The 71,447-nt window shown below is 46.7% G+C and overlaps 1 protein-coding gene across 1 annotated transcript; it reads left to right on the forward strand.

Moving 5' to 3' along the window:
- Nucleotides 1-3,325: 3,325 nt before the first annotated feature.
- C18H16orf95 (chromosome 18 C16orf95 homolog) lies at nt 3,326-17,518 on the forward strand. The gene is made up of 7 exons (XM_043437224.1): nt 3,326-4,280; nt 6,285-6,339; nt 7,065-7,205; nt 11,120-11,266; nt 12,119-12,155; nt 15,131-15,341; nt 17,330-17,518. The coding sequence occupies exons 1-7, from the start codon at nt 4,270-4,272 to the stop codon at nt 17,346-17,348; spliced, it is 621 nt and encodes a 206-aa protein (XP_043293159.1). The 5' UTR covers nt 3,326-4,269; the 3' UTR covers nt 17,349-17,518.
- The last annotated feature ends 53,929 nt before the right edge of the window (nt 17,519-71,447 follow it).

Genomic DNA, 71,447 nt, shown 5'->3' on the forward strand with positions numbered 1-71,447 from the left:
GGAACCCAGACAATGGTAGGCCCCTGGATCCCTCCCTTTGGTCTGGGACCTGTACCCTCTCCCCAAGGGTAGGGCTGCAGTGGGTTCTCTTAGTCTGAAGTCTAAGTAAGTTGCCATTTCTGAGAACAGAAGGGCGGGATAGATAAGGGCAGGGATGTGCTCAGTGGCTGAGCAGACAGCTGAGGAGCTCGTTTATGTATTATTTTCACCTGTTTACAAAAGTAATATTCTTGTGAAAAATTCAAATAGTGTAGAAAGTAAAACTACATCACGTTCCCATCCAGCTGGGCCTGGATTCCTGAGAAGGGTTGGGGCTGAGTTCCGCCCTCCATCTGGGGCGTTGCTTCGTTTCCCATCCCCGAAGGCACCGTGCTCGCCCTTCCCCACTGCCGGGGGCTGCTTTGGTGGGCCTGGGGGCTTTTGCCCTGAGACCAGGTCCTTTTTTAGCCCACCCTCTAGTGGGCCCTTCGGGTCACTGCATGCTGCATGACCCCAGCCAGCAAGGTGAAACCAACGAAGATAGGCCTCAAGGGTAAAGTTTTCAGACCTTTCCCCCTAATTTGACTTGAAAACCCATAAGTGATGAAAGGCTGCCTCTCAGGCTCCTTCCCAGGAGAGGAAACTTGGGGGAAGGAGGGCTGATAGCTCAGCACTATTGTGGGAATGCTTGGGCTGTCCTTTTTTATTTCTTGGCTAGGTTCTTTGAGATGTGATTTATGTAAATTTTTAGTGTAAGTTTACCAACACACAGAGCTGTGAACAGGCACCACAGTCAGGATATAGAATGTTCCATCCTCCTCAAAATCCCTGGTTCTGCCCCTTCTTAAACTCCTCCTCTGTTCTCCATCCCTATCGTTTGGCCTTTCCTAGAATGTCCAATAAATGGCATTACTTAGTATGTAGCTCTTTTAACCTGGCTTCTTTCATTCACTATCATCTCCTTCCAAAGAGCCATTGTAGACATTTTTCCCCTAATACCCCCCATGAAGTTTTAATGCCACAGACATAGTTTATACATATAACACATTTGTGCTTTCAAACTGTGGTGCTGGAGAAGACTCTTGTGAATCCCTTGGACAGTCAATCGTAAAGGAAATCAACTCTGAATATTCATTGGAAGGACTGTGCTGAAGCTGAAGCTCCAGTACTTTGGCCACCTGATGAGAAGAGCCAACTCACTGGGAAAGATCCTGATGCAGGGAAAGATTGAAGGCAAAAGGAGAAGGGGGCGGCAGAGGATGAGATGGTTGGATGGCATCACCGACTCAATGGACGTGAGTTTGAGCAAACTCCGGGAGATAGTGAAGGACAGGGAAGCCTGGTGTGCTGCAGTCCATGGGGTCGCAGAGTCGGACACGACTGAGCAACTGAACAACGACCAAGTGTTTGCGTGGGTCTGTGTGGGTGTGGGAGCCCAGGTGGATGGCCGCCTCACCACGGAATGTCTCTCCTGTTGAGAGAGTTCCACAATTCTATTGGAAGGCAAGCTCCCACGGGTTGCCATGAGTGTAGGGGAAACGGTGTGGAAGCCTCTCCTAGAGGATGCTTTGGTGATCTCAGGGCGAGTGCTAGAACGGGGTCCCTGGCACCTTGGGGGTGGGGGTGAGACAGTGACACAGGCAGTTGGGAATGAGAAGACTCTCCTGGCCTGGCCGCCTGGCCTGGCCATGCCATTTCATAGTGCCCCAATGACAGTGAGAGAAGGATGACAGTGAGAGAAGGATGACAGTGAGAGAAGGATGACAGTGGTCCTGTGTCCCCCCAGCAGACTGCAGGAGCTCACAGTGAAGGAGGGAGGAGAGGCCAAGACGCTGCTGTCACAGCCGCCGGAGAGAGAAGTCTAGGTGTCACGGTTGGTGGGGTGATGATGAAGCCTGTGGGCCTACAGGAAAAGGGTAAGGTTGGGGGCAGCAAAGTTGATGGCATGCTGGTCACCAGTGGGAACCTGTCACATCATGCAGGGCCCCCATCCGGGTAAAACAGTGAGTCCTGTATTCAGGGCTGTGATGGTGGTGGTGCCTGGCGTAATCTTGACCTGAACCACTGTGCAGCTTGGGTTCAACCTCAGAGAGACCCAAAAGTCATGGGACATGAGAACTTAAAAATTACAGTTCTTGCTTAGACTTTATTTGAAAATCATGATTTCACTTAACCCACAGGATTTAGGTTTGTGAAAACTGTCACAGGTCAGTTGGGCAAGATGATCCTGAAATAACAAGCCAACCTCAAAACCAAACCACAACTTTTTGGTTCTTCTCTGGCTTACCAGCAATACATGCTTTTTTAGGAATGTTCTCAAAGATACAGATATCTGTTCTCACACGGATACGTGTGAAGGAGTGAGAAGTGGCTGTCCTCCAGCTGCTGGCCGGGCTGGCACTGTGTGTGTTTTTGTTGGTGTCTTCTGGTGGACATAAGCTCTATTATCGTGGGTGATTACCTGGGGTGGGGAATTGCTTGGTCACAGGATATTCACACGTTTAGATATTGTAAATACTGCCAGTTTGCCTTTATGGTTTTAATCTGTTGTGTAAGGTGTGAGGGTTCCAGCTGCCATACCCTCTACAAACTTGGTACTGTCAGTCCTTTTAATTTTAGCCATTTTTGGTGGAAATGGTGATGAGTTGCACTTGATGTGAAATGGCATGACAGTGTCACGAGTGGTGAGCGCCAGTGCTTCTGCAGGGGTTGGGGGGCATAAACCTATCTTCTGTGTTACCACGACAACTCAGGAGAATAGATGACAAGGAATCCCAAGGGCCCTCCAAGGTTGGCAGAGACAAGACAGCCATAAATAAAATACTAGGCTAATGGTGAGATTCCTTGATAAATTTTGTCATTAGCTATTAAGAGACCAGCGCTGCCATTATTTATACAGATACACAGGTAGTGGTGTCCAAAATAATTCGCAGCTAAAAGACAGAATAAAATAAATAATTAGCAGCTAATATAATGGGGGTGCTGCCCAATCAGCATGGGTGCTAGCCAGGAGAGCCTGCAGGGTGGGAACTGGCTGGAAGCTCAGCCCTGTTCATAGGTCATGAACTTACCAGTTTAATAAAAGAGCCATGAAACCCGAGTAGTGCCTGGAAAATCCTGTTTGTCCATGGTTAGATCGCAGCACACGGAAATGTGGCCCACCAGGGCTACCGTTGCTTATGAAGGTTTGATCAAATACTAGTATTAATTGAGAATATTAAAGTCAGCAAAGAAAGGGAGTTCTTTAGTGGTCTAGAGGTTAGGATTCCGGCCTTTCACTGCTGGGGCTGGGATTCAATCCCTGGTCAGGGAACTGAAATCTCACAAGCTGAGGTGTGGCCAAAAAGAAAAAGAAAGCAAACACTGAAAAGTTTGTTTCCAAGAGATACTATAATCAGTTGTTCTGAATTCCACGGCCTTCGAACCCTCGGTTGCTTCAGAAACACACATTCTCAAAAACCACAATTTGAGTCCGATTCAGCCAGTATCAGGCAAGGCGCCCAGTTAAATCTCAGCGTCAGAAAAGCAATGAAAGACTTAAAATACAAATACGTCCCAGGTCCTGCGTGGTACACATTCCTACCGAGATGCTCCGCGGTTCTCGAATGGGCCCTGGGGCCGCGTCGCGCACCTCTTTCTCTCCTTCCAGGGAACAGATACCCCGTCTACTGTGCCCTGCAGCCCCGCAGGCCCGTCTGCAGGAAACGGTGAGTGGGTTTTCCCGGGATCTGGCGGGGAAAGGTGTGTCTTCCAAGGCCGACGCCCACCTGGGCCAGGTCCAGACCACAGCCGAAAAGTCTTCACCTGAGCCTAGCCCGACCTCCGCTCCGCCTCTGGCCCGCCCCCGGCCCGCCCCCGGCCCGCCCCCGGCCCGCTCCCTGCCCCTCCCCGCTCCGCTGACTCAGAGCCCTGCCTTCAGAGCCCAATCAGATGCCAGGTAAGTAAACATGTATAGAATGAAGCATCTTATTGGCTAACAGAGAGCCAATCGACAGCTAATAGAGACCGGTCGCCGGAAGAGCCTGGCCTCAAAGGAGCGGGAGGGCGGAAGAGGTGGGCCTTTCGAGGTCGAGGGCGGCCCCGGGGACTGACGGGGAGGTGTGAGGGGCTGTGTGAGGGGCGGGCCCGAAGGAGGAGTGACACGCGTGAGCCAGCCCCGACTTTCGTCACGGCTGTCATCTTGAGCTTCGTCACCGCCCTCACCGTAACTTAGGAGAATCGTGGCGGGCATTTCTGGGAGCTCTCGGGTGTCCGTTCGGTCTGTCAGCGGGCACTCATCCCGAGCGCGTCATGACAGGCAGGTGCCTCCCTCAGTCCTGCACGCTGGGCCGCCGCGCCACACAAGGGGCCTGGCACCCGAGTCACCTTGGGGCGCCCCACACCCCGAGTCACCTGAGGGTAACTCAGACCCTGAGTCATCTGAGGGGGCCTCGGGACCTGTGTCACCTGGGGAACACCGACCCTGAGTCAGTTGGGGCACCCGAGACCCTGAGTCACCTGAGGCGGTCTGGACCTCGAGTACACTGGGAGGCCACAGACCCTGAGTCACTTAGAGGGGCCCAGATATAAAGTCACCTGGGGGCCCTGGACCCAGAGTCATCTGAGGGAACCTGGACCCTGAGTCACCTGGGGAGCCCCAGTAGCCTCAGGTCACCCCATCCCATAGTAGCTTGTAAAAGGTAGGCAGGAAAGACACCACACTATATCATATAAGCAGGAAAGGCAATCCATTGACTAATTGCGACTGTCGGGTGTAAGTCGTCAGGAACCAATGTACACAGATGCTTAAGGACTGTGGTCAGGGACTGTTGTCTCCATCTTTCAGCTTTGTTTTCTTCCCCTCCGGGGGCAAAATGACCACCAAGACCTCTGGAAAAGATCTTACAACTTCAACAGAAAAGGAAATTTCCTTTCCTAGTAATTTTAACACAAAGCCCCAGAATGAGGGGAGCCTGACATACTGCACCATGGGGTTGCAGAGTTGGACACAACTGAACAACAACAAGGAGAATGAGTTTCATTGGGTTGACTTGGGTTATGACATTCTGAGTCAGTCTCTGGGACTATGTGGCTTCACCTTCTGGGCTAGAGGTTTGGCCTCCACAAAGGAAATAACAATGCTCTTCTGACTGTTAAGGGGCTTGGGTGCTGTGCAGGGCAACATTCCACATTCTATGTTGTCAAGGACCAGGTGTGGGAGTTGAGCTTTGTGACCTGAAGCTATTACTGTAAATAGATAGCAAAATAGTGATTATTATGATGATATCACTCTTAACCATTTCCATGTTACATATGCTATTAGGAAAGCTGGAAGTTTTGCTTTGTTTTGGATTTATGCTCACTGGACACTCTCTGTATTGTGGCCAACATACTAGCAATTTGTTGTGGGGAGAATGGGGAAGAGTAACAGAATCTGTTACTTGGGATGACAAATGCTTTGTCATCCCAAGAGACAAAGCACCCAGTTGTTTTTTTACTGCAAAGAATTTCATTAGGTGTACGGTTTTGACAGTATTTTCCTTCAGAATTCTAAGTAAGCTCAGGGTGTATGATAAAGCATGTGCTGTGGTTGGCAGGTACACATCTTGGAAAGTTCTCACCAGGTTGGGATGTTCCTGTCTTTCCCAAAGGTCCTAGTATAGGTTTAGCTGGAGTGTGCCTGGTGGTGGTGGTTTAGTCGCTAAGTCATATCCGACTCTTGCGACCCCATGGACTGTAGCCTGCCAGGCGCCTCTGTCCATGGGATTCTCCAGGCAAGAATACTGGAGTGGGTTGCTATTTCCTTCTCCAGGGGATCTTCCTGACCCAGGCTGATTCCAGCTAAACCCTTTGGGGATGCAGGATTCCACAATAGCTCGACATATGGGAACCCTTAGACCTTAGCACATGAGTGTGTATCTACCTGCTTCTGTTGTCACCCTCTGCCCCCTCTTATGCTCAGAATGATGACCCCTTCCACTCTTGGGGGGCAGTTGACTAGGACTTCCTTGGTGGCTCAGACAGTAAAGCGTCTGCCTACAATGTGGGAGACCTGAGTTTGATCCCTGGGTTGGGAAGATTCTCTGGAGAAGGAAATGGCAACCCACTCTATTACTCTTGCCTAGAAAATCCCATAGACAGAGGAGCCTGGTAGGCTACAGTCCTTGGGGTCGCAAAGAGTTGGACACAACTGAGTGACTAAACTTTCACTTTGACTTTCCACTCTTGGGGTTTAATGATATGAGCCAGGCTGGCTCAGGCTCTCACACTAGCATCCCTGCCTCCAATGTACACAAAGTCCAGAATTAAGCCTTCTTCTTTTCTAGGAAAAGAAGCACATTTCCATCTTTTGGGAAAGAAGTGTGTTGCATCGATCATTCGGTAAGGAAAGCAAACCTCAAATACTTTGCCCCAATCCTGACATGACCTTTGGTGGGGAGTAGAGCAGAAAATGTGGGTCCAGAAGCAGCATCTCATGAGAGGGTGTGTCAGCCAGTGGGGTCCATGGTTTAAGGGGCCATGCAAGCCCCCAAATCTCTATATAGGGTCACCCACTGCCTTCCCTGCCCCTCAGTTCCTCATGATACCTTGAGACAGGGATTTAGGAGGCCTGGGAGAACCAATGCTGCCCCTTAATGTATCTGTTGTGGGCAGCTCTATCTGCTCCTGGAGAGGATGACTTTCCCTCTCCCCCTGCCTGTGGGTGTGGTGGGATCATATGGGATGGATGTGGAAAGTTTTGCAAACAAAGTTCTTTATGCAGACTGACGTGGATAACCACAGAAAGAGCAGTCATCCACCCTAGAGTTGGTTGTATTTCTCCATTTTTAGAAAGAGAGACCTAAGACTTTCTTATGGTAATGTGGTTGTAGGTGATTGCACATCCCAGCACACTGGGTCTGCAGGCTCTGTGGTCCCCCTCCAAGTGACTTTGGAGCATCCCAGGACAGTCTGCAGTAGCTGAGGCCCCTGTCCCTGCCCTTGCCCTGGATGCCATATCTTAACCTTGCTCCCTCCGAGTGTGGATTTACCATTCAGAGACTGCCTTGGCTTGCATCACTAATGCAGTATTGCATTAAATTCTGTTTTGTCTGCCTCTTGCTTAGATGTGCCCTGTCCCCAGCACTTTTCATCGAGAGCCCGTCTGCTGTGAGTGCTTGGCCAAATTTGGGGGCTACCTGCCAGTGCCCAGGGCTAAGGCAGCACTGCCTTACTGGGTCCCTCTCTCCTTGAGACCCCAAAATCAGGTAGGTGACTTGAATCAGGGGTTCAGATTTATGGAGATATGCTTGACATGTGATAAAATGGCACACATATAAAATGTCTCATTTGATAAATCTTGACATATGCGCACACCCATGAAACCACCACCATAATTGTGATAATGTACAGTCATCTCTAGATATTCACAGGGGATTGGTTCCAGGATGCATGTAGATACCAAAATCCAGGGCGCTCAAGACCCTCGTATAAAATGATATAGTGCAGTACACATACACAACCCTGAAAGGTTTCCTTGTACCCTTTTCAAAATTTATTTATGTTTTGCTCTGCTGGGCCTTCATTGGTGTGCTCAGGCTTTTCCCTAGTTGGGGTGAGTGGGGGCTACTCTCTAGCTGCAGTGCGCAGACTTCTCATTGCGGTGACTTCTCTTGTGGAGTATGGACTCCAGTAGTTGCGGCTTGTGGCCTCTGGAGTGTGGGCTCAGTGGTTGTGGTGCACAGGCTTAGTTGCTTCCTGTCTTGTAGAATCTTTCTGAACCAGGGATTGAACCCATGAACCATGCATTGGCAGATGGATTCTTACCTACTGAACCACTCGGGAAGTCCTCCTTGTTCCCTTTTGTAATTCCACTCAACCCTCTCTCCCCACAGTCCCCAGGCAACCCTGGGTCTGTTTCTGTCACTATAGATTCATTTGCGTTTCCTTGAATTTTATATAAATGGAATCATATAGCATGTACTTTTTTTGGTCTGGTTTCTTTTGTGGTGGTGGTGGTTTAGTCGCTGAGTCGTGTCTGACTCTTTGCAGCCCCATGGGCTATATATAGCTCACCAGGCTCCTCTGTCCATGGGATTTCCCAGGCAAGAATACTGGAGTGGGTTACCATTTCCTTCTCCAGGGACTTCTTTTACTCAGCTTGATTATTTTTGAGATTCTTCTATATGGTTGTGTTCATTGATAGTTCATTCCTTTTTACTGCTGAGTAGTGTGTTGTTATATGGATAGACCATTCATCCAGTGAAGGACGTGTGGATCATTTCCATTTTTTTTCTATTTTGTCCAACAAATAAAGCTGCTGTGAACATTTGTGTATAAGTCTTTGTATGAACATGCCTTCATTTTTCTTGGGCAAGCACCTAGGAAAGGCATTGCTACATTGTATGGGAGATATATGTTTAACTTTCTAAGAAACTGTCAAGTGTTTTAAAAATGGTTGTTCCATTTTACAATCTTCCCATCAATGTATAAAGTTCCAGTTCCTTCATGTCTTCATGAACACTTGGTTTTGTGAGTGTTTTAAATTTTGGCCATCTCATTGTATGTTTTTTTAATTAAAACATTTAAAAAATTTTGGTTTCAAAGATGGCAGGATCTCAGTTCCCTGATCAGAGACTGAACCTGCACTCCAGGCAGTGAAAGTGCAGAGTCCCAACCCTTGGACCACTAGGGAATTTCCTCTCATTGAGGCTTTAACTTGTGCATTTCTACAACGACTAATGATGTTTATCATCTCTTCGTATATTTTTACCATATGCGTATCTTACTTGATTTGTGTCTGTTCACGTATTTTGCCCATTAAAAAAGTTCTGTTGCTTTTTTTTGTAAATGACTGACTATTGAGAGTTCTTTATATATCTGGATACAAGTTCTTTATTAGATAATTAGTTTGCAAGTGTTTTCTCCACGTTTTTGACTTGTCTTTTAATTCTCTTATCACTGTCTTTCAAAGAGCAGATGTTTAAAATTTTGATGAAGTCCAATTATCAATTTAATAATTTAGTCTTTTCTGGATCTTGCTTAGGCATGCCCATCCCCAGCACAGTGGTGGATCATGGTTGCCTTTTATCGGGCTGAGGAACTTCACTTCTATTTCTAGTGTTTTGAGAGCTTTTCAGTTTTCTGAAAGACTTTGTGTAGAGTTGGTGTTATTTTTCACCTCTAGTGTTTTTAGATGTTGGCCATGGGTCTCTGTCTTATATGACAATGCACATGGCAGAAAGTGAGTCTTTCAGAGTCTTCCAAAAGCTTACCTCCTACCCTTCTCCTCCTTTTCAGGGATAAAACATTCCCAGAAGCCCAAGCTTTTTGTCACCTTACCCTCTAGACCCTTTGTTGGCAAGTGGGACTGGCTGATCCCTGACCTGGCTGCTTTGCATTATAAGCAAAATTGGTTTCTTTTAACAAGAGGAGGAATGATTGCTGTGTGGGTCCCCTGGTAGTTCTCTTGTCATGTCTTTGGGACTCTCAGCAGGCATGGTTGCTCTCTTGAATCTCCACCTAGCTGCCCCTCTGGCCTGAATGTTCTCCTAGCTCTGCTCCCCGAGTCCTAGTGTTTCTTCTTTCCCAGTGGACGGTGCTCTGCAGGGAGCTGCTGTGGGCAGGATGGGGTCTTGTTGCTTCTGGTGCAGTGCCTACCATGGAGAATGGGCTCAGCAGGTATGGGTGGATTGGGTAGCAGTGGCCAGAGTATCCTTATCCTGGCGGGCAAAAGGGTCCTATGTGAGAGGGGTACCATGCCATGGTGACAAGGAGCCAGGGTGCAGGGAGGTGCCTGGGTCTCCAGGCCTCGTCTTGTCTCCTTTGGAGGAGGTCCAGGACTCCCTTCCTCCTTCCTGCGGCAGTGTCTGTGCTTAGCAGCACACCTTACACCCAGGCTCCAGTGCAGTCCTCCCGCGGCCTCAGGAGGTTGCAGGGGTTACTCAAAGTAGTTTTGATTATGTTTTATAATGTGAGCTGTGAGCACATGGTTGGAAATTCCCGCAGTGCAGCAGGGGTGTGGTACACAGAACTCTCTGTCCTGCCCCTCTTCCGGAGGTGTCCTCATTTGGCCTTCTGGAGGTTTTCCATGCTTGTGTTGTTTGGCTAGCAAAGTACAAGTCAACCTAAGGCCTGACTTGATACAGCAGTCACTGTGATCGCTCATGTGGCTGAGGGACACTCTGCTGGCAGCTCGGCCTCAGGTATCCCTATCTTGGGATCAGCGGGCTGTCCCAGGCACTGTCTTGTGGCCATGGCAGAGATGTGAGAGCAGCTGGACACCTATGAGGCCTTCAGCCTGACAGATCTGGCTATTGTCACTTCCTACTTATTCTGTTGGCCAGTCCAGTACATGATCTGACCAGAGTCAAGGGGCAGAGTCTACTCTTCTGGAAGAAACTGCAGAATTGCAGGACAAAGGGTGAGGCTGGGAGTGGTGATAAGGAATTGGGGCGAGGATCTGACCCACCACAACTCATATACAAGCAACACTGCACACATATTCTTTTTTTATTTTTTTGATGTAAATGGTAGCATGCCCTATTAACAGTGCTGCATTTCTCACTTAATATTGCATCTCTATGCTCATTGTATGTCAGGACAGACAAATCTGCATCATTCTTTCCAAAGGCCATCTATTCCGTTTGTCCCTATGTTCATTACTTATTGTCCCTTATTAACCAGATTCAGGTTGTTTGGTCACTACAGTCAGTGCTGCACTGAGTGTTCTTGAGCAAACGCACATGTGTCTTCGCGGGATACAGTCCCAGAAGTGCAGCTGCTGGACCAAAGACTATCCATGTTAGACTCTGACCAGTGTGGTCAAGGTGCTGGCAGAGCCCTCTCTCTCGCTGAGGTCGCTGAGGCTCAGAGGGGCTAAGTGTAGTACCAAGGGTGCTCCTGGAGGCCAGCAGGTTCAGGACGGAGCCAGGTCTCCTGACTGCCCCATGTGTTCCATCACAGCACCACGCCCTGCAGATGTGTAGGTGGTGGGTAATGAGGGTGCTGGCCACCCCTGGGAATATTGTGATGGGGGGACCTGCTCCCTCAGCCGGGCAGTCAGGGTGTACTGTGGGAGGAGTATAGCAGAGGTACTCTCCAGGGCCCTGTCCCTGAGGCTGAGGTTTTCTGGGGTGTGACTCCACCCCCCTTTGGACCTTCTCTTCCCTTCCTCTGTTAGATCCAAAAGATGATCCGGTCTTATATTCCCAAAACCACCAAGGCATGCCTCTGCCCATGCCACCGCTTTGGGGGCCACCTCCCGATGCCTAGGGATCAGGCCGTGATGCCCTACTGGGTGCCCCAGGTCCTGAGGTCTCACAAGAAGGTAAGAGGGAGGCTCGTATGGCAGCAAGGCCTGAGAGTGAGGGGCGGGTCGAGGGGGACTCGGAGCCAAGGGGAAGGGTGCTGGGTTCCTTCCCCACAGTGGCCTCCATTGGTGTCTAGGGGTCTCCTCCAAGCTGTGGCCTAGGGCAGCAGAGAACAGGAGGCAAGTGGTACTTGGGGCAGGCACAGGTCAGGTGTCCTGGTGGTGTTGGGAAGGGTGGGATACACTGCGCTCTGAAGAGGGTCTGCTGCCACCTTTCCCATCATTTCTTCTGCCCCTCCTCCTCCTCCTCTCCTCTTTCCTCTTCCCTCTTCTCCTCCAACTTGCTCACCTCCCTCCCTCTTTCTTCCCACCGTACCCTCCTGCTCCTTGCCTCCCCTCTACCTCAGTTCTCTCGGCCTGTCTGAGCATCCTGCACTTGTAGCCCCAGTCTGGCAGGCATGGAGGGAGGGTTCTGGGGAGGGGCTGTAGCTCAACAGTCTGTGCTCACTCTTTGGTTGTCTGGCTACCTCCACAGCTCTGGGTTCCAGGTCAGTAGCTGTGGTGGGGTATGGTTGGCCAGGTCCAGCCCAGCTCAGTTCCAGGGCCACTCCTCTCCCTTGTTTTTTGAGTGTCCTGGAATTAGAGGCTTCTTCTGCCTTCACCCACATTCCATCTGCTGGTTTTCTGTCACCAAGTAGCAAAGTGTCACCAAAATTAAAACCTACAGGCCTTTTAAAAAGAGAACATAACTTGCATTCTGAGCTGGTCATGGACCCCTTTCTGGGGGTCTCCAGGCTAAATCACTGGGCCCCCCTCTTGGTGGATCACTGGGGCTGACACACTCGCCCACATTCTTATCTTTTATCTTAGGTGGTGAAAAGGCAGCAGAGTTTTAAAGGCATCTCAGGTAACTCAATGCACATGTGTCTCATCGCCCCCTCTCCCCAAGGAAGGCGGGATTCTCATGAACATCATGATGGGAGTGGGGTAGACTTCTGTCATGATGGGTATAACACAAAGAAGGCCACAGTCTGGCACACACACCACTTCTCCGACACCTACCCTTACCAGGCATCACTAATCACCCCTCATCTTTTCCCAGTGAACCCAGAGAAGCCTCAGACTCTACCAGTTATCAATATTGACTCTCAGGATGAAACCAATTTGCAGCCTGGGGTTAGGTGGTATCTGAAGTGTTTTCTAAGCTCTAATCTTCTATAATTCATGATATGACTTGTGTATGTATGTGTTGTATATAAATATGTATTTATGACAATGTATAAGCTTATGTTGACATATTTCTATATTCATATATTCATGACACATTGTATGTTCATGACACCACACTTATGCATATATTTATCATACAGTGTATACATATATTCATATGTTCATGACAGGCATAGCATATACTCACATGTTCACAGTACAGTTCATAATCATGACAAGGTGTGTTCACATATCCTTATATGTGGCCTGATGTACGCATTTACTCATGTGCTTAGTCACGGTACACCAGGAGATGGTGTCTCTATTTGCACCTTTACTTTCTTCATCTCTGAAAGGAGCAGAGGTGCTTTTCCTCACAGATGGTTGACATGTCTGCTTTCTCTGCATTGCATGTGAGCAAGGGAGTAGACATGTTTTGTGCAGTCAGATCACACCCTCCCCTTTCTGTGCTGGGGCCAGATTGAATGGTGAGTGCCCTTGATGGACTCTGTGGAGGAGGAACTGGAGAAAACTGAGAGGCTGGGTGTCTGACAAGGGGTTCTTGTGATGCACAGGTGATTTGAGTGGCCCACCCAGAGCCTGGGTGTGCGCAGATCGGGGTAGAGTGGTTGGGAAATGAGCGGCCACTACCTCTCATGCTCACCTCTTCATGTAGAAGATACTTAAATTTTCCCTGATTTTAAAAGCACAGTTAGGAGGAGCATGAATTGTCATAGCCTTTGGCAGGAGGTTTGGAGTTATCGATCAAATTTTATAATGTGAAATATCTTTAATCCAACAAGCCCATGTCTGGGTAATATCTGTGGGCACTCCACGCATGTCTGTCTGTAGCAGTGATTTCTTTGGCAAAAAATTGGAAGCAACTTAAGCGTCTCTTGGTGGGAGGATGGACATAAATAGAGGTGCATTTGAAATGTGGCACCAGCTACCTAGAGTTCACAGCTGTTAGGGACGATGAAATGGACCCCCTGACACATTGCAACGTAGAATAACAAGTCAGTGTAGCCTAGGCAATAGGACTCCACTAGTGTCAATTTAAGGACTTCCCTGGTGGCTCAGATGGTAAAGCGTCTGTCCACAATGTGGGAGGCCCCGGTTTGATCCCTGGGTGAGGAAGATCCCTTGGAGAAGGAAATGGCAACCTACTCCAGTACTATTGCCTGGAAAATCCCATGGATGGAGGAGCCTGGTAGGCTACAATCCATGGAGTCACAGAGTCGGACACGACTGAGTGATTGAACTGACTGTCAATTTGAAAATGAAAGCTCTGTTCGTGTGAGGTGAAGGTTGGTTTCGTGTGTCTAAGCTGACAGTCACAGATAATCCCTGTGGGTGGAAAAGGGGCAGGTCAGCCCAGCAAAGAGAGACTTTGGGGCTGTGTGTATGCATGGTGAACAAAACAGATAGCAACACGTTGCCTCAAGTTTTAGGTGGAAGAGCCAGAAATCGCTTTATTAAGAAAAGTGGCAGTAGAATGAGAACCCCCTGAGAAACTGCTCTTCTCACTATATAGTCACCAATGTAGTGGTTTGTTTTTATTGGTTGTTTTTGGCTTTAACTACTCTGCATCTTTAAGAAAGGGTAAAAACTTGGTTGTTTTATTAGTGAATCATGCATCCATTGATAACACTGTTAAAAATCAGTATTAATTTTTACTCCAGCCGTGGTTTTGTAGTTCAGGTGATTTATGTTAATAATATTTCAAGCCTCAAACCCATTCAAGGACAGGAATGAGAATGTGTTCACAGGATGGGAGTGAGAGTGCCAGTCTCACTGCCACCAGGAGGTTAGGGAGCCTTCTCTCCTCTGAGCTTCATACAGAGTGACCTAAAAATAGGAGGTGGTTCCTTTGGCCTCAAATCCAGCTGGTTTCCATTTTAGAGAGAAAATTCTGTGTTTCTGATCTTGTAAATAGAGGGCTCATGTGCTTTTCTTCTTTATGCTCTTGTGATAGAGTTTTTTTATAAAGAAAATATAGTTTATATTTATTAAGAATGTATTTTATATTAGTATGATTAGAGTGTACATTTTTAGTAGTAGCATATTAACAGCATAGTAAAAATAAATAAGAGACATAACATCAAGAGGGTCACATGTGACCAAAGCAGGTCTTGAAAAAGCTAAAGAGCGTTGAGGAGACAGAGATATTTGAATTCCATTTGTGTTTGTGGTGGTTGTTTACTGCTTATTGTGGGAAATTTCAGATACTGTGAAAAAACCCATGTTCCCTTCCCTCGGCTACAGCCACGATCAACTGACCAACTCCTAGATGATTTGGTTTCTTCTCTGCTTCACCCATTCCATACCCCCTCCAAAAAAAAAAAATAGGAAAAAGAAAAGATTACTGTGGAGCAGATCACCGCTAACTACCATATCCTTTCATTCATAAATATTTCAGCAGGCAGCTTTAAAAGATAAAGACTCAGAAAACACAGCCACAAAGACCCACAATCACCGTAGAAACAAATACATAGCCATGCTCTCTTTATCTCCACGGGCGCTGCGCGAGTGCCCACACCCTAGGACTGCGACCTGCCTTGCTATGACACCTGGTTTCTTTGCCCTGGTTTCCCGAGGGCTCTCTCATGGGTGCAGACTCGAGAGTACCCTGTCCCCACACCCCTCGGGGCCTGACTCACTTTGTCTGCCTAGAAGCCCCTCTGGATGTGCGCTCCGGGTACAACCGCTGGCGGATCTGTGGTGAAGGGCGCCATCTCCTCAAGTGGCAGCAGCTCCAGGCTCTTCACCAGGCTGGGCCGGTGGCCTCGGGGCAGCCAGAAGGCCCCCCAGCCCCCCTCCTGCCCCTCAACCTCAGCCTCCTGACACTCCTCCATGCTCTGCTGAGGGTCATGGAGGCCATCCGGTGAGCAGGTGTGGGTGGGGCAGTGGTGACCTTGGGCTTATTTTACATCCTGGGCTTTAGTTGAGTTGAGCGTGTGGGAGAACTTGGTTGTTGCTCAGCAGAGGGTGAGAGGTGGGCCCCGCTCTGATTCCTGTTATGTTGTTACCATCATCTGGGCTGTTGCTCATACACACACCTTCTAGAAAATGCAAGGGAAGAACAAACCAGATACATCAAGGTTAGGGCCAGTAGTACGATGGGGGAGCATCTACCCATCTTTATTTCCTCACCTCTTTCCTGTTCTCAAGTTTCTAAATTCCCCTGCCCCCCAAAGACCACTGGTTTCAGTTTCTGCAAACTTCTGTTGTGTTGGGGTGGGAAGTGGATTTTATGCCAGCCTGACCGGCCATTTCTCTGGAGTTTAAGCACACTACAGCCTTGGGGAACCTGCTGCCTCTCTCACAGCCCAGCCCCAATTATCAAGGCTCCATACTGAAAAGCCTTTTCTGCAGCCTTGATCATACCTGGCTTTGCCCAGTCCTGCATTTCTCACCTGGGACCCCACTCTGCCCCTGCCACCACCCAGGAAGCCTCCAGGGCAACCTCAGGTTCATTGCAGGGCCTCTGCTTACCTGGTTACTTGCTTTAGTCCCCTCAGTAGCAGCTCTCCTCCTCCTTCTCCTCCTCTTAACGCCCCTGCCCCAGTTTACCCATGTCCCCAGCCACTACCCCATCCACCTTCTTCTTCCTGTTTCTTTCATCACACCTATATATAAATATATACAAACACACACCAATATGTAAATAGAAGACATGCAAATACATATCAATAGGTAAATGTGCACAATTAGAATTTACATATATTGACTTATTTACTTTTTGTCTGTCTCCTCCACCCAGTTGTAAGAGGAATGTTCTAGAAAATGTCCAGTATCTGAAAACAGTATCAGATGTCTTTTGCCCAGTTTTTTAGCTGTTCAAATAGGAAACCAGCTCTGTCATTGTCACTCCATCTTGTCTGGAAGTGGAAATTCCTCTCCCTGCATCCTGCCTGGCCACTCTCCTAGTATTGGGCGCTCCCTGTGGTCACATATGACACCATGATGCACATTCACATACAAGTGCCTATAGTGGACCTGGGTTGCAGCTTCTCCAGGGCGAGTGCCCCGAGGAAGGAGCCGGCCAGGGGTCTGTCAGCTTTGCATGATCTGAATGGGTCAGCACTGTGAGATTTCCTTCTTTGTTTTTCTTTAAGTTTCATCTTTCTTTTTGTGTTTGCCAACTTGATGTCAAATTTAGTTGGACTCCCTAGTTCCCACTCTGGGAAGAGCAAAAATAGAAACTTGTCTGTAGATGGTCCATGTTAAGTATTAATAGGTGGTCCAGGTGGGCCAAAGGAAAATTGCTAATACTTTTATGGGAGGTGTTTGCTTCTGAGCCAGGATCTTAGGGCAGAGGTCAGGCACTAACCAGCTGTTAGGAGAAATACCTTACCTGCCTGGGGTGTATGTGGGGTGCCTTGTGAGATCCCCCAAAGTGCACACCCAGTTTCTCTCAGAAGCTGCTGGCCCATCTGCTGGCCTGGCAGAGACTTGCTAGAACTCAGAGGCCATAGGAGAATGGATAAGCTCCAAACCTGCCCAACAGGGAACCCAGAAAGAGTAGCGATGAGTCAATCCTTGCCTTCTTGTCTGGACTTGCTATGCCTTCGTTTTTTTCAGTTCCTTCCACAATTCTGCAGAGCTGGCGTTCTCCTTGGAGTCCAGAAGGGAGAGTGGGCTGAGGGGGTTGAGTGCCTTGCCTCAGGTCCCACCCTGGATAGTGAGCCAGCCAGGGTGGCTCCCTGTCTTCTGCATAGGCTCCTCAGTGACTGAGTGTGTATCCTCCTCTACCGCGGGGTTTTCTTCACCCTCCACCTCGGGGAGATTCCTCACATGGGCCCTACAAGGCCAGTGTGGTTTCATTTTGGGGGTCAGTTCCTAGTAATTGCCTTTCTCTTTGCTTTCTAGCCAGCTTTTTTGGGTATGAAGTTGGAATCAACGGCTACTGTCAAGAACATCAACAAAAATGTCCATCCTCCTCAAGGTCTTTAACAAAAGCCATCAAATCAGGGAGAGTCTGTAATAGTCACTGTTCTCTCAGTCAATGCAAGTTATTTATCATCAGGTGATTTTTAGTTGTAGTGGAGTTGCTGTGAATGTGGGTGAGATTCCATTATGAATATGATCAATAAATGTTACTTGTGAAACTCTTAAAGTGATCACTTTTTAAAAAATGATTTCCTCAGATTTTCCTTTGTGAGGGTGGGACTCGTTCTCCACCTCTGTGTCCCTGTGGGCAGGGGGCCACCTCTGAACTTCTCTTCCCTTTGCAAGGACAGCAGATCCTCTGGATGAGGATCCTGAAATGGCTTTAGCATCTGTTTCATGTGGGTCTCACTTTAAGTAACATAAAATTGTATGCAGTTTGTATTTTTAAAAACAGATATCGTTCACATACCATAAAATTCACCTTTTATACAGTGATTTAAATTTTTTTTTTGCTGTATTTACAAGGTTGTACAATTGCCACGACTACCTAATTCCAGACATTTTCACCCCCAAAAGAAACCCTATACCTATTAAGCACTTACTCCTTGTTCCCTTCTCTCCTCACCCCTGGAAACCACTAATCTACTTTCTCACTTTTCCGATTTTGTATAGATGGAATATGTATCCTTTGCATCTGGCTTGTTTTCATTTGGCATAATATTTTCAAGGTTCACTCACATTGTAGCATGTGTCAGTTCTTCATTCCTTTTTTTTTATGGCTGGATAATAAGCATTGCAAGGACAGACCACATCTTGTTTATCTGTTCATCAGTTGGTAGACACTGGGTTATTTATACTTTTGGGGTATTATTAATAATGCTGCTGTGAACGTTTACTTATGACTTTTGGTGTCAACATGTTTCATGTCTCTTGGGTATGTACCTGGGAGTGCTGGGTCATATGGTAACTCTCTGTAATGTTTTGAGGGCCTGCCTCAGGTTTTCATGGTGGAAAACACTGCTTCATTTTATTTGTTTATTTATTATTATTATTTTTTATAGCAAAGTTTAAAAAAAAGCGTATTTAATTTTGGTTGCTCTGGGTCTTCAGTGCTGTGTGCGGGCTTTTCTCTAGTTCTGGTGAGCGGGGGTTATTCTTCATTGCAGTGTGCGGACTTCTCATTGCAGTGGCTTCTCTTGTTGTGGAGCACAGGCTCTAGAGCACGCGGGCTTCAGTAGTTGAGGCACTCAGGCTCACTAGTTGGGGCTCTCAGGCCCCAGAGCCTGTGGGTTTCAGTAGTTGAGGATCACAAGCTTAGTTGCTCTGCGGCATGTAGCATCTTCCTGGGCCAGGGATTGAACACATGCCCCCTGCACTGGCAGGCAGGGGAGTCCCTGTGTACCATTTTACATTTCACATTCCCACCATCAATGTATGAACTTTCTGATTTCTCTGTGTCTGAAGAGACTTGTGTACACAGGGTGTTGCCATGAGTGCTAGCTGTGGGGTGACTCTTGCCTGTTATTTCTGCTCAGTTCAGTGTGGGACCCACTCTGCAGACACAGGTGTATTGATGATTCTGAGTGCTTCTGTGATGTGACCCCACCATGCAGCAGTGACAGGGCCTCCCTTCCCCACACCTGCACCAGGCATGCCTCCTCCTCTTCATCTCTGCCAGTGTGAGAAGTAGAGCGTGCTGTTACTATGTCCTTAACTGGCGTTGCTTAATTGAGGTGTGAGCAGCTCCTCATACGTTTGCCAGCATTTGTGCTGTCTCTGCTGCAAGTGGTCTGTCCGCAGTGTTTGCCATCCCTTCTGCCATCTCACGTGGTTCCAGCTGAGGACAGCTGATGATGCCAGTTACTGTACTTAGAACAAAGCAAGACAGAAGAGCGAGGCATCTTCAACTGGAATGTCCTTGGACTTGAGTGCAGTCCTGGGGGCTGAGGTCATGGTCAAAGGTGTGTGTGAAGCATGGAAAGTCAGCCAGGCGTAAAGCAAAGCACATGCTAACGTGTGTGTGCCCCTGAGTCACTAGCATTTATGAGCTGGGATGGCAAAGTATGAACCCTTATGGGCCTCCACTGTCATCAGTTGACCCAATTGGGAACTGAGACGTGCCATTTCATAGACATAGCTTTCTTCCTCAGGAGGTCTGACTCTACAGAAACTGAAAGCAAAGAAATGGTCAGGTGCTGACGGTGCTAGGAAGAAAGGCAAAGCAGAAAAAAGATGGGTGGTGATTGGGTGGGGGCCCTCTCTGAAGAGGAGACCCTGGGAGGAGGATTGAACGGGGTGACGGTGGGGACAGAGCCCCAGACTGTGGGGTGACAGGTGCGAAGGCCCTGAGGATGGATATCCGTGGAGCATGAGGAGGCTTAGGAGCCCAGTGTGACTCGAGTGGAGAGTGAAGTGGACTGTGGTCAGGGATGGCGGTCTGGAGGTTAGCTCAGTCCTGGTCCCCAGGTCTTGGCATCGTTTGAGGGTCTCAGGGTTTATTCTGCCTTGGAGAAGCCCTTCGGAAGTGCCTGGACTGAATGGCCCCAGGCTAGCTTCTAACTTGCTCCCTCTCGTGGCCATGCTGAGGACTGACTGAGGAGAAGTGGTCTCGCTACCTAGGAGGGTGGGAATGAGCCTGAGCTCCTGGTGTGTCCTGAGCATGGAGACAACAGGATTCGCTGGTGGATTGGCTGGGTTGGGAGAGCAGTGGCGCAAGGAGTGGGTGTGGTGGGCACTGTCGAGGAGCCACGTAGAGGTGCTGACATCGCTGTTAGAACTGAGTCTGTGTGGAAGGAGAGGTGTGGCTGGAGGTGTAAATTTGAGTCACCAGCTGGCTTGTTTTGGAGCCCTGCGGCTGGATGCAATCACCTAGGAGTTGATGTGGGTGGGGAGGATGGAGACTGTGGCAGAAAGGGGGCCAGATCCTGTGGGTCCTGCCACCTTCCTGCTCCAGGTCATCCAGGGCACCAGCAGACACACCTTCGCTACCACTGGGATTTCTGGGTGGCAGAGTTGAGACTACATGCCATGCCGAAAGACTGTGACCTGGTCACTAAAATGATACTGAGGTGTTCCTAAATGATTAGACTTGTCACATAGCGATAAAAATGGGATCTGATGTCGTTACCCCTCCGCCCTCTCTAGCTTCCTCCCCCTCCTCCTCTCCCATTTCCTCTCCTTCCTTCTCTCCCCCTTTTACCCATTTTTTCTCCTCCCCCTCCTGCCAGTCTTGTTTCTGGGTAATCTTTCTGCCATCAGTGATTATGTACTAGAGGCTCTCTACAGCCTAGGAGGGCCAGCTTCAGGATCTCATGGTCTGTGCTCTCCTGGGGCAGAACTGTGGAGGACCCCCTCCCCTCCATTACCACCACTGAGGAGTTGCCATGGACAGCGGTGCCTGGCGGGCTATAGTCAGTCCGTGGGGTTGCAAAGAGTCCAACACGACTGAGCGACACACTTAGTGGTAAAGGTGGTACATTTGTGCATTTTACCATAATAAAAAATTAAGTGGAAACAAAACTGAAATCATTGGTGTTTACCACTGGTGTATATCATTTGCTTGTTGTGCTGACAGCTGTTCTCAACTCTGAGTGTTGTAGTCTGTGTCTTGTGCAGCCTGGGGGACCTGAGGGCTGGGATCTAAGAGCACGTTAGTGGAGTCAGCTAATCTCCAGGGCAGGGGGATCCTGTTGAATTGCTCTGCATGTTTTACGAGGTGCCTACTATGTGCTAGGGGTCGTGCCAGCCACTCATGTGGTTCCAGCACCCAGTGTGAGGCCTCTTAATTGGCTTCAAATGTAGCTGTGGTGTTCCTGAGCCGCTTAATGACCTTGGGTAATGAGGTGTCTCAGGCTCAATATTTGTTTAATGCTTTATTCATGGGCACAAAACAGTGGTAACATTAACTTCAGCGGAACTTTAATGATGTATGTGTTTGGTGAAGTCCCCAGCTCCCGACCCTTAAGGTGCTAGATCTGTTTGGGGCCATGTGAAATGTTTTGCATCACTTACAAGAAAGAAAAAAGAGGTGCTGTTTTTCTTTGGGAAAAGATGAGGTATTTCACAGCCAAACCTTGTTCTCCTGTGGAACATTTGTCAAAGACTGCAGAAAGGAAACACATGGAAATTTCCAATACTTCTTCTAAAGGAAGGAGTTGGACTTGTCACATCCCATCCACCCATCTCCCCATCTACTTTCCTGTCACAGGCTGAGGCCTGCTCTATTCCACCAGTCCTGGGGTCAGTGTGAGTGTCCAACCAGCTGGATGAGGCCAATGATTTCATCTTTCTGAGCTCCCATTTCTTCACTTGCCAAGCGAGGCTGTGTTGGTGACAGGCTTGGTGACTAGCCGAAAGCCTGGCCTAGGGCAAGCAAGCCTTCAATGCATGTAGCCAAGTTGTAGCCATGACCGATAATAATAGTAATATATTCTGAGATAGGCACTGTTTTCACCCCGTTTTACATATGAAACTGAGGTAGAGCCCTCTGGTTCTGTTTCCTCTTAGAGCACAGATATGAAATGTGCAGGAACCTGGCCGGACTGGACCCTTGGAGCTGCTCCTTGCTGCTTGAGTGGCTGTGATTTCTATATCCCTGGGTACCCCCAAGAGTCTGGGATCCAAGGGCCTGCCTGAGAGGAGGCCAGAGGTTGTAATTTCCTACCTCTGGACACAGTGAAAAGATTAGAAACAGTAAGGTCATCACTTCATTTCTTTTCCTATTTAAATAGCTACCTACCTTCCTACTCCCCTTCAATCATTCCAAACAAAGTCCGCTTGGGGTTTTCGAGCTTCTTCCTCGTTTCTGTCCTCCCAGGTGAGTGAGAAGCTGATTACGACCCGGGCAGGCACAAGCAACCCCTGTTTGTGCAATCCCAAATTCTTCCTTCTTAAATAAAATTTAAGACCATCTGAAAACGAGCTGCAGGGGTGACCTCTCAGCTTTGATTCTTGGTTGAGTTTCTGAAAGGCCTATGAAGCTGAGCCTGCTAATGCGCTGAAATAATTACCCGCAGCTCCAGGGAGGTGTTAATGCCTGAGGTGTTCGCTTGCCAGTTGTCTTGCAGCTAGTGAGAAGCAGTGTCAGCCTCTCCCACTTACTGTCAAGTCACAGCCTTATCATCTTCTCCAGGCTTGCTGTCGATCCCAGTTGATGGCAGCCACTTGACTCTGGTCCAGAGGATGACATAGGTGCCTCCACCTGTGCTTCCAGACGGTGTCCTTGGGGACAGACCTAGACAGGTGGTGGCAGCCAGCTTCCACGATGCTCAGTGGTTCTACCTCCTGGAATTCACATCCTTGTGAACCCCTGCCCCACTCATTGCACCACGGTTGGTTTGTGTGACCAGTAGACTCTGCAGAGGTGATACTGTCACTTTTAAGATTAGGTCCTGAATGATGCTGTGGCTTCCATCTTGGTGCCCCCGTCTCTCGCTCTCCTCCTCCCTCTCCTCTTCCTCCTCCAACTCTCTGTCTCTCTGTCTTTCTATCTGTCTCTCTGACTCTCTCCCTACCCTTCCCACTTCTCTCTTGGATCCTTTTCTTTGTGGAAGCCAGAGGCCATGTCCTGAGGAGCCCTGTGGAGAGGCCGCATGCTAAGGAACCTCCGCCTCAGTCACTTGAGTGAGCGTGGCTGCAGGTCCTCGTGCTCCTGCCGAGCCTTCATGACTGCACCGTGCCATCTGCATGGTTGACTCTTCTTGCAGGAAAGTATCTTGGGTCTTGTAAGAGCTGGAGACATTTACTCATTTACCCGCCTATCAAGTGGACAGCTGATCATGAATAAACACAGGAATGTAGGAATGTGAGAAGATGTGTCTAGTAAATGAGCTAGAGAGACTTCTTTGCAGCAGTTACTAAGTATTACATCAGAATGTTTTGCTGTTCTGTGATGGAAAAGGGGAAGGGAAGTGAACTGATGTTTTTTGAGTGCCAATAGTAATGATACCTACTCTTCACTGTTTCCCACCTCTACCTGCTTCACATTCTTTTTACATGCATGGTATTAATTCATCCTTCCTTTAACAGGTGAGGTAATGGAGGCTTAGAGAGGTATAGTGATTTGCCCAAGGTCACATAACCAGGCAATGTGTGAGTGTAGGTTCAACCCAGCTATGTCTCCTTGCAAAGGGGTGAATAGTGAATGGAACAGATGTGGAAGGGACGGAACATCAGAGCTTGAAGGCACTGAGGTTCTATAGACGGTGACCATGTTATCAAAAAAAGAAAAATTGAGACATACAGACTGAAAAAATATTTTTTCTAAGGTGTATGAATTTATAAGAAAAAGAATCTTAAAAGACAGTCAAATAAATTGCTTATTTTGAAAAGAAGAAAGTTACATGAAGAGAAAACAAAATTATGCAGAAAGGTTTTTACCTATCAATGTTAGTCCATATCATATCAGAATGTTGGAAATTGGGAAGACCCTGGAAAATGGGGCACTTATGGTCATCATGGTTACATGATCTGGTTATTCCAGATTAGCTCTGAGGATTGAAGCTTTGGTCACTTTATCCTCCTGGTGAAGCAGCTGGCTGGATTTCGGGTCCTGGCTATTCCTGTGTCAGTCGAACTAATTTTTAAGTAAAATTTTAATTCTTTGATAACTTCAGATTTGTCAAAAGCAAGGAACATTTCTCTTAAGTAAACTGTAGATGGTATTCAGATTTCACCAGTTTTTCCATTAATGTCCTGGGGTGCAATTCAGGATACCTCACTGTGTCTCTCACACTTTTTGAATTAACTTGAATTTGCTCTCAAAATCTTGGACCCTGAGCTGAAGTCCTACTAGCTAATCAGGAATCCCTTCACCTGTACCTTTAAGGAATAGCAGCCCAATAACTTCTTGTGCTTTAAGCCCATTTCCTCCAGTGGCATGGTGGTCACAGTGGGTAGATATATTTCATCTCCTGGGCCAATTGTAATCTGTTGGTGGATCTGAGTAGTGTGTCAGGAATGAGGAAACCACATCTGATTACTGTGATTAACTAGCAATGTCTGTTCCAGTCATGGGAGTAGAGAGGAGTGATGTGTGCTGGGTATGTGCCTTCAGCCCCAGAATGTTTCACATTTCAGCATTCTGCCCCATGTCTAGGAGGGGAAGTCATATTTGAGTGCAGGATTATGGAATGAGGTATCTCTACCGTACCAGGCACACTTAGACAAGGGTAGTGGTTGTGCTGGTGGTGATGATGATGTAAACATAGCTAGGTACCATTTATTGAGTGCTTCGTAAGTCTCAGGCACTGTATTAAGTGTGCCATGTAAATATTGCACTTATTCCTTAGAACAGCCCTGTGAGCTAGGGCACGATTATCATTCCCATTTTATAAGTGACAAAATTAAGACATAGATAAGGAAGTTTTTCCAACTCCTGCAGCTTTAAGTTTCCTTTTAGAGGAGTCATTGTTCTCCAGCAGACAATGGTCACCAAGCGCTGTCCATTCAGAGATTCTCCATCTCAGGCTGCACGTTACACCCTTCTCCTTAGGTGTTGATCATCACCTGATCAAGTAATCTGTTTTGGGCTTTGGCAACTGGAGCATTCTGTGGGATTTATTTGGAGGCATTTGGGGCAAGAGCAGGACTGAGTGCAACTTCACAGAGGCGACAAATAGGGAAGGCCAAGATCTGTATGCCCAAGAGAACGTCTGCAGGGTTCAGGAATTGAGAAATGATTTCCCTAAATGGATAATGTATATCTGTGCCAGGGATGCAGATTAAAATCTGGAGTTTCAAAGGAAAAATTGTCGTTCTCCTAAAGGAAGTTCTTCATTGATTGAAGGAAAAAACAGATTAAAAAAAAAATCTTTTGGTAGGTAAAGTTCTCAGTAATCTGAGCCCTTATGAGATTGTGAAACCCCATCTGCCCCAGGGCTTTCCTGGCCCCACACCCCAGCCTGATTGTTACCCCAGTTTTTATTTCTAGCCTCCTTTCCTCTGCTCACTCTCTCTGCTGGGAGCACTCTCCCTCCCTCCTCTTTTCCCTTTCAGAGTCCCTTTCTTGTGGATGCTGCTCCTCTTCCCCAGGCCTGTCTCCCTGCTGTGTCCTGGCTGGAAGCCTCTGGAAGGCAGTGTTGTATGTGATGTTCTCAGTGCTTGGCCCAGGCCTTGGGGATGAAGTGGTTCAGGAAGGTTCATATGCCAATCAGTGTCTCTTGAAAAGTGAGCACATGTGTAGCCAAGAGGAATTTTCTTTCAGCTACATCTTCAGAACTGCAGGAGCTCCTTAGACAGGAATATCTGTGCCCAGAGCAAGGATTAAAGCATCCTACTTTTGTCACACTCTTACTGCACTGTGGGCTGAACACGTGTCCTCTTATCTCACCCTCACTGAAGTCCTCTGGCAGGTGGTTTTTCCCCTTTTATCGAGGTTATGGAGACTGAGGTTACTTGGCCAGAGACCCACAGCTGTCAGGAATTCTTGCTGATCCTTGAACCCAGCAGCTGCCCAGAGTGCAGGATCCCAACCCAGAAGGATCGTTAGAGTCGAGGAAGATGGTGGGGCCAGGATGCAGGGTTTGGGGCAACCTCCTCTCCACCACCTCACTGTGTCTCCCACTGCACACCCATGGTCAGCAGCCTAGGCCACTCTGTGTGTCATCTCCCAAATACCTTCTCCCCTCTTTCTGGGGAGTTGCAGCTGCATGTTCCTTAAAATGCAATTATAAAGGCAAAATATAAAAAGTAGCTACCTAAAGCTTTGCATAATCTTCAAAATGTATTAAAACTGTTCCACTTCATATAAATGACTATAAATGTTATACAGAAATAACATAAATAGAATTTTTGTAAATTGTTAAATTTGGTAAATTTTGAAAGTTAAGTTGGTCATTGAGCAAACCAATTCTTTGGGGGAAGAGAGGTGAGGCCATTTGGGCCCCATCAGGGCTGGTGCTAGCCCACGAAGTGGGCAGTTGGACTTGATTCTGTCGGGAATTTCGATGAAGTGTGTAGAATGAGACTAGAAATTGCCTACCCAGGCCCAAGGGGTGAGTGTTTACCCACTGCCTCTGATCTCCTGTAGGTGGAGGGAAGTTCTACAGGTGGTATGTCTTTGGCTCTTCCATGACAGGATGAGCTTCTGGAGGTTATAGGCAGAGAAGCTGGGCAGAAAGCAAGACATGCAGAGTGCAGCGAGGCATGCTACTGTGCACAGACTGCATCTGTGCACTAAGGGCTGCTGCAGAAATTGCGGGAGCAAGATGATGGGCTGAGAGAATAGCACACAAGGCACGAAACAGCCAGCATGCCAGCCTCAAAGACACGCTGGTGCTTCCCAGACATGCCCTGGGCTTTCCTTCACCTCCTTTCCCCAAGCAGTTCCTCCTCCTAAGTTGTCACGTTTCTGCCATGCAAAATAGAAAATAGGTAATTCGTTTTACCAACATCACATTTAAAGATCTTCCTATAGGCTGTATTTGCTGCTCTTAGCCTAGGATTTGGGCACAAAGCCTAATGGAAATCGTTATGTCATTAGGGATTTATTAGGTTCATAGCAACATTATCTAATATTAGATTTATTATATTCATAATAACATTTACATGTCAAGGGCAGGTTGGAGAATATTTTGGCTCATTTGCTATAGAGTTTATGTGTGGTTTACACATTCATCTTCAAACCAGCCAGACTTCTTAGGGTCTTCCCAAGGTCAGACACAGAAGTGCCAATGCCCATCACAAGATAAACATGCGTTACAGATGTTGGGGGGATTACAGAATTCCTTTTCTCAACATAAGCTATTTGTGGTTCTCTCTGTTCCTTTCTCTAGGTAAGTTTATTTTTCCTGACTGCCGTTACTGACTAAACTCTGTCTGCCTCACTTGAAAGCTCCTAGGAGGTGGAAAGACTGAGTTTCTGGAAGTGGAATTGATTATAGATTATATTAAAGACCAGGATTTGAAGAAACAAAGCTGACTGGCAGTTAACCCACTTCCCTGTGATCCTCAAATAGGAAGTCTGCTTTCAGCTTTTGGGGGATCTCTGCTCTGGAGGAAATCCTAACTCTGTCACAGAATGAATGGGATGCATGCTACTGAACCCTCATTCATTCATCAAACATTTCCCAAGCACTTCCTGTGTGTCAGGCAGGGCTGGGCTCCATACCATACACATGTGATCTCATTTAGTTCTCTTCATAACCCTTTGAGGTGGGTAGTGTCCTTATTTTACAGACGTGATTAGTTTGATCAAAAAGATGTCAGTAAAAATTCCCTCAAACCTCAACCTTTGTGCTATTTTTCTCATTTTTTTTTTGCTTCTATATATGTTATGAACTCCACAATACATTATTATTATATCAATAAACAGTTAATGGTATTTTATTGCCATCCTACGGTTTAGAATATGCATCTTTAATTTTTCAGTTTACCCTCAAATAATGTATCACTTCATGAATAGCATAAGAACTTTGTAATAGTCTACTTCCAATTTCTCCCATCTTTTGTGTTATTTTTATCATCTATTACTTTTACATAGGCTATAATTACACAATCCTTTACTTCTATTTTTGCTTTAAACACTCAGCCTTAAAAAGTTACTTAGAAGATCTTTTATATTTACTTTCATTTATACAGTTTCCAGAGCTCTTCATTTCTCTCTGCAGATCTTTGTTTCTGTCTTGTTTCATATTCCTTTCACCTGAAGATCTGAACTTTAATATCTTGTAGCACCAGTCTACCAGTAATTCATTATCTCAGGTTTTATTTTTCTGAAAAAAATTTAAATTTTGCTTTCATTTATGAAAAGTAATTTTTCCTGGAGGTAGAATTTTGTGGTGACAGTTATTGTTTATCTTAGTACTTTTGTGATGCCACTTCATTGTCCTCTGTGTTGTACAGTTTCTGATGAGAAGTTTGTTGTCATTCTTATACTTTCTCAATTCCTTAATTTATCTGACTTGCCTTTAAGATTTTCTCTTTGTCTTTCAGTATTTTGAATACGATATGTCTATTTTTATTTTTAATAATCCTGCTTGGGGTTCTGTGATCTGTTTTGGATTTGTGATGACATATTTTATTACTTTAGTAAAATTATCAGCCATTACTTTAGGTATGTCTTCTGCACCATCAAGTCTTTCTTTTTCCCTCTGGGATATCAGCTACATGTGTATTAGATTATTTACTGTGTCCCAAGTGTATTTAAAGCCCCTCATTGTCCTCACTCTCCTCTTTCTCTTTCTCCCTCATCTGGCTCCCCTTTCTCCTCCTTCCTCTGTGTTTTACAGTTTGGATAATTTCTGTTGACCTAGCTTCATGGATTCTTTCCTCAACCATATTGCATCTACTGATGTTCTCAGTTAGGGCATTCTCCATCTCTGTTACCATATGTGCTCTCATGAGACTCCCCTCTGTTTCCACTCTCTCAGGCATGACTCTCTTGAGCTGAGATTGCTCGCATATTTCTTCTTTTTTGTATATAAAATGGGAGGATAAATCTGGTGCTTATTATCATTGCCAGAACCATCCTTTTACTTCAAATATGTCCATGTCTTTATATTTCAAGCTTATTTCTTGCAGACAGCATGTTGCTAGTTTCTTACTTACTTGGATTAGCAGGTAGAGTGTGATTTTTCTAAATCTAGGTCAACATTGAGAACAATTATAGTCTGTGTCCATGGAATCAGAGGTGAGGACTTGATTCACTGAGCACTTGATATCCTCATCTCTAGGGAGTGATATGTGGGTAGTGCCCTGACTGCAGACTTTGGGTTCAAACACACCTGGCTTCACATCCCTCTTGGCCGGATTCCTTAGCCTCTCTGAGCCCTGGTTTAACTCATGTATAAAGCAGAATAACAGATGGGGTTCTAAGGACTAAGTGCAGTGAACTCTCCCCCCCTTCTCCGCTTTACCACAAGGCCTGGTACACAGTAGATGCTTATTAAATGCTTTTGAATGAATGAGTGCTTTCAAGAGTTCTACTGGATCATTAAAATAAATAAATAGTCCCCAACCAATCATTCCATTCCTTAAGATCCTATATATGGAAAGTGATTTTTGCCCTGACCACCAATTTTACCGCCTCCCCTTGTTCAATACAATGTTTGCTTTCTCTAATGAGATTTTCCAAATTAATTGGAATACATTAATTTATGTGGTTACCACCCCACAAAATGCCATCTGTACTTTGCTTTTTCTCTTAATATAAACATTCAACTTAGGAGACCTGTTAGAAAGGAGCCTGATTTAGGAGTCAGGAACACAAACATTTCTTGCCAGCTTGGTTTCCATGTGACTTTGGACAAACCCTTTAACCTTTTCTGAGCCTCAGTTTCCGTATCTGTAAAAGAGGATAAGTGTGAGAACCATAGAATCGGCCTCAGATATTAAGTATCCTCCATTTTCTCTCTCACCTTTTACTCCCTCATCACCCCTCCCTCCTATGACTCCACTAGATGTAGGCAGGGGCTCCAGCCAACTTTAAAGTGTACACAGTGAGGACAGGTAGGGGATGTGGAGGACTCTTCTAGTTCTCATTTGGCACTGCTGCTGCTGCTGCTAAGTCGCTTCAGTCGTGTCTGACTCTGTGTGACCCCATAGACGGCAGCCCACCAGGCTCCCCCGTCCCTGGGATTCTCCAGGCAAGAACACTGGAGTGGATTGCCATTGCCTTCTCCCTCATTTGGCACTAGATGTTGCTTTTGGTCTCCTTCTTCATACCTAGCTAAACCTTTAAGTTGGTTCCCCTGTTTGCCCTGGGTCCTGAAAACAGTAGAATATCAGCTTTGGAATCAGAAGAATTGCAAAATTTTGCCTCTCCAGATGAGTCTTTCTTTAGAAACAAGCTCTGGGGAAGTGACTTTGCCAGCGGTCCCTAGGCCCCTCCTCTTCCCCAAGTTCTAAAAGTCTAATTTGCATTAAGTGGACAAGTCCCATCTACCTGGCACTGCCTTCAGAGGGAGGCAACCCTTTCTAAGGCCCTGGGCCTTGTGGGGAAGGGAGTGGCAGAGGAAGGGAGGATTTCTTTTCCATTACTTGATACAGTGAATAGGTCTTTTGTCACTTTGTGATTTAAAGCGTGGTCCATGGACCAGAGCAGAGGCATCCCTGGTGCTTCTTAGAAACACAGAAACAACCTCACCCAGGACCCAGTGAACCAGAATCTGCAGCTTAACAGACCCAGGCAATTCACTTGCACCTTAGAGTGTGAGAGGCACTGTCTCCTCAGTCAGTGAGGAAAAGTCGGGGCAACAGAAGTGTCAGGTGTGTGCAGTCAGCAGCATTTGGTGCAGACGATGGAGCTGTCAGATGGCAAGGACAGAAGGTTCAGGGGGGTCTGTGGAGAGGTGGCTTGAACTGAGGATGGCTCCGTGGCCAGTGGGGCTTCCATCCAGAAGAGGCTGCCTCCTATTGCTCCCTTAGGTGTAGGGTTGTCACTTCACTTTTGGTTAGTGTATTTTGAAGCTTTAACATTTTGATCAAGTCCAATTTATCCATTTTTCTTTTATTGCTCGTGCTTTTGGTGTCACATCTAAGAACCCATTGGAAGTTCCAGTGTCATGAAGATTTAGTCCTATGGTTAACAGTTTAAAGTTTAGCTCTTATATTGAGCTTCTTAATCCATTTGAGTTGCTTATTGTATAGGATGTGAGGTAGGTGTCCAGCTTCATTCTTTTGCAGGTAAACAGGCTTTGATTTCCTTATTCAAAGGATCTCTGTAACTATTGTGTGGAGAATAGCCAGGGGCAAGAAGGAAGCAGGGGAACTAATTTACCACTGTTCCATGGTAATCTGTCTCTGAGACTAATAAAGTTAGAGGAAATGGTTAGAAACCCACTACTGGACAGCCATCATAGCCATAATTGATTCAGGCAAGAATCATTACTGGATGCTAGCATGAAGGTTTCTTGAGGAACAGAGTATGTAGTCTCGAATCTCCCCATGAGAAACTTGTTACAAAGGGTAAAGAACAAACGTCACGGTGAAGAAGCCTGACAGACACTGCATTAATCAATAGTGATATCATCATTAATGTACAAACAGAATTCGTGGGCTTCCTGATACAGTGCCCTGAGAAGGACACAGCATCACCTTCTGGGTTCCCTGCTCAGAAAGCACACCCTGACTCTGATCATGACCAAATTCCAGACAAACTTAATTTGAAGGACATTCTACTCAATGATTGTCTCCAGAAAGGCCAGAAAGACTAAGGAACGTTCCAGGTAAGAGGAGACTAAACAGATGGGACAGCGGAACACAGTGTGTGGTCTGGGATTTTTCTTTGGTGTTAAAGGACATTCTCAGCATAGTGAGTGTAATGCAAGTAAGGTCTGTAGATTGGTGACATCGATCAGAGCGAATTTCCTGATTTTGAGGTGCTGCACCAGGTACTGTAGTTGAGAAGGCAATGTCTCTGTTTAAGGAAACATATGAAGTGCCTAGGGACTGAAAGTGACCATGTCTGCATGACAGCTTACCCTCCAACGGCTCTGAGAACAAATGTGCAAGAGAAAATGAGAAGGCAGACATGGGAAGATGTTGCCACCTGGATGTGTCCAGCTTAAGAGTACAGGGGAAATTTTTTTTTAATACTCTTCTGAACTTTTTTTGCCACCCTGCTTGTTTAACTTATATGCTGAGTACATCATGTGAAATGCTGGACTGGATGAAGCACAAGCTGGAATCAGGATTTCTGGGGGAAATATCAATAACCTCAGATATACAGAAGACACCACCCTTCTGGCAGAAAGTGAAGAGGAACTGAAGAGCCTTTTGATGAAAGTGAAAGAGGAGAGTGAAAAAGCTGGCTTAAAATGCAACATTCAAAAAACTAAGATCATGGCATCTGGTCCCATCACTTCATGGCAAATAGATGGGGAAACAATGGAAACAGTGACAGAATTTATTTTCTTGGGCTTAAAAATCACTGCAGCCATGAAATTAAAAAAAACGCTTGCTCTTTGGAAGAAAAGCTATGATCAACCTAGACAGCATATTAAAAAGCAGAGACATTACTTTGCTGAAAAGGTCCATACAGTCAAAGCTATGGTTTTTTCAGTAGTCATGTATGGATGTGAGAGCTGGACCATAAAGAAAGCTGAGCGCCAAAGAATTGATATTTTTGAACTGTGGTGTTGGAGAAGACTCTTGAGAGTCCCTTGGACTGCAAGGAGATACAACCAGTCCATCCTAAAGGAAATCAGTCCTGAATATTCATTGGAAGGATTGCTGCTGAAGCTGAAGCTTCAATGCTTTGGCCACCTGATGCAAAAAATTGACTCATTGGAAAAGACCTTGATGCTGGGAAAAATTGAAGACAGGAGGAGAAGGGGATGACAGAGGATGAGATGGTTGGATGATGGACTTGAGTTGGAGCAAGCTCTGGGAGTTGGTGATGGACAGGGAAGCCTGGCGTGCTGCCGTCCATGGAGGTTGCAAAGAGTCAGATATGACTAAGGACTGAACTGAACTGAACTGAACTTTTTTTGCAAGTCTGAAATTATAAAAATAAAAAGTGTTTGGAAAAAAAGAGAATCTTCCCCCTTGAAAAAACACGACATACTTGGGGATCTCCGCACTGATAGGGTGTTTGATGGGCTGGTTGGCCACCCTGGTGTTCCCAGGATGGCTGTCAGAGCAATATTGAACAGCACCAGGCATCTCTTCTACCACGGCGCCCTGCCTGTGGGGCTCACACAGCCTTTCTTCCTGAGCTGCTCATACCAACAGCAACTCCTCTTGGGTGTCCTGGCTGCCAGGTAACCTTCAGTTTTAGGGTTTCACGTGGGCCCTACTCTTATTTCCATTTTACAGATGAGGAAAGTGAGGTTCAGAAAGAGGAAAGCAGAGCCGAATTTGGAAATGCATTTGTCCAGCTCTGCTCTTGAGCAGTTTGCCTCTACCCTTGCATCTCATTCTCTTGTTCACTTGTTTATCATATGTCTTCCCAGCCTCAGCTCCTTGAGGGTGGGGCCCTTGTCTTGTACTCACAGATGTATCCCGAGGAACTGGCTCAATGCCTGCCTGTGACAGAAACTCAATAAATATCTCCTGAGTGGAGGACCATCATGGGGCTTAGCACACTTCATACACAGGCGTTGGGCTTGAACCTCAGCTCGGATCCTGATTCTGCTACTGAGAAGCTGTGTGATCTTGGATAAGTTAATTAACTTCGCTGGAACCCAGTTTCTGAATCTATGAAATACAGATTCTGCTCCTACCTCCTAGGGCTTGTGGTAAAGAGCTAACTGACCAAGGGGCTTATTGTAGTCCTTGGCTTCATGTGGATGCTCAGACCCCACTTACTGAATGAAGGAACGAGCAGAAGTTTCAAGTGGCCTCTATCTCAGGGAGACCCTACTTCCTCATATAACAGTGTTTATTGGGTGCAATATAGAAGGCCTTACCTGGAGACTTTAACTTCTGTAACAAACCATGTCGAACTGTTGTCTATGTATTTAGTTGTGTGTTTCCTCCCGTGTGTGTGCTGAGCTGGCAGGAACCCTGTCTGCCTCGTTCGGGTTGTACCCTCAGCATGCCCACAGCTGTAGCTCAGGGCAGCCGGGCCTGCTTGCTGCTTGATGATTGACTCAGCGTGTTTTGCTTATTGACGTATTTACTAGGGTTCTCCCCATTCCGGGTCCTGTACTGGACACTGAGCACCTGCCTTCCTGCCCTTGATTTCTTCTCTGGTGCCCCTAACCTGTCTCATGGTTGGGGTTCCTTCAGTCGACCTAGTGACCTTCCCCTAAAGCTTGCCTTGGGCTACTCTTCCAGCCCCAGGAAGCCCTGTGCCCTCTGGCTCACATGCCTGTTTGTTACCTGACCTTTGCAGTATGCTGCTGGGCAGCCCTGGAAGCTCCTGTTATTGCAGCTCCTGCAGCAGATAAGCGAGCACATGGAGGCCGATCCAGCCTTTTCCCCACACCTCGTGTCCATGTTTATTTCCTCTCCTGACTGGGACTGAAGAGGCTAAAGTGCTCTGGAGATCACAAGGATGGCCAGCTCGCTGGACACCTCTAAGCTGGACGCCTGATGTCCTGCATGTGCTGGCCAGCAGGTGGCGCCATCCCACATTTTATGGGCTGGGAGGTGAAGGCAAGCAGAGACATCCTCCAAGGGCAACTTTAAGATCAAGGGAAATTCATGGGCTTTTGGGCTAGTTTTCTGGAAGAAAAACAATTCTGAACATAAAATGATGAGTTAAAGCTTCTATTCAGGTTCTGTATTTGAATTTTGAGTTCTGTTTGCAGGAGGACCCATCTTGAGGGTCAGAAGACATTTTTTTGTTTGTTTTGCCTGGAAATCCTGCAGGAAGGGCTGGTGGGGCTGAGAACCCAATTTTGTTTTTCCAAGAGATTGAGGAGGTAGGCTCTGGGCTGTGCCCTTTCCTCTGTGTCCCTGGACGAGTTGCAAGAGAGAAGCGGAGATAAAAGTCCTAATGCCCATGAGGTGTTATGGCTGTGAGCTGATGACTGTGAGGGGCTCTCCCTGTGCCCGCTGTGTAGAAAGCAGGGCTGTGGCTGGGCTGGTGTCTTGGTACTGTAGTCAGAGATGGTGGGGGCCTTGGCCATGCTACTTTGATTGAGGGGCTTTGTTGGGGAATACAGCCCTCCTTACCCTTTCAGAGAGGTGGTGCTGGCACTGCAGAGCACTTGCTTTGTGCAGGGAGCCGGGAGGACACAGATGAGAACCCCCAGCTCTGCCTCTTGGACCTCAGAGGGGAAACGGTGCCAAAGTCTCTGGAGGTTCTGGCCGAGGTGCTTCTGAGACAGGGGCAAAGAGGGATCTAGTCTGCCTGGGTGAGTTGGTAGGCGTCATGGGAGAGGTGACAGTAGCGTTTCTTTAGGAGAGGACATATGGGAAGGGTATTTTGAGCAGAGGGCACAGCCCAGGCAGAGGCATGGCGATGGGAAAGCATCAGGTGTGGTGGAGGGTAGGCCGTGGGTGCATGGTGGGCCCACGTGGATGTGGACTTCACTCAGGCCCACAGGTTCTGGGTGGGGCCTTTGGGGTGACTTTTAATCAGCACTCTGTGTTTCTGAAGCATGACTTCCCAGTGGCTTTTCTTAGAGCCCACATCTCAGCCTTAAACTGTGATGGATTCACAGTTCCCTACTTCCTGCCTTTTACTTGATGTCTCCCCTCCTTCTCAGGTGGGGGCCTTGTCCGTGTCCCCTGCTGCACTCGCGGTCGGGCTGCTCCCTCAGGCAGAGGCCTTGCCAAGCTGGCCTTTGCTGCTTATCTCTAGAGCTGGGCCTCAACGCCTCCCGGGCTCCCACCTGGCCAGGTTAAGTTTGTCAATGCCTGTCTGAATGTCCAAGGGTTTTGTCTGAGGACCGTCCAACTGAAGTTTCAAAGATAGTTGGCTGAACTCAGTAAACAAATGTGAAGACCCTGGTGGTTGTGGCTTCTAGTTCCTCTGTCATTTCTCCCCATAGTGTGATCGCCTGATTGGCCTGCCCTCCTCAAGGGCTCTTTCACTGGAACCAGCACACCGTCCAGCCTGGAGCCCCTTCTGGTTGATTCTTTCTGCTGCATTTGGCTTTCTCTGGAGGAGGCCTGTGGGCCGATCTGCTGTGGCAGGGACAGTACCAGGGGAGTTGGGCTCAAGACCGGGGACATCACAGCTGCCTGTGTCCAGATGGGGATGGGGGAATCCACTGGTGGAAGTGCCCTTGAATTTCGGTGTTTCAAGGGGAAGAACAGGCCAGGCGCCTCCACCTAAGCCATGGAACCATGTCACCAGAGCTGGGGGCAGGGCAGGGGCCCAGTGTTGGGCCACAGAACAACATTTTGGTTTTCAGCCTCGACACTGAACAGCCATTAAATGGAAAGGAGGCCCGTGTCCCTCCCTCGGCAGCCACACTGCCCGCTGTCCCGGTGCCTTACAGAGCGGCTTTTGTTTGGGGTCCAGAGTGTAAAATTGGAGTGTCAGGTTGTCGTGTGCACATTTCGAATTTCCTGGCTTTCATCAGCTGCGCCACTCAAACGACAATATTTAATCCCAAATGTTTCCTTCCCTTCCCCTCCCCCTCCTGTTTCATAAACGAGGGGGCTTCCCCCCTTTTCTGTCTGGTAGACTTTGCTTCCATTTCTTCAGTCACAGTGAAAATATACTTGTGATTTTTCTCTCATGTCTCTGCAGTTACACATACCAGGGGCCTCGGGAGAACCTGACTTCCTGGGACTGGTGTAATGTAACCTTCTTGCTAAGTCCTCCAGCCCCACCAACTGTGTTATAAGGGAGAGCTGGACACATTTGCTTCTGGGGTCAGGTGGTGCAGCAACAACTCCATGCCATTTTATCCTCTTGGACGTGGCCAGGGTCCAGTTGCCCATTGGTTTTTCTGTACAGGGGTTTTTTCATGGTAGTCATCAAAGAATGATTTGTCCTAGGAGGGAGAATTAGCCACCTAAAATTTAAAACTTGAAGTTTCTTTTCATTGCTTGGTGACTCTGAGAAACAATTGCTGAGAAAGACAGCTCTTGTGAGACAACAGGAAGATTCTGGTGATATCCCATCTGGATTTTCTAATGGCTGTCTATACATGTGTGTGTAAAGTCACTTTACATCTTGCACTAGAGCATTCCAAGTCACATTTCATGTAGAGAAGCAGCGTGCTGTCCTAAGATGAGGTACTTTGGAGTGAGAAGGGGCGGATGTGACATCTGCTTATGTCTCAAGTATGGCTTCTTGGCGTGTGCAGCCCTGGGTGGGTCTGAGGTCTCAGGGGGGTCTGATACCTGAGCAGCTTCTGCCGCCTGAGGCCTCTGTGGGCTGTGGGTTGCTCAGTTTTGTGCGTAGATGTGGAAGGCTGTAGGACCAAATTATTTGATCAAATGCTAATCTAAGGGTTTCTGAGAAGGCTTGTAACTATAACCAATCAGTAGGTTGTGAGTAACCTGGATAGTCTGGGTGGGCCTCATCCAATCAGGTAAAAAAGGTTTTTGAACAAAAGCCAAGGTTTCCCTGAGATGAAAAATTCTGCCTCAGGACGATAGCGTCAGATCCTGCCTGAGTTTTCAGCCTGCAGTAGCCTTATAGACTCTAGGCTTTCCTGGCTCCACAGTCTTGTGGGTCACTTCTTAAGATGAATCTCACAATGTATACACATGCACATAGGTAATATGTAGACATATGCATGTACAAAAGATGCTTGCTCCTTGGAAGGCAAACTATGACAAACCTAGACAGCATGTTAAAAAGTAGAGACATCAGTTTGCTGACAAAGGTTCATGTAATCAAAGCTATGGTTTTTCAAGTAGTCATCTACCCATATGAGAGTTGTACCATAAAGAAGGCTGAGCACTGAAGCATTGATGCTTTCAATTCTTCCTGGAGAAGACTCTTGAGAGTCCCTTGGACAGCAAGGAGATCAAACCAGTCCATCCTAAAGGAAATCAACCCTGAATATTTATTGAAGGATTAATGCTGATGCTGAAGTTTCTATAGTTTGGCCACCTGATGCAAAGAGCTGACTCATTGGAAAAGACCCTGATGCTGGGAAAGATAGGAGGCAAAAAGAAAAGCAGGTGACAGATGGTTGGATGGCCTCACCAACTCAATGGACATTAGTTTGAGCAAACTCTGAGAGACAGTGAAGGACAGAGAAGCCTGGCGTGGTGCAGCCTGTGGGGTTGCAAAGGGTCAGACATGACTTAGTGACTGAACGACAATAGCAACATGCGTCTCCTGGTAGTTCTGTTTCTTCAGGGAGCCCTGACTGATAGCTGGCTGAGACAAGCAGGGGCTTTAGGCCGAGCTGTGTAAGAGAGCAGCAGTTCCAGGCCACCGGTCAAGGGTCTGTGAAATCAGAATTGAGCTTCTCTGTGCCTCTCTAGGTCCTTCTAGGAATCCTGAGTTGTTTTCCAACAGGCACATGTGTGTGAGAGGGGGCAGTGATGCAGACGTGCAGGACGTGCACTGCTGCACATGTGCTCTGCCGGCAGGTGCACCCACCTCACTGGGAACCAGTGACACACCTGAATTCATGGCCATGGGCAGAGGGTTCCGAGAGGGTACTGCGGCTGGTGAACGTCTAGGGTGGTTGGACCGTGGAACTTCTTATGGGCAAGGGGTGAATAAATATTGATGAGCCCAAGATGAGTAGTAGAGGCATGTAGCATCGTGTTGTGCAAAGAAATGCAGAAGCCAGTGAGATGGATTGTGCTATTCTGTTGTCCACCAGCAGGCAGTGAAGCAAGTGGGTTAGCCCTTTTGGGCTGCAGGTGTAAGAGGGTGTCGACTTGGTACCTGCCATTAGGGTTCTGAGGCACAGGTGTGCTGATGCAGGTGAGGAAGAAAAGGAGGGTTTCCCACGATCGAGGCCATCCACTCCAGCTGTGGTCAGCAAGGGGTTCATTGTGAGCAGAGGACTGAAAGTCATTGGTGTCCTCCTCCCATGAAGTGCTTTGTCAGAAGGAAGGAAGCCATCTCCCACTGAGGGTGAGTCTGCTTCAAGACCACCTTAAAATCAGATTGAGACAAAAGGCCACATGTTGTATGAGTCCACTGATATGGAATGTCAAGAGTAGATAGGCATATGGAGACAGAAAGCCAAGGGTTGCCAAGGGGCCAGGAGGAAAGGGGATGGGAAGTGTCTTCTTGTGGGTACAGGGTTTTCTTTTGGGGTGATGAAGACATCTTGAAACTAGACAGAGGTGGTAGTTGTACAGTCCTGTGAATGGCCTAAAGGACACTCAGTTGTATATTTAAAAAATGGTCAAAGTGGTAGATTTTATGCAACATATATCTTAATACACACAGGCTGGATTTGGCAGAACTCTTTGGATGGACGTGACAGAGACAAGATTCAGGTGAAAGGTCAGCTAGTTGGCTTGTGGGATGGAAGTGTCAGCGGGTGGCTGGACTCCAGGTCTCCACTGTCTTTTGGTGTAAAGGCTGCTCAGCCACATCCCAGCTTTCCACAGGGTCTCCGTCTGTGTCTTCCTCAGGCTCACATAGAATAACTACCACTTCCTCTGCTCCTAAGCCTCCTGGATGCCTACAGAAGCCTGACCCGTTGGCAGCATTCACCAGAGACCCCGAAGATCCAACATGGGGGTGTGTTTGGGTGGGCAGTGGCAGGTTGGGACCCAGCACACCTGGCAAAGTTGTCACGTGTGGCAAGTGTGGGAGAGGGGTCATGGGGAAGTGCTTCTGAGACTAAGCCCAGTGGTTCATGCCGGGACAAGACAATGGAGTAGGGCCCCACAGGACAGCCTCTGTTCCCTGGAGAACTGGGCAATTAATGGGTATCTTGGTGCCACATAGGCTTTCAGTTCTGACCATCTGAGTCAATGTGACACCACACGTGTGGGGCATGAGCGTCGGGGTGTATGTTCTGTGGATTTGGAAGTCCATGTGCAGCGACTCAATAATGGGTCTTGTTGGCTGGTTCTCTAGTTGATGGAACATCTATTCAACTTTTGATGACAGGCCTGTTGGGGGACCTGTTCATCTGATCCCCAAAGATAGTTTCACCTACATTCAGGAAAGAGACTGTGAGAGCTCTAAAACAAATAAACAAAACCTAACTTCAAACAGGATTAGTGTCCTGAGGAGGTTTCCTTTCCCCACCTTAGTTTTGGGATTAATCTGTTTTAGAAGTTCCTTGGCTGCTGCTCTGTGTGTATGTTTGTGCATGCCTGTGTGTAAGAAAAGAAACACTAGGGAGAAAACGTGTCATGTTCTTCCGAAACCTCCACCGGCTCGCTTCCCTCTCTGTACCTCGAGGATAGCCCTGCCTGGGGCCTCTGTCACATTCACAATCTTCTCTGAAGCCAACTTTGAAAGAATGAAACGAAACTGGGCTACCCAGGGCCTTGTTCCCATAGTGGTTCCGTGCCAGGACTGTCCTTACCTAAGTATTCTGAGTTTTTTTTATTAACCAAAAGTGATCTTGGTTAATAAAAATATGAAGACAAGAGCTGAATGCTTTCTGATTCCCAGCTTTGGTCTCTTTTTATGCTTATCAAGATAGGATAACTCACTACTTTGATCCATCAGTTCCTGCTCTTGGAGGTGGGAGTCCGTGCTGTGCAACTCTTTCTTCTGAATTTATTAATTTCAAATTATGGGTCACCAAAGACTCTTTTGTAATGATTTATGAATTCTTGTGACCCAATAGGGGGTATTAGTTATAAATGAGTTTCTTTTTCATTACTTTACAGAGTATGCACGTTGGCAAGAATATAATTTCAGGGTTAAATAGTCATTATATTTATTTTTAAAAATTCATTATATTTATTTAAAAATTATTATATTTATTTTAAAATATTCATTATATTTAGTTTTTGGGGCTCCAAAATCACTGCAGATGGTGACTGCAGCCATGAAATTAAAAGACGCTCGCTCCTGGGAAGAAAAGTTATGACCAACCTAGACAGCACGTTAAAAAGAAGAGACATTACTTTGCCAACAAAGGTCCATCTAGTAAAAACTATGGTTTTTCCAATAGTCATGTATGAATGTGAGAGTTGGACTATAAAGAAAGTTGAGTGCCGAAGAATTGATGCTTTTGAACTGTGGTGTTGGAGAAGACTCTTGAGAGTCCCTTGGACAGCAAGGAGATCAAGCCAGTCAATCCTAAAGGAAGTTAGTCCTGAATACTCATTGGAAGGACTGGTGTTGAAGCTGATACTCCAATACTTTGGCCGCCTGATGTGAAGAACTGACTCACTGGAAAAGACCCTGATGCTAAGATTGAAGGCGGGATGAGAAGGGAACAACAGAGAATGAGATGGTTGGATGGCATCACTGACTCCATAGACATGAGTTTGAGTAAGCTCTGGGAGTTGGTGATGGACAGGGAGGCCTGAAGCACTGCAGTCCATGGGGTCACAAACAGTTGGACATGACTGAGCGACTGAACTAAGTATTCAAATGATTCTGAAGTTTATGGCAAAAGGTGCTGCCCCATCCTTCCTCAGGCAATCACTTTAAATGGTTTCAGTGCCTCCTTCCAGGTTCCTTCCCAAGCACTTGTATAAGTGTATGGATAGTAATACTTTAGTCATTTAATGCCACATTCAGTGGCAGCCAATATTTAATGTGTAGAATAATTCTATACCTATTTATTGGTTCAACTAATATTTCTGGGCACCTGCTGTGTGCCAGGTGTGATGCTGTGAGCAGCAGATTCAATAGTGAGCCATCACACAGCTCACAGCCTGCAGGCATGTTGTGCTGGGGCTAGTTTCCCTCTATTTAACAGAGTATCTAGGCGTTTTCTCCATGCTCATCCTTGTGCCCTGTACTTTTCAATGTTGAGAGAAAACATTGGATTTTGATGGACAGCAAATTAAGTTCCAATTGATTTTCCATTGTAAAAAAGGAAGCAATGAAGGTCTCATTGAGCACCTGGGTGTTTTATAAGATTTAAAGATTCTCTGGGCAACAAGGCACAACATACCAAGCCTCATCTAGAGAAAGCTCCCACTTGCATACCACAGTATTGCAAATTACAGTTCTCAAAACAGAGTCTTCAAGTACAAGTTTCCATGGAGTCTTCACTAGTTAGCCTGGGAACTGATAGTTCTACAGTTATGCACATGAGGAAACTGAGGCTCAGAGAGGTCAAGAAACTGGTCCAGGGTCCCAGAAGCCACAGAGCTTTGAGTTCAGGCTTTGTGATGCTTACCCAGAACTTTCTATTTCAACTCTGTCTGGAATCTGGCTTCTCTGCTCAAAGTTCGGTCTCTGTCCATCTGAATATCTTTGGGAGTCGTCACAAATCTGAAGAGCAAGCACAGAGCCATCTCCAACCTCCGACAGAAAGCCAGGCCTTTTCTCTTCTGTATGATGGTCCATTTCATACTCGGAACAAGGAGATTTTCCTGTTCCAGGGTGCTAAGCCTTGACTCCCTTGGAACATTAAAATATCAGAGTATGAACAATTTCCAAACGTCGCTTGTCACATCTCTCACAGCCCTGACACCTGGAGAAGGAAAGACATTCCAGGGGAGGAGAGATGCAGGCACATGTCACTCTGCTTGAATTATTTTTCTTAAAGGTGAACACTTTTCAATAGTCCAAAGCAGGGGCCCATCATTTGTGAGAGCTCTTTGACGTGTTGCTGTTTTAAAAATTAAGTAAAGTATGTGGAGTTTTCAGAATGGACAAGGCCTTTCAGTTTTTTAATTTAAGGTTCAAAAAGTGCTTTCACGCTGTAGTCCCTGGGGGACAGGAAAGGCTGTTTGTTCTGTCCCCGGCCTCCAGGAAATCTGGCCCAGACCACCTACGGGAAATTAGCCTGAGACCTCAGCCTAGCTGGGAGGCGACAGCAGCGCTTCTCAGCACTGTGGCTGTAGTTCGCACTACATAATCTAATCTTTCAAGGATATTTTCCTCTGGAGAGGCAGTGAGCTGAGTAACTAAACAGACACAATGCTGCTAATCCCTCTTTCCTGAGGCTGAAGGGTTTAACTCCTTGCCTTCTGTTTCATCACAGTGAGCTCAAAGTGGGCTGTTGGGATCAACATCAGAATTTCGTAAAAATCATTTGGTTTTGTACTCTGTGCTGAGACTACGCAGTGTCCCTGGTCCTACTATGTGTCTGGCCTGGCTCTACAGACTTTGAATGGAGTAACTTGGTTACTTCTCCCCTAGGAGGTAGCCACTGTTGTTATGCGCAGAGACGGTAAATAATGTGCTGGAGGTCACACAGTAAGCAAGGCATGTGGGCTGGGATTCAGCCTCAGGCCCACTGCTTCGGAGTCCATGCTCTTGACCCTCATTAAAGAGGAAGGGCCCAGAACACCTCTGAAATGTCTGCCTAGTCAGTTTTCATTTATTTAGTTGTTCATTTATTCATGCATACACTTCTTCATTTGTATTCAGCCTTTGCGCTGTTTGAAATGCCAAGGTGATTTAGACAGAGGCACTCATTGGCCCCCCATGGGTTAGCAACCAGACATGGAAATGAATAAACCCAGAAATAACTCTGATGCAGAGAGCAGAGGGCAGCAATAGCTGTGCAAGGGCCAGAGTGGCCAGTGAAGTGAGGGGAGCATTGAACTAAGAAGAAGAGGAAAGTGAGGGCGGCTTCTCAAGGGGCCAGGAGGTGGAGGGGGTGGCATTTGGCATTAGGGTGATGATGCAGTGCCTTTTGGGAAACTCCTGGGGTATGTGGTGAGCTTGAAGGGTTGTGAGAGGTAGCAGAGGCAGAGAGGAGCCTGGACTTGGTTAGCTTGGTCAAGGCAGGGTTTTAATGAGAATCTTATGAAAAAGCAGCTAGGTGAATAGTTTCCTTAGATCTGGTCACTCAGCAGACTAGGAACCAGCATTTCCAGATGGCATATGGGGCAGGAAGCAAGGCAGTCCTTGCTGAAACGATAGGATATAGGACTTTGTTTGTGCAAAACCACAGTCTCTCACCTCTTGTCAGAATATCCACAGAACACCACTGACCAGGACCTCTCAGCAGCCCAGGAGCTGTTGCCATGTGGCTCAGCGGGTGTTAGCCCTCTCCCCCACAGAAGACCCAGGCTCTAAGTGAAGCCCAGCCCCCCAGGACACAGGTCAGGGGCAGGTTCTTGACCCTCATCCATCACAGTGTGACTACCGGCTGATGCAGGATATGAGTGGGTTCCAGCTGGTTCCATCCCAGTGGTGGCAGACAAACCATCCTTGCATTTTTGCTCTGCGGCCCCAGCCCCAGGGCAGCACACAGACCCCCGCAGAATGCCCTTCTCTCCAAGCCTGGCTTGGCGGAGCCGAGGCTGAAAGTGCTACTCAGCCAGCTGGGTTCAGAGGGACTCTGCAGTGAGGAACATTGTAAAGATATTTGGAGTTGAATATCACTCTTTGCTGTTTTGAAAGGTGCAAAATGATTTAGTAATTATTCCCAAATGTGGGGACCTCCTTCCTCGCCTCACCTGAATGCCCTGCCAGCTTTCACCTGTCAGACTCGTGTTGGTTTGAGGTGGGTGTACCTTCCCCCATCCCCTCCCCTCTGTTTCCTCTGCCCTTTGTGGCCCTCCTCTGCAGCCCCTCCCACTCCCAATCTGGAACTTGGAGTGAGTTCTAAGGCGCCTCATTAACAACTTAGATTTCTTGTGACTGATTCTTTCTTCGTTTGTTGGTTTTCAAGCTTTCTCTTAAATAACCATATTGGAAGGGGCCCTGTTTGTTTTTATTGCTTAGTGTCTCCCTGCCAGTCAGTTCTTCACCAGACAAAGGCTGTGTGATCCCCAGGCCTGCCAGAACTAAACAGAAGTGGGGAGCTTTTCATGAGGGAGAGGATTCCAGCAGACACACCTGCTCCTGGGAAAGTTTCCCATTTGGAAAGGCTATTTGCCAGGTGATGGCGCAAATTAAAAGAGCTCACCTTTATGTGCCAGAATGATGCCCATCTCATAGTTAGTTCTCAAGGTCACACAGTACTGTATGCAAATGGAATTTGCGTTCATAGTCTGGGAAACCACTGTCATCCCATGGAAATATAGATGAGGTCATGTATAATTCTAAATTTTATGATAGGCTCCTTTTAAAGAATGTAAATGAAATGAAATAATATACTTTAACTCAAAACACCAAAAGTATTATCAACATTATAAATATTAGTGAGTGTTTGGGCAAAATGTTTGTGTCCCCTCAAATTCAGTGCAGTGACACTTGGAGGTGGCCACGTGGGGAGGTGATTAGGCTTAGAGGAGGTTGTGAGAGTGGGGCCCCCATGATGGAGTTGGTGTCCTTGGAAGAAGAGGAAGAGATCAGAGCTCTCTCTCCTAATGAGAGGACACAGTGAGCAGTGGACAGACGCTGCTGTCCAGGGCTCCCTGATTTATAAGTGTTGCTGGATGTTTACTTGCCCGCCACTGTGTCTCTGCAGGGCCGGATGCACCGGGAGAAGTGAGCTGAAGCAGTGTGGTGGGTCCAAGTCTGTATATGACTATTTCCATGTATTTTTGAAATCGAGGTGGCAAAGTTAATTTCGGACCCTTCCCTCATCAAAGACAAAGGGAAAGTGGATCTGTAAGCAAGCCCCTAGTCTTCTGCTTCTATTTGGTTAGAGCGACCCTTTTTTTTTTTTTCCCCCTTCTCTAGAACATTATTATGTATTTTAATAGCAAAAAATATTACATGGGAACAATGGGGAAATATTGAAAGCATACTGTAAAAATACTAAGTGGTCCTTAGAGGCAAATTTGCACACATGTGGATTAGTAGTTTGTATAAAATGTATAATGTAACGATATTGTTTTCCATGCTAATGAAATACATCAGTCACTGAAAATGTTTTTCAAAAGGAGCTTAGTCCTTTACGTGAACTCATTTTCCCTCAGTTTATAAATTTGGAAAGCAAGGAAGTGGGGGATGTAGAAGAGGAAAAAGGAGTTAAAACACACTGCTTATTCTGGTGATGGAATGCTGTTGAGTGTAACATCACCTTTGGAAGAGGAGGGTTCTACTTGCACATTTAGTTTTCTTTGTGTTCATTTGTTAATTTGTTCAACAAATATTTGAGTCAGATTCTGCGTTGGGAGCTGGGGAAACGGCAGAGGTTAAGACCAACGTGGTCCCTGCTTGCATGGGGCTCCGAGTTCAGTGAGGGAGACAAGTGAATACGCAGAACCACAGTGTGGTTGGGACCGCAGGGAAGGTGCAGGTGTGTGGGGCTTTGTAAAGAGGGGCCTGTGCCGGAAGGGGGTGGTCCTGGTCAGGGGAGGTGGTCCCAGGGAATAGACACTTGTGCTGAGACCTGAAGGGGGAGGAGCTGGCCAGGTGGAGAGTGGATGGGGCCAGGATGTTGTAGGCAGAGGGAACAGCATGTGCAAAGTCCCCAAGACTAGACGGTGCCTGGGTACTTTGACTCCAGTCTGCACCCAGTGTAAACTAGCAGGGGAGACTCTCTTGGAAGACCCCAGCTGTGAAAGGAGCCCCATCCCCACCCAGCTGCCCAGCGGCAAGCACAGTGCCCGTCACTGCCTACTGTTAGGAGCCATGTGAGTCTCCGCCCCAGAAAGCAGGAATCGCAAGAGTGGCATGCAGGCAAGATGGAATTCTTTGCAGTTCCCCATGTAAGCAGGGACCACATTGGTCTTATTCTCTGCCATTTCCCCAGCTCCCAACTCAGAATCTGACTCAAATATTTGTTGAACAAATTAATGAATGACAGAAAAAAAACAAAAAAAACAAAAATGAAATGTGCAAGTAAAACTCTCCTGTTCCAAAGGTGATGTTACACTCAGTGGCGTTCCATCACCAATGGTACAGCAGGTTCTGTTACAGCTGGTTCAGGGACCTAGGGTGTGGAGAGTCGGGCAAGCCATGCAGCTTCTCTGAATCTCAGGTCCTGATCTGTACGCACTCCGAGTTCGTTATCTCATGTAATCTTTTTTTTTTTTTTTTATCTCATGTAATCTTCATAGCAACCTGTGAGACGCTTCTATTGTTAACTTGAAGCTGAGGAAAAGGAGGAACAGAGAGGTCCAGAAGCCCACCCAAGATCACACAGCTTGAAAATGGCAGAGCTGAGACTGGAATCCTTAACTTTAGGATCCTGGAGTTGAGGGCTTGTGGGTGTGGGCAGGAGAAGGGGGCTGTTTGGATTCCTATGGATCACTGATCCTAGTTAACATTCACATTTGGTGAGTGAGCTTGTCCACAACCATGTTCTGTCCCCTTCACATTAGCATAGAGAGGGGTGAAGCATGTGACTTGGAGTGTGACTGCTTGGGTTGTACTCCTGGTTCTGTTTACTGAACCTCAGCGCCCCCTTCTGTCTCATGGGAAAATGAGGTTGGTAACTTCCAGGGCCGGAGAAGGCAATGGCACCCCACTCCAGTACTCTTGCCTGGAAAATCCCATGGATGGAGGAGCCTGGTAAGCTGCGGTCCATGGGGTCTCTAAGAGTTGGACATGACTGAGCGACTTCACTTTCACTTTTCACTTTGACACATTGGAGAAGGAAATGGCAACCCACTTCAGTGTTCTTGCCTGGAGAATCCCAGGGGTGGGGGAGCCTGGTGGGCTGCCATCTATGGGATCACACAGAGTCTGACACGACTGAAGTGACTTAGCAGCAGCAGCAGCAACAACTTCCAGGGCTCTTGGTAGAGTTATGTGAGTAGTACTAATATGGGTAGTACTTGGTACACAGTAAATGCTCAATAAGATGAAAACCAACCTTTGCCAGAGGGAAAACATACAGACTTCAGCTGAATCGTTTGGTAAATCAGTTATTAAAAAAGGAATTGGGAGGAGAAAGTGAACCCTATCGTGTGGGATCCCTTGACACATTAAGTCCTAGTTTTATTTTGCTCACTATTAATGAGAGAGGTGCTTTTGTCATTCCTGTATTTTGGATGAGGAAAACGAGACTCGGAGAGGAACGTTCTTTAGCTCAAGGCCCCTGGCAGGCAAGTGGCAGGTGGATGCCCTCTGTGGAGCCCAGAGGGGTTTGCAACTCATGAAATGATCAGTCTCAGTCCCACTAGACAACGACCAACGCTGCAGAACCCATGGTGATTTTAAACTTTCTCTGCTAAGAAGTGGCAAGCCAGGCCTGAGTAACCAACCCAGGACCACAGGGGGAGTTTAAACTGAGCCTGAATTAGAGCTCATAGCAGCCAGGTTTATGGTCTGAGGCCAGGATTACTAGCTCAGACCTCAGTTTTTGGCCTATGAATTTCTACTGAGTCAGTTAAAAACCAAATGAATCTATTTAAGTGAAAATGCTTAGAGGCAGAGAATTTAATTACTCAAAGACTTTTTCGTTTCTTATTTTTTTACTATTGAAATTAATTAAAAAATAATTTTGCAAATGTATGGCTGACACTCTGCCAGGAACATATCATGTGTAAAATTATTCCTGTCTACCTCATGTATTCATAAATCCTGGCTGGTCATCTATTTTCATAAGACTATTTGGAGCCCACCTTTGGGGATTTTTTTCCAAACAAATTAAGATTTATAACTTTTCCTTGGGAAAGAAAACCCTGATGGATATATATACACATATACAAGCACACATATACACATATATCTGTGTGTATGTATAAATATATACTTGTGAACATATGTGCATATTATCTTAACATAGTTTTTAGGCTTGCTAGTGGTGAGTGATCAGAAATAAGCAAATGTCAAATGCAATAATACTGGTTTAAATACTGACTTTTAAATCATAACCTCTGATTGACTTCAGAACTGATTTGAACTTTGGGGCCATTTCTTTGTTTAAAACTTCTTCCCACCTACTACATAAGGTATATGTACTCATTAAAGAGATGCACCTCCATCTCTTCAGCTGCCAAATACAACCCCTGTTAAATGTGATGTGTTTCTTTCCAGGGTACATATATTTTTATGTGCTCCTAGTTAGTACCTGAAGTACAGTATTGTATTCTGCTACTTTTCATTTCAAATTATAAGCATTTCCCCTGGCATCATGTGGTCTTTAAATTATTTTTGGTGGCAGCATAGTATTTCATTCATTGGATGCTGAGGCTAATTAACTACACTCCTGTATTTAAACCTTGAGGCTGTTTCTAACTTTTCAACATCACCAATAAAATGCAGCCACGAACAGCACTGTGTGAAGTTTTGCCCCTACGCATGGGGTCAGAGCAGGCTCCTCCTTCAGTGTCTGTCACCCCATTCTGGTTGTCTTCTTTGTCATACCCTCATTAACAGTAGCTTCTCTGGCCTACTTGCCTGCACTCTATCTAGGATCAAAGTGTTGGGGAACAGGTCTCGACTGGGCCCACTGGGGGTGTCCCCACCCCCATGGTGGCCTCAGTCACAGCTGGTTGCCTGCTTCACATGGAACATTAGCTGGAGACAACAGGTAGGAACCCACCTCTGGGTTGTGTGGGAATTCTGCTCAATTTTCTGTAAATCCCAGACTGCTTTAAAAACTAAAGTCTGTTAATTAAAAAAAAAGAAAAAGAAAAATCTTTCCCTGTTCAGGTTCTTTAACGGAGGGGCCATTAGCAAAAGAAAAATGTATCTAGGGTATTTGGGACAGATGGGCCCAGGGGAAGCTGGATGAATGTGCAGAACCCTCACCCCTTGAGATACCTCAAGAGCACCCTCTTTGCAGCTGCAGGGTGAGGAAGGGGAGCCAGGGGGTGCAGGGTGGCAACCTCTGTCTCTAATGCGACTCTTCAAGCCTCCGCCCTCTTCCCCTGCACCATGGTTTGCAGAGTCCTGCCTTTACACAGCTTGCCGGCCTTGTCTCTGGCTTGTTTTCCCGTGTAGATGAAATGCTTTGCACCAAAGGAAAATTATACAGTGTAAACATTTATTCAGAAAATTGGTTTGCAGCGTTACCTCCCTGGAGTACTTGGCCAAGAATGAAAGCCTGGTACGAACGCCTGCCGGCACGGACAGGAAAGACAACCCTCTGCTCAATATATTTCCAACTTTTATGAGGCAGCTTTAGTGGAGACGTGTCAGCCTCTTGCCCGAAGTGTGGGCTAGACAGAGCCCCGCCCCCACGCCTGATGAAAGCCGGGGCCAGGATGGGGTTGAGAGCGTTGAGGGGCTCAGTTACCAGATGCTGCTGCTGGTGTCTTTCAGCTCAGCTTCAAGGGGGCAAGTGAGAAGAAAGGGTGGTGCAGTGGCCTCTGAATCCTGAGGGTCTGAAGGGGATGGTCTTGCTCATGTCCTGGACGCTAAGACCACGGACTTTAAAGAAGTCCCCATTTGGAGACACAGGCACACGTTGCTCCCAACTTTGGCACTTCCTTTCTCTGCCTGATTTTCTCCAAGCACAATTGTGGGTTGAATTGTTTCCCCAGAAAGATATGTTCAAGTTCTACCCCTGGTACCTTTGACAGGGACCTTATTTAGAAATTGGGTCTTTGCACGTGATCCAATTAAGATGAGGTCACCTGGGTGGGCCCTGATCCAATGACTGGTGTCTTTAGAAGAAGAAGACAGGAGACACAGGGAGGGGTCACATGACAATGGAATAAGCAGAGACTGAAGGGATGCATCTGCAAGCCAGTGACTGCCAAGGACCTCTGGCAACACCTGAAGCTGAGAGGGAGGCCCAGGACAGGCTTTCCCCGCAGGTGTCAGAGGGTGTGTGGCCCGGCCAACACCTTACTTTGGGGCTCTGGCCTTCAGAACTGCGAGGATAGATTTCTGCAATTTTAAGCGCCCCGGTTTGTGCGGTTTTGTTACAGCAGCCATGTGACACTCATACATGCTGGATCTTTTATTGCTGATGTTTACAGTCTGCCTCCTCACCCCATCTTTGGGCAAATAGGACTTGTGTCCATTGTGGCCACTGCTGGACCCCATGTGCCATGCAGATGTTAGGCCCTCAGTAACTATGTGTTGAGTGAGTGGATTCTCAAAGTGATCAGCAAACCTTTCATGGAACAATCTTGGGGGGGTCCTTTTGGATAAATTTTGGGGGTCTTGAAGCAGTGTTGAAAGGAGTCTACCTTCTCTGCCCCCCTCTCAAGAATCCCTGTGCCAACCAGAACCCCTCACACCACCTGTAGCTCCTCTGCACGGAACACGGAGCAGTGCCTCACCCAAGAGCACACAGAGAGGTGCAGCAAGCTCTTCTTTCATTTTTCGTTAAATAATTTTCCCCTGGCCTGGTCCACACTTATCACCCTGGGTTATGCATTTGTGCCTGAGAAGCCCCAGGGAGGAGAGGAAGGGAAGACACACAAGAGAAAGGAGGTGATGGAAGCATTTTTCAATGCATCAAAAGGGAAAATGTGTTTTAAAATAAAGACACCCTCGAGGGGAGTACCTTGTTTTTCACCCACAAAGGCAACAATGCTCAGGTACTGGCCAGGCTGGGAGCTCCCTGTGGGCAGGAGGGACCCTTCTCTACTCACAGGGTATCTCATGCTGGACAGAGTCTCGACCTTGGAAACATATCCAGGGTTTTAGCCAGGATGAACTTTCCTCCTCCCATGCGCTCTGGAAAACAGGGTACACCCCAGAGCCAGGGGGACAATGGGATGAGCCTAGGCCCTGGAGGCTAGGCCCTCATGCTTGGGCTGGATGGGGTCCGCTACATGGAGCAAAGTCCTGGTCCTCCTCTGCCAGAGGCCATGACCTCCAGGCTTGGCAGCCTCTTTCAGAAACTGCAGCCAAGTGCAGTGCTTAGGGGGCAACAAGGGAGCAGCCCCTGCTTCTGCTCCATCTCCCACAGCCAGAGGCAGAGGGGAAAAGGCAGAGGGTGGCCAGGCTTGAGGGGCTGAGTGCCGGATCAGGTCTCTTTGGGGTACAGGGAAGTGACGGAATCTTGTTGACACATGGGCCCAGGAGAACTGTTTCATTAACTGATCATTCAACAAAGACTTACTATTAAATATTTTTTGCATAATCCACTAGTATTTATTGAGCATCTACTGTGTGCCAGGCATCAACATCAGTACTAAGGAGTGAATGACCCCAGATCCCTACCCTCCTGGGGCTGATGTTCTGGTGATTAATCACAACCCCATTGAGATAGTGCTTAGGTGTATGTTCACTCATTTGTCCTCACACGAAGTTTGGTGAATGCCGGAAAAGGGGGAGGGAGACGCATTGGCACCATTCAGGGATTTCAGGGGTGCTTCCTGGTGAACAGCTAGGAGGGGCGTGGGCGATCAGACCAGCAGAGCCACAGGGAAGGAGACCCCCAGGTCCTGCCCTGTCCTGCCCCCATGGGCAGCTGGCTGTAGCTGGACCATGCATCATTTTGTTCTGAACTCTTTTGTCTATGTGTTTATGGTTTCTTAAGTTACGATTTCACAATCAGGAGGTCGTGGCTGAGGCCTGGAATGGGTCCTCACACTCTGCTGGACCCTCTGCTCTGAGTGTGGACTCCTGCTGCCTCAGCTCGTTGCAAACCTGTGCCCTCAAGATGGGACTTGTCTTGCCTATTTCTCCAGATGTCTGGGCTCACATCTGCTTTTCCCTGTGTTGTGGACAGGAGGGCAACTGGCTTAACTTTCCTGCTCTTTGACTTAGCCCCCAAGTGGGAGGGATGCTGCTGCCCGGTGTCTGGTTCCCAGAGGGTGCTCAGCAGAGGCTTGGCGTTTTCCATCCAGGAGGCCTCCCATGCCCAGCCCAGGAGGGAAAGCTGCCTGGGGTTGTTGTTCCCCTAAGTCACAGGGTACCATCCTTATCCTGTGTTCCTCGTGGGAATTCCTGGGGCTTGAAATTCCTCTTAGCACAGGGTGGTGTGAGGACTAGGAGAAGAAGTAAGGGGAGTTGCATGGAGAAGACAGAGCATCTTAAGGTGTAGGTGGCCCTGCCTGCGTGGTGCACGGAGGCACAAATGAAGATCAAGTGTTCTGACCTAAGTGAAACTCCACGGATGAGCGCCCGTCCGCCTGTCTGTGCAGCTGATTGTATTGGCAGGCAGAGGGCTATTAGCTGTGCGGGTTCTTTGCATCAAGCCAATGGGGCTGGCTTAATCTCCCACAGCCCTGACTAAAGAGGAGGCTTCGTTGCCTGATTTCTGAAAAACGAGTAAGAAAGCAGTGGTTGGAGTTGCTTTTCCTCTTGGGATTTTCAAATAAAATCAGAGACTAATCCCTCGTCTAATACCAATTTAGTAAGGGCTGAGTTAGAATGTAGTCAGCTCCATTTATGAACACCGGTTAATATTTCTTTATAGAAAGCTATACTATTTTCAGAAGCATTTCAGACAAACATCCTAAGAAGACTTAGCAGGCTCACGATGTTTACCTTGGACCTGAATCTTGTTTCTAATTAACCGAGTCTTCAACAGTCCATCAGAGAATGCAGTTACCTGCCAAACTTCACACCTAAGGGGAAAAAATATTCCCAATAAAATTTTCCTTAAAAAAATCCACTCACTTTTACCACTAAGACGTCCTCAACATATTTAAATCAATCCCTCTCCATGAACACACAGAAAACTAATGTTCTAGATCCCAAGCCTGTCTCTGTGGGTCCCAGATTTCGGGGAAGCCATTTAATTCGACATTAAGTTTTCAGCAGACACTAAAGTAGGGATTCCGCGAAGACGGAGGGGCTGAATGTGTGGGCGCGGCTAGTCCAAGTTTTCCAGGCTGCAAACACACATTCCTGTGATACCACACATTCTGCGGGGAGAGTTTAAATGATCGTATTGTTTCAATTCACCATACAGAAGCAGCTGCTTATGGAAAGTAAAGCTTTCCTTCTCTCTGTTCAAAAAGAGACTGGCTTCATAGAGAGGCTGTGGGTTTCTCTCATGCTCCAACATCCAGCAGTTTAGAGTTTATTTCGAGGTACTGGGTTGGACAGAGTGTATTTTCTCAGATGTGAGTTCCCTGGGAATAAGGGTGTGGAGATCTGTAGAGGCTCACCCTTTCTGTTCTGTTTATTGCTGCCCCCTGCTCTGTGGTGCTGGGTACCTAAGAGGCTCTTGTTAAATATTTATTGAATAAGAAAATGTTCCTTGACTAGGTGTGACAGCTTGTTTTTACAAATAACTTCCTAAATTTTACCTACAAAGATTCTTGGAATTTTAGATCATCTGTCCTACATCAGCAATGGTACTTGGACACACATACACACATACACATACACACACAGAGACCTTGTTGACTGTTGTAGATTAGTGAGTAGAAACTTAGTGTTTTTTCTTTTAATTTAGCTTTTAGCTTGTCCTGAAAAAATAAAAAAACAACAAAACCTCATGTCAACAAATGAAATCCTTAAGTCTGTCTCATGTGGTTTAGCAGAATCAGGCTGGTTTGTGAAGGAGGACGTGGTAGTACAGAAAACCCCCACATATTGACTACACCACTTCCAAGCTGTGTGGCCTTGGAAAAGTTATTTACCCTCTCTGGGCCTCATTCTCCTTATCTGTTAACTGTGGAACTGAATTGATCCTCAGCTGTCCTGCCAGTTGTGAGAACCAGAGTGACTAGAGGGAGAATGGATCCTCAGGTTTAAGATTCAGAATTACAACGTGATTTACTGCTTCTGCGTGGCTGTTAATAGCATAGGCAGGAGGCCTACAGTCAAAACCCTGTATTTCTGAAAGGTTTACTGGAAATATTTTGGTTTTCTTTTGCTGGCTTTCTCAGGGACAGTTTTTTAAAAATTTATTTTTAATTGGAGGATAATTGCTTTACAATGTGTTGGTTTCTGCCATACATCAATGTGAATCAGCCATAGGTTGATGGCTGATATGTCCCCTCCCTCCAACCTCCCACCCCATGCCTTCTCTGTTAATTGTCAAGGGGGAAAGTTCTTTTTATATTTACTTTTGTGTTTCTCTTGCAAACTTCTTTCTGTCATACAGTAATTTTATTAATTATTTTGGTTTGAGATCTGAGAAGGTATTTATTTTAGTATTTATCCTTAACCATTTCAGAAGAAATTTAAAATGACTTACACCCAAATTGTTGTTGTTCAGTTGCTAAGTTGGGTCTGACTCTTTGAAACCGCATAGACTGCAGCACTCTGTCCTCCTCAGGCTCCTCTGTCCTCCATTGTCTCCTGGAGTTTGCTTGAATTCATGTCCACTGAGTCAGTGATGCTATCTAACCATCTCATCCTCTGCCACCCCCTTTTCTTTTTGCCTTCAATCTTTCCCACCATCAGTGTCTTTTCCAATGAGTTGACTCTTTGCATGAGGTGTATTGGAGCATAAAGATCATTAATTCAGAATGAAAGATAAGATCGAGGAGAATAAAGGTGCAGAGACAGACAGAAATTATATTACAAAATCTATACTTAGGGAAGCTATAGCAGTTAAGCATACAACTTAGCTCTGAGCTTCCTAGCAGCCAAGGAAAAAAACAAAACTAGAAGAGTGTTGTTAATGTCAAAGATAGGGAGGCAGAAACTCACAAGGGGCTGATGGTCCTTGGTTGTCTCCTTAAAAGTTCCTGGAACATTCTTTATCCTGATCTGAAAGGAAGATTTGTGAGAGTTTGGAATCTCTTGTTGAAGTTCAAATCCAAGAAGCCGAAAGTTGCTGACCTTCAGTTCCAGGTGCTCAAAAAAATGTTAAAGTTGGACTTACCTGGTGACTCAGACAGTAAAGAACCCACCTGCAATGCAGGAGACCTGGGTTCGATCCCTGGGTTGGGAAGATCCCCTGGAGAAGGGAATAGCAACTCACTCCAGTATTCTTGCCTGGAGAATTCCATGGACAGAGGAGCCTAGTGGGCTCCAGTCCATGGAGTTACAAAGAGTCAGACATGACTGAGTGACTAACACTTTCACTTTTTTTCACTTTTGCTGGCAAAAGTATAGATGATATTTCCCTCCAGAAATTAAGAACTGTTAAAAATAAGCAAATCTTACCAAAAGAGAATGTGTGATAATAGAAAACACAAACCCCAGACCACTGGCTAGAGGTCAAGAGACCTGGATTTGAATTGCATCTCTGCCAGTAATCGGTGTCTTAGGGAAGGTCCCACAGCCTCTCTGGGCCTCGGTTTCCTCATCTATAAAGTAAGAGGGTTAAACCAGTCTCCTTTGAAAGCTCAGATGTGAGAGTTCTACTCCCGGGACTATAATGATATTAGGAGTATCTTTGATGGTATCTTTTGTCTTCTGCAATCAGACCTGCTTAAGGTACAGCACTTGCATCTCAGAAACCACATTGAGATTGCCATGTTGGTTTCCCTAGAAAGTAAAATGGCCTCCTTCTAATATAACATCTTGAAAGAAAAGATCTCTTCTTGTCATATGGAATTTTTCCAATCAAAGCACATTTCTGTGATCTGAGGCATACACATTTGGCTGCAGGTGAAATATGCCTGCATGGACAAGGGTGTCAGGCTTTCTTGGGCTCAAACAGGGCTATCACGAGGCTGAAAACCTCCAAGGAGGTTTTTACAAGAAGTTGTCTCTGGGCAAAAATGTCGTCACTTTCATTGGGGGAAAAATGGTATCAAAATTGGCTTTTGTTTTTATGGAAAATGGTGAAAAGTTTGAGGGAAAACCACAAAATCCTTTGCTTTTATTGAAACCACAAAAATTGATTAATTTTTTTTCCCTTAAAACAGTTTTTGCTGAGGGCTGAACTTTCTTCTTTGAAAGACTCTACTTTTCTTTTTCTCAAATATCTCCTGAGAGCCTCATGAAAGGTCTTTCTGTTAGCTGGCTGAGCTGAGCCCGGGAATCCTGGAGCTCTACACAGAAGCGTACTTTTTTGTGCCCAGACCCTGCCTTTTGGGGATGTCTTCATGCTCCGATCTCCAGACACTGGATTAACTTTTCCCAGGTCTCCAGGGAGGCATGGTGCCCATGAAGCTGGTGAGCATTTCCCAGGCAGCTCCAGCCTCAATAAAATCATTGAATCTGACTTTACTTCCAGGCTCATCTCTCTTCGTCGCTGCGGCTTCCTGCACAAATGGAAAACTGTGCATAGAGCCTGCCTTTGCCAGTGGGGGTCTCGAAAACTGACTTCATGAACTAAATTGGTGCCCCACCTGGTGGCTGGCACGGGTTATCCCCAGGCAGGAGAATTGTCTGTCTCAGCTGAAATCTGTCTTGCACTCTGCCCACAATGACACCCTTGCCAGCTGGGCCAGGGTGCTGCTCCTTCACATGGCGTTTTGTGTTTCTTAACAGAGGCAGCTGGGGAATTCTCCTGGGCCATGAAGAGACAGTTGGTGTCTGCTCTCCAGAACAGGTTTGATTTTAATGCCAGTTGGAAGGTGCAAGGGAGCTTCAGGGCATCTTTGAGCGACTCTCCCCCGCAACTCAGCTCAGAGGCACATTCAGGTCTCATGTGCGAAGGCTCACTGACGGCTGAGAGGCTTGGTCCCCAGTTGGCCTCCAGTCTCCCTGTCTCTCCTGCCTGGCATGCCCTCTGCACGGAAGGCCCACTCCGTTCCGGGAACTGGACTGTTGGGTACCTATTCTATCTGCCGTCTCCTCCTGGCAGGTTTCTTAGCCCTCCCTGGTCTGGCATGTCCTTCTGTCAAATGGGAACAGTGAGCACCAGTCACAGAGATTAGTTGTGAGGGTCAAATAGAGCAGGACTGGGCACACAGTAGGTGCTACTTATTATTATTTACATATTCTAGAAACTAATCCTGCTGAATCCAAGACTTATTTCATTTTACAAGTGAAAAGATCGCAACATGGCAAAACTCAAGACAAATTTAGAGAAAAGATGATTAGTGATTTCCTAATGCAATGACTCTATCCAGCTTGTATGTTTCAGTTTACTGTTCCTACAGCTGCTAACCATCAACAGCATGAAGTTCAGCCACCTCTGAGTAAGGGTCCAATGTAAACCAAGCACAATGTGACGTGCTCTCTAGTCATGGGCTCCCCAGTGGACCCAGGTCTGGGGGACATTAACCTCCTTCACAGACAAGGGATCTGAGAGTCTGAAAGATGAGTCCACTCAAGGTCAACAAGCAGAAACTGCAAAAATTAGAGCCCTGACTTCAAAATCTCTGGGCTCAACCAAAATGCTGTACTCCTCTGGTCCCCATGTATGAGTCTTAAACCAAGAGAGTTGCTTTATTTAAAAGAAAAATGCAGGAGATTTCAGTCTGAAGCATTGTTCTGGTCTGTGGTCATAGGAGGTGGAACCAGTGGAAGGTTCAGTCCCTTGTCTCTCTAGGAAAATCTCTTCCAACCTCAAAGAGGTACTGAGGGAATGGAGGGAAAAGTCCATTCTAGTTGGGTGGATGTCCCTTCCCTGCCCCACAAAGCAAGTGATACAGTGTGTAACAGCCTGGGCAATCAGTGTCCCAGAGCCCAAACTCTGTCTTGTTGAAGCCCAGGAAAAGGGCTCCAGGTGCTTCCCTTCTGTTCCTTGTTGAAGTCACCTTCACCCTGAGAAGACCTAGCTCTAGAGGCTGGATCTCCTCCCCAAAGCTCACCCCTTTCCCGTTCTATCCAAGTTATTATTATTCAAAACACAGCCTGTCTGCCCATATGCCCCCAGGTAGGAAGAGCAGATTAACAGGCAAACACCGCTTTTCCTGATCACTGATCTGTAATTTCATTAGCTTTTAAATTCAGTTTAAGTATTGTCTGATCATGGGCTCAGGTGCAGTTTGGAACAAGTCTCTTTTTTGCTCTCTTATCTGATTAAGGAAACATCTCATTGTTCAGATTCAAGACTAACAAGTTTCTCCACATCCAGTCTCCTCAGCTCTTCATTTTTCTTCATTCTTTCTGCCCTGTTTAACATCACATAATTATCAAAACATGTCTGTAAGCTACTTGCACATCTGATCATCAGATTTTCTCTTGTTCCTAACTCTTTCTCCATCTGCTCCCCACCCCCACACCATCCTGTCTCATCTGGAAGAGTCCCCTGTCACTCCATGCCCAACTGACTGCTGAACTATTTCCAGATCACATCTCTCTTTTCCGGTCCTGGCCGCCTGACATGCTCAGTTGTATATGCTCAGGCCCTAAATTCTGGTTGTCTCTGTTTCCTCCCCACTTGGATGATAACTGTGGGGCAGAGACATTGTCTCATTCCTTCCATTCTGACCTGGTCATGTTAAAGTATAGTTTTGAAAAGGTAAAATCATGACTCTTGCACAAATATGAATGAACAATGATAAGAAATTTAATTTACATCACAAATAAGTTGGTATGATGTTAAAGCTTGTTCAGAGGAGAGTGTGAAGAGCAGACATGTCTGTAGGCAATCAGGCAGATGGAAATGAGTTTCCTAATCAGTGCACACTGAGTTTATATCTCTAGGATGGAAGATGTGTGTTTGGAGCCATCTTTTCTATCGGGCGAATGAATTGCATCTCTACAGGACAGAATTTATTTGCACTTCCGGGGGCAAGAATTGTTTGCATTATTCTGTGTTCTACACTACACACTTGTCTTATAGTGTGTACAATACATACTCAAAGACCAGGGCAACTCCAGAGGCTTTGCTAGACAATTCCTAGAATTCAAATGAAGTATATATTGCTATTTCAAATCAGTCAATCAATTTCATTGATTCCAGTGACATCTTTTTTCCTATTGTAAAGTGTTTCACAATTTTTCTTTTTTTTTTTTTTTTTAATTTTTTTATTAGTTGGAGGCTAATTACTTCACAACATTTCAGTGGGTTTTGTCATACATTGATATGAATCAGCCACAATTTTTCTTAACAACCACTTTTTATTTAAATCTATTCTGAGTATGGGACTTCCCTTATGGCTCAGACGGTAAAATGTCTGCCTACAATGCGGGAGACCTAGGTTCGAATCCCTGGGTCAGGAACATCCCCTGGAGAAGGAAATGGGAACCCACTCCAGTACTCTTGCCTGGAACATCCCATGGACGGAGGATCCTGGTAGGCTACAGTTCATGGGGTCGCAAAGAGTCAGATACGACTGGGCAACTTCACTTATTCTGAGTATATACATACATGGAAGGGCTGTAATTTTCAAGCCTCATTTTAGGAAAAGCTCAGGAGAACACAGTCAGGTGAGGAGCAAGACATCACTGGTTCTAGGTGAATTTTCTAAAAATGACACTTTGATCTAGGAAATTCTTGGCTCAAACACCTTCTGTGTTCCTATCATCTGTGTGATAGCTTCCAGATACTCCCACGTGGCCTTTAAGCTTTCCCACAACTTAAGACATGATATATGTTTATTTATTTATTTATTTTTTCCATTTATTTTTATTAGTTGGAGGCTAATTACTTTACAATATTGTGGTGGTTTTTGCCATACATTGACATGAATCAGCCATGGATTTACATGTGTTCCCCATCCTGAAGCCCCTCCCACCTCCCTCCCCAGCCCATCCCTCTGGGTCATCCCAGCGCACCAGCCCTGAGCACTTGTCTCATGCATCCAACCTGGACTGGTGATCTGTTTCACACTTGATAATATACATGTTTCAATACTGTTCTCTCAGATCATCCCACCCTCGCCTTCTCCCATAGAGTCCAAAAGTCTGTTCTATACATCTGCGTCTCTTTTTCTGTCTTGCATATAGGGTTATCATTATCGTCTTTCTAAATTCCATATACATGTGTTAGTATACTGTATTGGTGTTTGTCTTTCTGGCTTACTTCACTCTGTATAATGGGCTCCAGTTTTATCCATCTCATTAGCACTGATTCAAATGTATTCTTTTTAATGGCTGAGTAATATTCCATTGTGTATATGTACCACAGCTTTCTTATCCATTTGTCTGCTGATGGGCATCTAGGTTGCTTCCATGTCCTGGCTATTATAAACAGTGCTGCGATGAACATTGGGGTGCATGTGTCTCTTTCAGATCTGGTTTCCTCAGTGTGTATGCCCAGGAGTGGGATTGCTGGGTCATATGGCAGTTCTATTTCCAGTTTTTTAAGGAATCTCCACACTGTTCTCCATTGTGACTATACTAGTTTGCATTCCCACCAACAGCATAAGAGGGTTCCCTTTTCTCCACACCCTCTCCAGCATTTATTGCTTGTAGACTTTTGGATAGCAGCCATTCTGACTGGTGTGTAATGGTACCTCGTTGTGGTATTGATTTGCATTTCTCTGATAATGAGTGATGTTGAGCATCTTTTCATGTGTTTGTTAGCCATCTGTATGTCTTCTTTGGAGAAATGTCTGTTTAGATCTTTGGCCCATTTTTTGATTGGGTCATTTATTTTTCTGGAATTGAGCTGCAGGAGTTGCTTGTATATTTTTGAGATTAATCCTTTGTCTGTTGCTTCACTTGCTATTATTTTCTCCCGTTCTGAAGGCGGTCTTTTCACCTTGCTTATAGTTTCCTTTGTTGTGTAAAAGTTTTTAAGTTTAATTAGGTCCCACTTATTTATTTTTGCTTTTATTTCCAATATTCTGGGAGGTGGGTCATAGAGGATCTTGCTGTGATTTATGTTGGAGAGTGTTTTGCCTATGTTCTCCTCTAGGAATTTTATAGTTTCTGGTCTTACATTTAGATCTTTAATCCATTTTGAGTTTATTTTTGTGTATGGTGTTAGAAAGTGTTCTAGTTTCATTCTTTTTTTTTTTTTTTTTTTTTTTTTTTTTTTTTTTTAGTTTCATTCTTTTACAAGTGGCTGACCAGTTTTCCCAGCACCACTTGTTAAAGAGATTTTCTGTTTTCCATTGTATATTGTTGCCTCCTTTGTTGAAGATAAGATGTCCATAGGTACGTGGATTTATTTCTGGGCTTTCTATTTTGTTCCATTGATCTATATTTCTGTCTTTGTGCCAGTACCATACTGTCTTGATGACTGTGGCTTTGTAGTAGAACCTGAAGTCAGGCAGGTTGATTCCTCCAGTTCCATTCTTCTTTCTCAAGATTGCTTTGGCTATTCGAGGTTTTTTGTATTTCCATACAAATTGTGAAATTACTTGTTCTAGTTCTGTGAAGAATACAGTTGGTAGCTTGATAGGGATTGCATTGAATCTATAGATTGCCTTGGATAGTATACTCATTTTCACAATATTGATTCTTCCAATCCACGAACATGGTATATTTCTCCATCTATTTGTGTCCTTTTTGATTTCTTTCATCAGTGATGATATATGTTTAACTCTTCAAAAACATTTGTTAAAATAATACATGGCTTCAATTAAAAATAAATAAAAAAATAATACATGGCAATGGCAAAAAATTCAAAGATTACAAAACCATATAAAATAAAGACTAAAAGTTAATAGCTGTATAGTTTTAACTACCTCATAAACATTTTGCATGGACATAAGAAAAAAAAAGAATAACTGGTTGACAATGATTTGTTGTAGATCGAGGGTCAACTTGAAGTTTATTTGAAAATCACTTTAGCATTTATCAGAAATGCCAGTTTCTTCCAAGAAGGAGGTTGTAAATGACATCAGGCAAGGAGGTTCTGTCCAAGACCAGGTGTGGAATGATTTTTCATTATCATCTCTAGAAATTTTCTTGATACAGAAAATCATATTCATATTTATATCTTTAGTCATATAATTTTTAAGTATTTTTAATTGATTGGTGATGGCTTTACAATATTGGTTTGATTTCTGTCATATATCAACTTGAATTAACCATAGGTGTACATATGTCCCCTCTCTCCCACCTCCACGCCCAGTCCTACCCCTCTCGGTTATTACAGAGCCCCAGTTTGAGTTCCTTGAGTCATACAGCAAATTCCCATTGGCTGTCTATTTACATATGTTGGTGCATATGCATCCATGCTGCTCTCTCCATTCATCTCCCCCTCTCCCTGTTCTCCCCTGCCCTGTGCAAAAGTCTGTTCTCTATGTCTGCATCTCCACTGCTGCTCTGAGAACAGGTTTGTCAGTACCATCCTTCTAGATCCCATGTATATGCATTACTCTATGGATCTTTAACTGTACAGTTTTAAACATAAATGATATCACTTTACCCACACCAGTTTTTGTTGTTGTTGGCCATGCTGGGTCTTTGTTTGCTTTCTCTTGTTGAGGCACTGCTTGTTGCAGCGTGTGTTGTGGTGTATGGGCTTAGTTGCCCCGAGGCATGTGGGATCTCAGTTTCCTGACCAGGGATTGAACTTGCGTCTGCTGCATTGGAAGGTGGATTCCCAACCACTGGATCACCAGGAGATTCCCCCCATACCACCTTGTCAATACTTTGTTTTAAACAATTATCGTGTGTCCCAGATGTTAGGAACAGGTTATGTGTAATATACCTTAGAATTTTTTGTGTATCAGCACAGACTTATCTACTCACTCTGGCCCACAATATAGACTGTCCCCTCATCCAGATGCACAATGACCAGAAACCATCCTTGATGATGGTTATTTAAGTTTACTTTTCAAAAAATGAGAGCCATATCAAATATCTATTGACCAACTCATCAGAGAGAAAGGCAGTTGGAAGGCACGTGCTGTGTGGGTGCTTGTGTGTTCTGTGTGCTCCTGGGGCGCTGGGTTCTCACCCCCCTGTCCCTTCCTCCTGCTCTCCCTCCCTGCCTCCCTCTCCCCCACTTCTGTCCATAAACAGTCCTGTGCTGTAAGCCCTGTGGTGGATGCTGAGAATTCAGCAGAAGGTAGGACAGAAACAGTCTCCGTGTGTTGCAGCTCCCAAGTTCCAAGCCCCTTCAGAGACTTAAGTGCATGTGGAAGTGTAACCTTGCAGACGGACATCCGTGCCCTAAGGGAAAAGCACAGGGTGCTGTGAGGGAGAGGAGCGGGCTGTTTAGAGGCACCTGTCTGTATCCAAGAGCTTCAGGAGGAGACCTAGAGGGTGGGTGTGGACACCAGGCATGCGACAAGAGAGGAGCCGAGGGCAGCATAGGTGGGGTTTGGTCCCACAGGCCCCGCAGTGGTTGAAAGCATGAATTTGACTGGCTGTTTGATGGGAATATAATTGACAAAAGAGCAACCTAGCTTACCTGGGCTGTATTTGTGGAGTGCCTTGTGGGAGGCAGTGGACCCTGGAGCCCCATCATGGCTCCAGAACTGACTTCACCACCTGCTGATGACTGAGGGCAAGAAGCTCCACTTCTCTGTGCCTTTGCTTTCTCATCAATACAGTAGGGGAGATGATAATCCCTGCTAGGTTGGGAGGGGCAGCCAGCCCAGTGCTGTGCGACTCCTGGCCATGATGCACGACTTCTGAGCCCTTCTCACACTACCTGCTGTCACACAGCTTTCTCCAGACAGGCTCAAAGATGCAGGCTCCAAGTTGCATCTTAGGCAGAGTGAAAGGGGGAGTCATGGGTGTCTTGCGATGGTTTGCCCAACACCCCTCCTTTGCCCCGATTCTGTGGTTGAGGCCCACCAAGCCCCAGCAGCCTGCCGTCCCACAGTCTGTGTGCTGAGTCTGTGTTTCTCTGTGGCGTGGGGATGGGATGTTAGTCATCCGCTGGGGATGTGGCTAAATATAAGATAAATATTTTTCTCCATACTTGTGAGTTTCCCAGGGCTAAGGATGGGAAAGCCAGAGATGGCACTGGGAGCTGGGAGCTGGGAAGAATTTTGGACCCTCTTGGATAGCAGTCTGGGTAGACGATGAAAGGCAGGAGCCAAGACTGAGAATGGGGACCTGGGGAGTTAAGCTCACAGAGGCTGGACTCAGGTGGGCTCCTCAGAACCTCATCTGACACAGAGCTGCACCCTGAGTTCTCATCACACCTGACTTGCTTCCTTGCCCAGAGCCTCCTAGTGGCTGCTGTGGGGAACACGGATGCTTCCTGTGCCTTGGCAGCACCACAGCGCCCCTCCCGCCTCCTGGTCTGCCCGCCCAGTGCTGTCCTCATTCATCCCATCAGTCTGGCCCTTCCCCTCCCAGGGGCCTTGCCTGCACTTTCCTCTGCCTGGGGGCACTTTCTCTTTCACTTGCCTGGTTACCTTCTGGAGAATTTAGTTAACTCACATGTCACTTTAGATCATGTCACCTGCCCCTGTGACAAGTTCTCGCCACCATGGCCCTCTCCTCTCCACTGGTGAAATGAGGTGAAGTGAAGTGTCCGACTCTTTGTGACCCCATGGACCACAGCCCGCCAGGCTCCTCTGTCCGTGGGGATTCTCCAGGCAAGAATACTGGAGTAGGTTGCCATGCCCTCCTCTAGGGATCTTCCAACCCAGGGATCGAACCCAGGTCTCCCACATTGCAGGTGGATTCTTTACCGTCTGAGCCACCTGGGAAGCCCCCTCTCCACTGGTGTGCTTATTAAATTCCTATCCGCCCCTCATTGGGACAGCGACACTCTGAGGACAGAGATGGGGTCTCTTTTGCTTATCATAGTGCTCCCCTCCCCACCCCCAGCACCAGGCCTGCACACAGTAGGTGCTCAGTGTGTATCTGTTGACTGACTAGATAGAGAATGGCTTCTAGGAGGAGGGAAAGCAGTAGGGCGGTGACTTTTTGCGACTCCCCTAGCCATGGGGACTTGATTGCCTGTCAGGGTCTGGAAGCAGTGCTCTCAGAGGTGGCTTGAAGGGTGGGTGCATGGCTTGGGAGCTGTGGGCTGTTCCTACTCCACCATGCACACAGAGAACCAGAGAAGCAGGCCTGGAGTCAGAGAGAGTCAGAACTTGGGACACATAGATGAGTCATCTAGTGGCTGGGCCCAGCTTCTGAAGGCCTTTTGTTCCCATGCCAGCCCCCTGAGACCTGAGTTTCGTGAGTCACCCATGTCACCTTACAACCTTACAACATACCCCTCTCTTTGGCTCAAGTCAGCTCAAGCCAGTTTCAGTCCCCTGCAGCTCCCAGGTGCTTTAGCAAGATAATCAGGGGGCAGGCACTAAAGGAGGCCAGAAACCCAGACGGCCTCTCACGTGGGACGTGGGACGAACCTCCTTCAGTCCTGGGTGAAATTCCCGCTTCCTGGCACACTGTGTGGTGTCCAGCAGTGAAAGGGGCTGCTTTCTCTCTGACACCTGCCCTTGACTCCAGAAAGGGATTTGCAGAATCCATAAAGAGACTGAGCCGCCCCAGTGGGCAGACTCGACACACATTCCACCCAGGAATGGTAGGGGCTCCATGAAGCTGGACAGGCCTCCTTCCTGGTCTCGCTGGGGCCAGGACGCCAGACCGGCCCCAGGAGCTTTTATTGGCGCTGACTTGTGTTCGGACCGTGTGACTGCTCCAAGCTTCCCTCCAGGACGGCGCTGGCTCCCCCTCAACATTTACACCTTATAAACCACCGCTGTGACCGGCTGGGCTGCTTATGTGAGGCGATGCACAGCCCCTGGTAATGGAGAGTAAATAACTCAGCAACGTTTCCTTGCACTTTTCCAGCTTTCGTTCGGTCTCAGAAGAAATAAAACAACGAACTTAATGGTGTTCTTTAATCTTCTGCGCTAGTGGCTTTCTTTATAAGGTGTTATATAGAGTCCGTGTAAACCCAAACTCTGCAATGGGGTCAGTGTTTCTCAACAGGTGCTGGGTGAGTTTGGGTTAAGACGTGCCCACCCCCGACCCGAGCCTCCTGAACAAATACAGAAGCAGGAGGTTTCTTCGCAACACAGCCCTTATTCACAAGCCAGAGAGCTGTTCATGGCCAGCTGCGGGACTCTTTCTTCCCCCACAGAGTGTTCCCACCCCAGCTCAATGGAAATTAGGTAAAAATGGGGGTTTATGGAAAGGATGAAATCCAGGTCAGGAGGAGAGCAGGTGCGGAGCTGGGTCTCTGTGTCAACTCAGCCGGGGGAGCTTGAAAAATGTCTGTCTCTCTCATATCCACTTCTGTCTGCATGTCATGCTCCACTCACTCTCCAAAACTGCTCCCTCCACGTCGGGGCAGAAAGACAGCATTTGAGCTGTTGTCTCCTGGCTCATAAGGCCCCAGGGAGAGGGGCTACGCCTTCCACTTCTCCCAGTTGCTCAGAAAAACCTCTGGAAGCACTCTGACTGCCTCAGAGGTTCTCCCCTGGGCCAATCAGCTGTGTCCACCAAGTCATGGCAGAGTATGGCAACCCCCACCAGAAGAAGGGGTTGGGGAGGGGAGAGAAAGCGTGTGTATCAGGAGGAGGGGTCATACCTGGGAGGAAAGAGGGATGCCTGGGTGACAAGACTAGATGCCACTGCATGCCCCCGACATGGCCCTGCTCTGACCTGGATCCCAGGACTTTAAGGGAGGCTGGAGCCCACTGCACTTGGGGCTGGCCCCATAGGGGCTCAGCGATCCCAGTGTGCCCCCAGCAATGAGGGCATGGACAAAGGGATCAAGGGTAAAGACCTTGTCTCCACCCTCATCTCAGCCTTCCCGGGGCCCTGATCCTGTCTAACCCGCCCCAGAGTCCAGAGGATTATCCAAGCTTGGACTCTTGGGATTCTTACCTGTGAAAGGTCTCAGAGCTCTTCATGGCCTCCTTTTGGTCAAATGTTCTTGTCACCAGGTCCTGACGTATGAGTCGCTCTTGCTGCACCCCGTATGTGGTCTCTGATGTTTACACTGCCGGCCCACTGGCCTCGGTCTGCAATGCCAAAAGCTCAGAATATCAGAACACTGAAACATTTTCCCCAGGTTTGCCCCAAACTAATTGGGTGGAAAAACTTGACTTGAACTGATGTGAGTCTGTTTGGGTCTTGGCTTATCCCAGTTAGTGGGAGTGTTCATATGTTGTTCATAATCTGCCTGCAATGCAGGAGACCCAGGTTTGATTCCTGGGTTGGGAAGATCCCCTGTAGAAGGGATTGGCTACCCACTCCGGTATTCTTGGGCTTCCCTGGTGTCTCAGCTGGTAAAGAATCCGCCTGCAATGTGGGAGACCTAGGTTTGATCCCTGGGTTGGGAAGATCCCCTGGAGAAGGAAGAGGTTACCCACTCCAGTATTCTGGCCCGGAGAATTCCATGGACTGTATAATCCATGGGGTTGCAAAGAGTCAGACATGACTGAGTGACTTTCACTCACTTCATATGTTGTGCTGCCAAGGTGTCAACATGCTTGATCGCAGAGGCTGCTCTGGATCCTGCTGCAGTGTTCAGACCGTACCAGATGAGTACCTCATTGCCATTCTAAATTCCTAAAACTCTGAAACACATCTGGCTCCAGCAGTTTCAGATAGGGATTGTGGTCCATCTAACATCCTTGGCAGAATTCTAGAAACCTTACATGGGGTAAAATTTGACCAGTTTTCGCAGGGCTGTGGTGACACTAAATGCAGTAAGACAGAGAGAGCCTGGAACTGAGTGCTTGGTGCAAAGTCATCCTCCCATGAGTGTTGGCTTCGTTGCATTACAAGTCTTAGGTTGTCAGATCTTTACAGCACTCTGTGAGGCTTGGCTTGCATCACCACTGTTTTACAGATACTAAAATTGAGGCTGGGAGAGGTGAAGTAACTTGCCTAAGGTCACAAAGATAGGAAGCAGCACCACCATGATTGGCTGATTCCGGAAAAGACAGACTGTGCTCCCTGCCATGGGGTGGATGCCCCATGGGATCTGCTAACCCATCGTGGGCTCCTACTCCCTTCAGGTCACAGGACAGAAGTTGATATCTGGTGTACCAGCATGGTTTCAGCACCTTTGGCATATTCTCTAATCCAGTTCTTGTTCCCAGCCTAGGAAGTGGGTGACAGGGAAACCGAGGCACAAAGAGCGTAGGTACTTGCCCTGGAGAAAGTGAGGAAGCCTTGATTAGGGGCTTCAGTTTTGCTTCAGGTCTCTGAGCCTTTCACTGAGTTGCCTCACTGTGTGTGTACACAAGACTTTTGCTCCATAGTTCCCATCATGTTTCAGTCTCCGAAGCGCTTTCTTGAGGGAAGCACGGCGGGAAGGTGTTATTCTGTGTTATGGCAGCTCAGCCAGGTGGCGAGTCTGGCAGAAGACACACTGATGCTGTGGGATGTGTGCATCTGTCTGTGCTGCTGGGGTCACAGCAGCAAGCTCCAGGGAGCTGGAAGCACAGGGCAGGGCTGATAAAAGGCTCCCTTGGCTGCCCCAGCTGTGTGCTTCTGTACTTCAGCCAGTGCTTGGTGGGGAGAGGCTGGCTTCAGGCCGCACGTCTGACAGGCTGCCATGAGAAGCCAGTGGCCTATGGGAACCGAGCGTCCCTGCAACTGACGTGGCAGGGTGAGGGACAAGAGACTCTTGACGAAAGGGCACCACCACTCATGGGAAGTTTGCCCCAAACATCAGACTGAACTTGATCAGGCCTCCTGATCTAACCACCAATTGACAGGAAACACAAAGGACAGAAGAGCAGGTTCAGCCACACCGTGAGGATGTGACCAGCCAAACCCAGACTGCGGCTCCTTCAGTCTGTCTTCCTCTCCTTCTCTTACTCTCTTCACACATCTGTGTGGACTCAGGGCAAGTCACCTACCCCCTCTGTGCCTTAGTTTCCCTACTGTTAGATGAGGGTAACGAGATCACCCACTTCATGCACACACATGCATACAGCTATATATATACATATATTAATACATATTTATGCCTATATATATGGGTATACATGTGTGTATATTCATGTGTGTGTATATGTATGTATGTGTCTAGAGAGAGAATAAATAATCTTTATGATAAAGATACTTTGAAGTCAAGCCAATCTATTGTAATTTGTGGCCCCATTTGAATTCCAATTCAAACAAACTGTTAAAAAGTGATTTATAACATTGAGAGAAATTAGAAATGTGAACACTGATCAAATATTTGACGACATTAAGAAATTATTGTTATTCTTCAGGTGTGATAATAGTACTAGAATCTGGATGGGTAAGGTAGAGTTGAAACAAGTTTGGGCATTTTTGAATCTGGAAGCTGGGTGATGGGTAAAAAACAAAAAAGTTAAAGTGTTAGTCGCTCAGTCGTGTCTGACTCTTTGTGACCCCATGGACTGTAGCCCACCAGGCTCCTCTGTCCATGGGATTCTCCAGGCAAGAATGCTGGAGTGGGTAGCCATTCCCTTCCAGGGGATCTTCCTGAAGGGATGAAACCCCAGTCTCCTGCATTGCAGGCAGATTCTTTACCATCTGAGCAACCAAGGAAGCCCTGGGTCATGGGTACATTGAGTTAATTGTACTGTTCTTTCTATTTTTGTGTATATTTGAATTATTCCATAACATAAAGTAAAGAAAGAATATGTTTACTTGCCTAAAGCAGGACTGGATTTGGAAACCATTCAAGCAATATAAAAACTGAGTAAAACACAAAAGTTCCTCATTTTTCCAACTTCTTCCCCATCCAGGTAATGACTATTTGAGAGTTTGATGTATATCCTTCTAGACTTTCCAACATCTAATATAAACAATCACATATATTTATACTGTCTTACACAAATGGGATTATGCTATGCACATGGGTCTGTAGCCTGCTTTTTTCACTCAACAATATATCACGGTCAATTTTTCACGTTATACTCCATTTCTTTCTTTTAAACCACACAGCATTCCTTTGTATGGATATACCTTAATTTATTCAACCAGTCCCTTTGGGTAAACTTTCAGGTTGGTTTGAGTCTTTTGCCATTACAAGTCGTGCATCACTGGACGTCCTTGCACGTACTTCTTGGTGCATTTGTGTGAGGATCTACGTTGAGTGAATTCCTAGAAGGAGAATTGCTAGACTGAGACATGTGCTGCCAGAATGCCCTCCACAGAGTTGCTTCTCCGCCAGCAGGAATGACGTGACCTGTGTCCCTGCTCTGCCTTGGAAACATTATTGATTTTTTCCCCATGATCATGTAGGCAACACTTGCATTTTGAAGGAATTTGGAAAAATGCAGAAAAATGAAAGAAGAAAGTAAAAATCACCATGTTTCCACACTCCCTTCCAATTGCTGTTTATTTAGGTTGTTTCCAAATTTTTGCTGTTGGAAATCATGTGCAGTGATTGTCGCTGTGTATAAATCCTGATACACAGTGTGCTCATATCCTTAAGAGAGATTCAGACAGCAGGAGTCATAGAGAAAACCTTTTGGGTGATTTTGGGATTCTTGTACTATTCTTCCAAAACAAATACGAGGATGTGTGTGTGGATTTTGGGTCTCACGAGTGATGTTACGTCTTATCTAATATGGGGTATCCCCACTGAAGAGCTGTCTTTTCTCTATTGCTCGTTCACAGGAAGAAGTTAGATTGTGCTCTTCTGGTTTTTCTCCTTTTGTCTTGAAATGCTCAGTTAGGGTTGTGGGTTAATTACTAACGTGGTTAACAGCACAGACCCTGACCTCAGGTTACCTGGGCTCACATGCCAGCTACGCATTATGGGGTGCATTTTTAGAGCCCCGGTTTCTCCTCTACAAAATGGGGACATAGGTATATCTATTATGAAATGAGGTAATCCTCAGGAAGCGCTGGGTCTGAAAATGGGGTGTGTGATGGCAGTGACACTGTCTACAAGAACATGAGGTTGGAGTTTGGAGCATAGGATATAGCTGAGAAGATGAGACTTAAAAAGAGAAGAACTCAGGGTTGAGAGGTGAGTGCCAGTGAGGATATGGTAGGTGAAGATGAAGGAGTGCTCCCTGAGGACTTCCTGGCAGAGATGGCAGTTGAACAGAGCCTTGAAGGACGAGCTCAGGAAAGCGGGCGAATGGGGCCAGGTAGGAGCATGAAGGATGGGGGGTAGGCATGGTTTGCTTCTCTTCCCCTCTTCAGCCTGTTGTGGCTCATGTTGGGCATCTATCACCCTAATGAGGGCCAAGGGGAGAGCTGGGTGGGGGCAGAAATTTCCACACAACAGGAATGAAAACACTTGACCCTCTGGTGGGATAATTCAGTCTCATGGGGCAGTTTTGTTTTGAATAATTAACTAATATAGCTGAGGAGATTTCATAACAAAGACAGAGAAGTATGGAAAAGTACTTTCCAGCAGGGAAAAAAAATGAGATTTTTTTTTCCAGTTCCATTAGCACCGGCAGGAATAAA

This window comes from Cervus canadensis, chromosome 18, assembly GCF_019320065.1.
Source record: "Cervus canadensis isolate Bull #8, Minnesota chromosome 18, ASM1932006v1, whole genome shotgun sequence".
Classification (NCBI taxonomy): domain Eukaryota; kingdom Metazoa; phylum Chordata; class Mammalia; order Artiodactyla; family Cervidae; genus Cervus; species Cervus canadensis.

Excerpts from the sequence above, each read along its gene's own strand:
- C18H16orf95 (XM_043437224.1), top strand. Across the intron at positions 6,340-7,064 it reads TGTGTTGCATCGATCATTCG|ATGTGCCCTGTCCCCAGCAC; the intron begins GTAAGGAAAGCA and ends CCTCTTGCTTAG. Across the intron at positions 7,206-11,119 it reads CCTTGAGACCCCAAAATCAG|ATCCAAAAGATGATCCGGTC; the intron begins GTAGGTGACTTG and ends TTCCTCTGTTAG.